General features: G+C 42.7%; 4 protein-coding genes across 7 annotated transcripts; all 4 read left to right on the top strand.

Annotated features, from left to right (window-relative positions):
- Positions 1-15,067: 15,067 nt before the first annotated feature.
- Positions 15,068-15,982, top strand: cldn8.2 (claudin 8.2; the record flags this gene model as incomplete). The annotated part of the gene is made up of 1 exon (XM_080844950.1): positions 15,068-15,982. One exon carries the CDS (start codon positions 15,068-15,070, stop codon positions 15,980-15,982), a length of 915 nt encoding a protein of 304 aa, XP_080701076.1.
- Positions 15,983-19,049: 3,067 nt separating this feature from the next.
- On the top strand, positions 19,050-19,991 carry cldn8.1 (claudin 8.1; the record flags this gene model as incomplete). The annotated part of the gene is made up of 1 exon (XM_080845401.1): positions 19,050-19,991. One exon carries the CDS (start codon positions 19,050-19,052, stop codon positions 19,989-19,991), a length of 942 nt encoding a protein of 313 aa, XP_080701527.1.
- Positions 19,992-22,582: 2,591 nt separating this feature from the next.
- Positions 22,583-23,647, top strand: cldn8.3 (claudin 8.3; the record flags this gene model as incomplete). The annotated part of the gene is made up of 1 exon (XM_080844949.1): positions 22,583-23,647. The coding sequence occupies one exon, from the start codon at positions 22,583-22,585 to the stop codon at positions 23,645-23,647; it is 1,065 nt and encodes a 354-aa protein (XP_080701075.1).
- Positions 23,648-26,411: 2,764 nt separating this feature from the next.
- On the top strand, positions 26,412-66,139 carry grik1b (glutamate receptor, ionotropic, kainate 1b; the record flags this gene model as incomplete). Of its 4 annotated transcripts, XM_080844609.1 has the most annotated exons (17): positions 26,412-26,496; positions 44,112-44,279; positions 44,831-45,088; positions 47,297-47,478; positions 49,592-49,645; positions 50,020-50,193; positions 50,712-50,855; positions 57,359-57,466; positions 57,818-57,862; positions 58,881-58,994; positions 59,081-59,284; positions 59,749-59,972; positions 60,639-60,757; positions 61,058-61,275; positions 62,476-62,701; positions 63,277-63,527; positions 65,987-66,139. In XM_080844609.1, the coding sequence occupies 17 exons, from the start codon at positions 26,412-26,414 to the stop codon at positions 66,137-66,139; spliced, it is 2,727 nt and encodes a 908-aa protein (XP_080700735.1). The 4 variants fall into 4 exon arrangements, with proteins under 4 accessions (XP_080700735.1, XP_080700736.1, XP_080700737.1 ...); XM_080844610.1 differs by lacking the exon at positions 65,987-66,139 and having other exon boundaries at positions 57,821-57,862; positions 63,277-63,566; XM_080844611.1 differs by lacking the exon at positions 65,987-66,139 and having other exon boundaries at positions 57,359-57,470; positions 57,828-57,862; positions 63,277-63,566.
- Positions 66,140-72,089: the final 5,950 nt, after the last annotated feature.

Raw genomic sequence — 72,089 nt, 5'->3', positions numbered from 1 at the left:
TAATCCACCCAGCAGCGAGACAATGTTCCTTTAGACATCGCAACCAGCATCAAAATAAAGTAAATAAACAGGTTCGATCTCACCTCTTCAAAAAAGACGGTCATTGAACTGTTCGCGCTATCCCGACCGTATTCCTAACCGTGAGTAGGGATTAATCCAATATAGCTCCGATCGGTATTGTAATCCTTGAACTGGAGACCTCGAGGATGCCAGGTCACCTCTGTGACATTTTTTCTCCCCCTTGGTTTTTCCGCGTCACGGTTTAAAAACAGAACAGGTGACTTCCAAAACAGAGCGCAGCCATAGGGCAGGCAGGAAAGGTGTGTGCGTGAGTGAGTGACCCTATCCCCTATCGCTCTGGAATCAGTGGCATACGTGAAAACATTTTATGGACTAACAAAACAACATATCACAGTAATATCTGGCCAATCTCATATATTGGACACATACCTCTAAATTATCTATAAGCCAATTTATTTATATGTGGCTGATGTCACATAGTCCCCCCCCCCCCCAGACTGGTGATGGGTGAAGGACCAAAGTAGGGCTTCATATTCACAACATTCATCGTGTCTGTGGAGTCATTAGGGAACCGAACTCGGTAGTTCAGAGGTCCCAACTTCTTCTGCACGGTACATGGGCCAGTCCACTTTGGCGCCAGTTTGGCAGTGAATCCTTTTGAGGCATCGGATAATGGATGGGCTTTGACCCACACCATATTCCCCTCTAGGAATTCAACGTGTCTCCTCTTTAAGTTGTAGTATTTCGCTTGTTTTTCTTGGGCCTTTTTAATATTTTCTGCTACTTCCTTCTTCAGTTGCAGCTGTCTTTCCAGAAGAGAGTGTGTGGATGAGGTTGGTGACGGTGCTTTTGGCAAGAGTTGGTCAAGAGGGCCTTTCAGAGCACGTCCCAGATGCAGGAGGGCTGGAGCAAAACCAGTGGACTCTTGCCAGGAGGAGTTGATGGCAAACCGAAACTCGTGTACCCATCTGTCCCAGTTGTTGTGCTTGTCTGCAACATATGACGCAATCATCCTCTTGAGAGTGCGGTTGACTCTTTCAGTCATATTTGTCTGTGGATGGTAGCTTGTGGTGAATTTATTTACTACTCCCCATGACTTGCAAACTGCTTTAAGTAGGTGACTAGTGAACTGACTTCCCCTGTCAGAGAGGAGGTATTTTGGCGTCCCCCACCTGGTGAATATCTCCTCTGTGAGAATCCTCACCAGTTTTGGTGTTCGGCTATTACGAACAGGGAACAACTCAGTCCATTTTGAGTAGTAATCCACCAGGACGACCAGGTAAAAGTTACCTTTTCGGCTGCGAGGGAAGGGGCCCATGAGGTCAATGCCAACCATCTCTCCAACTTCAGACACTTGGGTTGACTGCAACAGGCCACTGGGTTTGGTGTTAGTGGGTTTATGTTGCTGGCAAACTGTGCACTCTTTGATGTGGGTCCAGGTATCTTTCCGGATATCTGGCCACCAGGCAACCTCCAAGATGCGAAGGAGGGTCTTCATGCGCCCGAAGTGCCCACCTAGTGGGTTATCATGATAATACTGCAAGAATGGGAGATGCAGTTCCTCTGGGACAACAAGCTGGTATTTATATCCTTCCCTGGCAATTGGTACTCTTCTGTAGAGCAGCCCCTGCAGGTCAAGGAAGGAAATTCTGTTTGGAGGCAAAGACTCAGGAGACGACAGATTTTCTCTGACTTCCTTTACATGAATATCTCTGGCTTGGGCAGCAGCAAGGTCGGGCAGAGAACTTGGAAGGTCTGCAGTTACTTTTGCAGTGCTACTGCATACAGCAATGCTTGATCGGGTCTGTGCAGGATCAGGAATAGACTCTGGGATCCGTGACAGGGCATCAGGAACCACATTCAACGTCCCCTTCCTGTACCGGACTGTGAAGGTGAAGGGCTGAAGTCTCAGGGTCCAACGGACGAGGCGAGAAGAGGTCTTTGGGGTGTTGAACACCCAAGACAGTGCTGCATGGTCTGTCACCACTTCAAACTCTGTCCCCTCAAGGAAATGTTGCCATTTTTCGACGGCCCAGACCACAGCTAAACACTCCTTTTCAGAGACAGAGTAGTTTCGCTCAGCCCCATTCAACAGACGTGATGCAAAGGCGATCACGTGCTCTCCATCTGCGTCTTCTTGTGTCAGTACCGCGCCAAGCCCGACATCACTGGCGTCAGTAGAGACCTTGAATGGCTTTGAAAGGTCTGGGTGAGCCAGGACTGGAGGAGATTGTAGAGCCTCTTTGAGCCCTTCCCAGCTCTTCTCACAATCTTCGGTCCATTTCCACGGCACATCCTTCTTCTTTAGGTTGTTTAAAGAGGCCGCCAGATCGGCGAAGTTCTTGATGAACTTGTGATACCATCCAGCGAGTCCAAGAAACCGCTGGAGCTCTTTGATGTTCTGAGGTCGAGGGTATTCCTTGATGCTCTTGAGCTTTTCTGGATCGGTTGAAATGCCTTGGCTGGATACCTGATGACCTAAGAATGTCAGAGATGTTTTAAAGAAATGACATTTCTTCAGGTTAAGTGTCAGCGAGGCATGATGGAGCTTTTGAAACACCTTTCTCAGGTCTTCCAGGTGAGCTGACTCAGATTGTGAATACACAATGATGTCGTCAATGTAAACAAAACAACAAACACCCTTCAGTTCAGCCAAGACATTCTCCATAAGTCTCTGGAAAGTGGCTCCAGAATTCTTCAGGCCAAAAGGCATGGAGAGGAATTGGAAGAGGCCGAATGGGGTGATAAAAGCAGTTTTTTCAATACTGGCCTTGTCCATAGCAACTTGCCAGTATCCAGAGCGCAAGTCCAAAGAGCTGAACACACATGCACCCGAAAAGGACTCAAGGATGTCATGTATCCTGGGCATGGGATAGGCGTCGAACAGAGTCTTCTTGTTCAGGCGTCGATAATCAACGCAGAACCTCCATTTCCCATCATGCTTCGGCACCAAGACAACCGGGGAGGCCCACGGGGAAGAAGAAGGCTCCACAATTCCGTCAGCCTCCATCTCCTTCAGCTGCTGCTGGATGATGTCTCTCTTGAGAGGTGACACTCGATAGGCTGGACAGCGTAAGGGCAAGTCGTCAGTGAGGCGGATGGTGTGTCTCACGACGGATGTTCTTCCCAGCTCTATGGAGCAAACGGAGGGCCATCGTTTCATCAGCTGCCGCAATTCAGGTTTAGGCTCTGAGGGCAAGTTGGAAAAAACGCTAAGGTGGACAGGTGGTGTTTTGGGGACTGGGTTCTTAACAGGTAGAGCATAATAAATGGTAACATTTGCTACTCCTTCAGCTGTGTGCCACTCTTTTTCCCTTTCACTCTGGTCAATGTATGCATGGTATGTAATTTGTTCTCCATTTTTCACACCATATGTTCCCCGAAGGAAGTCAAGGCGCAGGCCACTCTTCTGTAGGAAGTCTAGGCCCAGAATGACAGGAAATGCTAGATCTCTATCAGCAAGAACATACATTGAGTGTGTCCAGAAACTGTGATGGAGGTCAAGGGTACACTGAGCTCTCCCTAAGGCCTGCTTAGCTGTGCCATTAGCCAGGGCGAACTCCTGATTTCCACAAGGCATCAGGTTTTCCTGTGGCTTCTTGATCTGTCGCCACAGTTTATCCTGCATAAGGGAAAAGGTACTTCCTGTGTCAAGCAGGGCAGGCCCCTGGAAGCCACGGATGGAGAGTGGTACAGCAAGGAGAGACAGAGGAGGTTTAATATGAACAAGAGAGTGTGTCTCAGACTTCACAACTATTAAGTCAGCTTTGGTTTTCATCTTTGGTTGCTGTTGCCGTTTAGCTGCATCAGCAGCTTTGTCATTGTTTACCTTGATCCAATAACTTTTCATGGATGCCATGTCATTCTCAATCAAACTGCCAATTTTCACCAGATCAGCCACTGTGCCTACTGTTCCCCGTAAGCCGGATGCAATTTTGGGGTTGGCATTGGTAAGGAGGCGTTTCACTAATGTGGCCTCATCAATGTCGGGTTTCCATTTAAGACAAAGTGCTCTATAATCATAGGCATAGTCTCTGATGGATTCATTTGGTTGTTGGATCCGGTTACGTAACCGCTCCTCAATCTCTTCCATGAAATCATTGGCGAGGAAAGCTGAACAAAATGAAGCTTTAAATTCTTCCCATGTATGGATGTTTCTCCGCTCTGCTGTCCACCAACTTTTAGCTGATCCTTTTAGCACAGATGACATTGTGGCCCGGATCTCAGAATCAGGTGTAGGCCTTAATTCCAAAAACTCATTGCATAGCTCAATATACGTCATTGGGTCCTTTACCTTACTGTCACCGCCGAACTCAGGAAAGTTCAGTTTAATGGGGGGCTTAGCAGGTCTTGCCTCAGAAAAAACTGATGGGCTCTGAGGGTCAAACTGAAATTGCACACCTGATCTGCCCTGGCTCTGAGTCAGGGAGGTAAGTTTTGGGGTGCTAGAGAGCTTTAATTGATTAAATTGAGATTGCCATTGTGCATCTCGCCTCTCCATACAGCGCACAATAGAATCCTCTAGAGCACCAACAAGTTCAGCAGAAACGCCTTTGGCATCCTCAATTTTAGTGTCAAAAGCTTGCCTCATAATCTCCTCTCTGATAAATGTGCTTGAGTTTGAATCCAGCACTTGCTTCTCAAGAGCTTTAAAACGACTGTCATTTTCCTTTAGCTTTCTTTTAAGCTCATTTATTTCTGCTTGATAAACAGGTGGGTGTTTGGAAGGTATATGGAAGACAACTTCCTCTTCTTCACTTTCATCTTCAACCTCTTCTTCTTTGTCATCGTCAACATCCTCTTTTTCTTCTTCATCCTCCTCCTCATCACCATCACTACCACCCCCTCCTTGTAGGTTAGAGTTTTCACCCCTACTCTCATCTCCACTAATATACAATTCACCAAGGGAGTGAGCAAGCTTGCTCACGGGAGTGACCTCAACTCGCCTCCTATATGTGACGTGAGGGTGCAGCATCTGGCTAACTTGGGTAGGTATTGGTTCGCTTGTGCTGTCTTTCTCGTTATCGCCAGCAGACGCACCTATTGGCTCTGAACTAAAGTCTACAAGCTCCTTTGTCTCCATAGTGAAAAGAGAGAGAAAGAGGGTATGACAAGAGAGCAAAACTATTAATCCGGAGATAAAGAAAGCGTTATATCTATCAACAAAAATGCGTGTTTTATTCCCCGTACTGGCCACCACTGTACCAAATCTGGGCTAGGCGCTCAGATATTGTCAACAAATTAATTTGGTTCATTAAAACACGCACGACAGAAAATAACGTGAATTATACATTTATTTTATAGTGACAGTGAAAAGGAGCTGAGAAAGAGAAATAGCCCGTAGGCCAGAGAGTCTGTATCACCGTCCAAACAAAACCGCGCAGTTTTGTACTAGTCCCACGTCTCAAACCATGGAAAAAACTCTTCAAAACCTCTGACGCAAATTACATGTCCAAACAAACAAAAAGGTAAATCCACATGAATTATTCCACACGAGTTAATCCACCCAGCAGCGAGACAATGTTCCTTTAGACATCGCAACCAGCATCAAAATAAAGTAAATAAACAGGTTCGATCTCACCTCTTCAAAAAAGACGGTCATTGAACTGTTCGCGCTATCCCGACCGTATTCCTAACCGTGAGTAGGGATTAATCCAATATAGCTCCGATCGGTATTGTAATCCTTGAACTGGAGACCTCGAGGATGCCAGGTCACCTCTGTGACATTTTTTCTCCCCCTTGGTTTTTCCGCGTCACGGTTTAAAAACAGAACAGGTGACTTCCAAAACAGAGCGCAGCCATAGGGCAGGCAGGAAAGGTGTGTGCGTGAGTGAGTGACCCTATCCCCTATCGCTCTGGAATCAGTGGCATACGTGAAAACATTTTATGGACTAACAAAACAACATATCACAGTAATATCTGGCCAATCTCATATATTGGACACATACCTCTAAATTATCTATAAGCCAATTTATTTATATGTGGCTGATGTCACAAGAACATGACTAGTTCACAAGGTTGTGCTGGTGGCATTTAATGAAGATGTCGTTGGGTTTCTCATTTTTTGATTCAGACCTGTATGCTTTTCATGGAGAAAAACTGTAATGTCCCACTGTATTGGTTTTGACTTGTCCCTAATGTTTTATCTGTTTTCTTTGAAAACCTGATGATTTTCTGGCTGTCTGTTTTATTTTCCTCTGCACTTTGTATCATGGATTATAAATAAATATTATTATTATTGTTGTTGCTGTTGTACAGTCAGGCGTGGCCTGGAAGAGAACTGAAGTGGGGGATCATTCAGATAACATGAATCATTGATGTTATTCACCTGAGTGTGAGTGTCAGTGGAGGCTGTAAAACTGTTGTTGCCCACTCTTACAAGTTGACCACCTTCCTTCATCACCCTACACATATTTAAAATAATAGCAACAAAGTACAACAACTTTTGATTTACATCAACGCAAGGCACTGGCCACCTCATCATAATACATGTAATAAATAACCATATTTATTTATAATATACATGTGTAGGTGGGTAGGTTCTCCCTGTCAGTTGCACCGAGACCACACCATGCACCATGGCACTTCAAGTCTGCAGTACAAATTCTAAAGAAAGAACTGACCATCAAAGCCAACCCTTTGCAGAAGAGCTGGCATAACTATGGGTACGATACTCCCCAACTGTGGCACGGTGTCCAGTGGCCTGGTAGAGGACTGAGTACGGGAACGATATCCCCAATGAATCAAGTTCATTAATGCCATAGATGCAAGTCAATATGCAGACTTGCAATTGGGGTTCTAACGTACACAACACTTACTAGAACAATAAGCAATGAACTCACTGAGCAGAGTAGGACCCCTGAAGGCCTAACAATATCCCAAATCATGACAAGAACTGCAAAGTCCAATTTAATGCCATTTTTGTCTCTTTGTTTTAAGGTTCAGGCATTTTTTATTTGTTCCAGTGTAAATGTGGATATTTGTGTATTTTTGTGTCCTGTGTTTTGTTTTGTTTGTTGCTGTGTTCAATGTATGGTAAAAAATATTGAATATAGACAAATAGTCATCTGACCTTGGGGTCTTGGCTTTGCTTAAGACATGCTGTGGAATGCAGGTTAAAATTATTAACAAGTTCAGTTGCTGGAAGGCCCACCCACAGAAACTGCTCCTGAAAGGGGTCCAGTGAATGGGCCCGCCCCTCAAAACTCTGCTTTACTCATATTAAAGCATCTCTCTCCTATTTAATCATATATGTGTAAACTAAGGTGAACTTGGTGAGTATTTTGGTTTAAAATCAAATTTGGTTGATTGCCGATATTTCCTTGCTGGCCTCCTACAGCAGAGGCCCAGAAAGCTTTCCCCTTTTCACCCCAAATTACGGGTAGACGCCGGTGACATTGCCATTGAGCCGCAGCTTTATAACGTTCCACTTAAAATGAAAAGGTACAGAATGCTCTGGCCGAGTTGCTATTTAAACTCTAACGCACTCTTACTGCGCTCTCTAACGTATGTACATCTGCCCCACAGATTTACTTTTGAAACTCAACCCCTCCCAACCTGTGTGACTGAGGTTTTAGGTTTCTATTGATGTCTATTGGTTGTTCTCCTGAGAAAAAGGGCGGTAAAATACCAGGCATAGTGACATCAGGTAACCTATTATTCAAATGCACCAAGGCTCAAAGAACAGGAAGAGTGCAGTCATGAATCTTGCTGTGACTTTGCACTAGACACATTGTATCACACGCCAACAGCTCTTGTTTGAATTAAACAAGACAAACAATTAAACATTTAACTTTAAGTAAAGCAAATACCCCCACAGAATAAAACATAACAACAACACATATGCATACTTACCATGTACCCCTGGGGGTTGAATTTGAATCTAGTCTTCAGGATCTCAACAACTTTGAAAGAAAGCTTAAAGAGTACTAAAGTCCTTATTACCAGAGGAAGGACAACTGCATTGACCCCAAGCTCTGTTGATAAAAGTCTTCCTGAACCATCTTCATGAAGTCTACCCTTAAGACAATTTTCCAAAATAATCTAGTTTAAAGACTATTTCTACACTGTAATGATGGAATCTATCTTGTTCAGAAGTGAGTTCAAATAGACTGTGTCCGCCAGCCGTTTCATTTGACAGTCGTTGCAATACAATTGTCTCAAAGCGCCTTAAGACAATTGAATTGTTATGGCGCTATATAAAATTAATTGAATTGAATTGTTGCTAGAGGAATGTGTGGAGAGTGTGGACAGACAAGCATTTCTGTAATAACAGGCCTTGGTTATTTTTAAGGATCAATTATTTTATATTTTAAATAATAATCACTACTAGAATGTGTGTGTGAATTCATGTCAAATTACAATAATGAACATTACCTTTGCCTTTGACACGTTCATAGTCTGTGCCACTTTGCCATGACTCGTAAATTTGCCATGACCGATTCTTTCAACATCTGCAATACATATATACTATGGCACGTGCAGGTCGTAGCCATAAAGATAGCATCTGATAAAGATAAAGACACAAAACAGATTTAACTTTTAACATATTAATTCCAGAAATACATTGTTTTAACACACTTCATTAAAATGACTATAAATTATACTATTAATTGCATTAGTGTAGACATACACCTTGATGTTTAGAAATAGGATGTATTTGATTCCACATTCGAAGTGACTGTTATAGGCCTATAACTCTGAGACAACATTAAACCATATAATTAACTGTGCGACATTTCATTCCCGCAGGCTTGTTGACCACGGTATCCAAACATGTTTACAGCGCACTCTCTTTCGATAGAAAAAACTATCGCAAGTTGCGAGAGCGACCCTCGACCATGGCAAGTGGAGAGTTCATCCATCTTCAGACTTTTCGCTGAAGGAGAACTTTGAACGACTTGATCTTTCATTGATCGTTTGCCGGATCTTAGAGCACCATGCGGTGTTTTTCGCCCTCTGCAGGCCGCCATGAGTCTGTTGAGTGTATGAGAAGAGACTACTGATTTCAATCGAATTTGTGTCGAATATATATATAAGCCACCTACAAAACATTAAACGTGAGTATCTAAGAGTCAGTGTACCAATTTGAGTGATATAAGTACAGATCTGAAGAGAATAGGTTTTGAACCTTCAGAGGTCAACTTGCCTTGATTTATAGACTAGAACTATCCATTTTTAATTAGCATGAGACAGCTGATGGAAACGCGCATTCCCTTTTGCCAAGGTTCAGGAATGTGCTTAAATATGGCAAAGGGTTAGATTGGGGGAAGAGTCAAATTTTGATTATTACTGGTTTAACATAATAGGCTACATTTAATTTCTTACTTTTACATACAGTACCTGTTTTGGTCAGGAGATGGCATGACATAAGTATGCTGGGAAGCCTGTTCCATCCCTGATAGTTCCCCTGGCATGTCCGTGAGTCCTTTTTAAGGAGGTGGACAGATTATGATGTGTGTTTGAGTGGCTAATTTACTTCTTGTACATCAGCAACACATGCCAACAGGTAATGGTGCTAACAGTTAATGGAAATCCATACCTTGTACCCATGTATCAAACCATTCGTTAAAAATCGTGTTTCTTGGAACAATAGTTTTATTTATATGATGTTATGAGTAGTGTTTGTTCAAGTTTGATGCTGGATAAGCACTTTTTCTTTTTTGTTATTTCATAAAACAGTCAGAGAAGAAGCATTTCAGAGCCTCATATATGAGAGATTAAATTAGACAAACATTGAACACTTTGCCTCCAACATAAAGGACAGAGCTCTACTAGTGTCAGAGTCATGTAGAGACCCACCCAACTTGTCTGACAGGTTTTTTGGTTTCTGTTGATGTATGTTGTTCTCTTCCTGGTCAGAAGGGCAGTAAAATCCCGGGCATGAACGCCTTCAGCTCTATCAGATGACACCACACTTCCCATTATTCAAATGCAGCAGGACTCAAAGAACAGTGTTGGCAGCAAAAATGGCACTTGAAACAAGCACATACCCCGACATATAAAGGCAAAACAATAAAAAAATAAAATAAAAAAAACTGTACATTCATAATGTGCCCCTCTGCTGAATTATAATACATTGTTAAGGATCTAATGAAATACAGTTTAAAAAGTATTCCACACCATGAGAAGGAAAACTGCATTGATTAAAGCAGACTCTTGATTTATGTATTCCTTCCTACCCCTGGCTTTACAAAACAAGCGTTAACTTTAACATTTACCATAAGCAGGGTTTTGTCATATGTTAATACAGAGCAATGTATATTTTGATTATTTTGTGATTGGCAGGCGAGGGGTGGTTCAAATTCAAACAAGAGAACCAATCAAAACCATGCTCAAAATTTGGCCACATACTGCCAAATGAATGGAGCTAGTCTAGACAGCAAGAAGATGCAAAGCAACATTTTGATACATTTAATTACATATTTTATTCTTAGTAACTGTCACGGATTACAGTTACATTTCTTTTATACATAAGAAATATTTGGTACAATAAAATAGAATCTGAATGATGTTAATCTGTACATGTATGCAGTTACTCCCCAACCCTGAACAAAACCTTACCATTTAGCTGTTCATAATTCTGAAATTGCCATGTCATCTTAATTATCCTTAAGACTCTTTCCCAAAATAAACCAGTGTAGACTATATCTGAACTGCATAGGAGGAATGGTGCTATTGAAGCCAGAGTGCTAATTGTTTCTCTTTAGTCATGCACAGTTTTTGGCAGGTCAGCAGAGGAGCCTCCAATGCATATTAATGGGAGGTTCTTTAATATGTAAAGTCCAGTCTGAATTTGTTGGCTTAGTAGCAAAGATACAGGTGCAGTCCTTGTTCTTTATCTCTGCTGTTGTGTGTGGGTGAGAGGCTAAATGTATCTTGATGAAAACTGTGCTGGCGGTCGGGTGACACTGGACAGGTGCCGATGAGGGGACAGCCATGAAGGACAGTTGAGGCAATAATTCAAAGAGGCACAGCTACGCTACAGTTGCTGGTCACTCGCAAACATAACAACTAGACAACAACACACTGCCATTATTTCCTATACTGTTTGGTTGAATATTTCCTTGCTGCAATTAAAGTATCTGCAGTGTAGAGAGCAATGCATTTCTTTTCTGTCTTTTGAGGTTATGAACTACAGGGAAGATTTATCTGATGCAAATTATATCAGTCTTGAGCGTGTCTTGATCCACACTGAAACCAGAAGCTGAAAAAACAGTACATGGAATGGTGATGGTATGTTGTGTAACTGTCAAGGGCCTCGACAGATGAAAAACAAAGAAAGGATTGGTGGCATTGCAGTTCCAGTGTTCTTATCCACTCCACTTGTTGTTCTATCAGATATGGGTTTAAAGTGAGTAGGGTGAAGGAATTGAAACCACCTGCACCACTGGTTTCTGGCAAATGAGTGTTTGCTGGTGAATATACAAGTTTGCACGTCTCTTTAGGGGGTCGAGTGTGTACAAATCAACACACCGGAGTCGTTTCAGATTGTGCTCACCTTGGAGTGTATCGGACCACCTTGAGGGGCAAACTGGAGATACTGGCCATGGTGTTTGGCATCCTCGGCCTGATCGGTGTGGCGACCAGCACGGGCCTGACCATGTGGCGGGTCACTGCCTTCTTCGGCTCCAACATGTGGGAGGGTCTGTGGATGGTGGCTACTGGCATGCAGACATCCAGATGCAGTGCAAGGTCTACCACTCACTTATCCTCAAGCCTGACATCCAGGCGGCACGCAGCATCATGTGCTTCGCCTTAGTCCTCATCTGCACCGCCCGCCTGGTCTTGGCCTTCACCCTGCATGGCACCAACTGCTGCCACGAAGACCGCTGGGGCATTAACGTGACGTTGGTGGTGGGCGGCTGCCTGTACCTGCTGTCCTGTGTGACCAGGCTTGTGTCAGCTGGACCGCTCACATCGTCATCCGGGGACTTCCATGACCCACTGGTGCTGGAGTCGCAGAAGAGAGAGAGCTGTGGCAGGGCTGGGCATCAGCGGGGATGCTGTTGGTCGCCGGGGTGCTGATGCTGTACGGATACGTACGACCCTGTGATGCTGTGACTTGGCGTCTCCACATCACGTGACTGAGTCACATGATTACATTTCTAAGATTGGAACTGAGAGCGTTAAATGGACTACTTTTAACCTTTACTTTTAACCATGTTTATTTACCAAGACCTTGGACTGCTTTCAAACACCTGCTTTTAAACTTGTAAGTAGTTTCCCTGCGAGAGGGTGAGTGCACGCACCAACCTCGCAACGTTGTTGACAATGGGTTGTTTGCAATGCCGTTTGACCACCTAGCGAAATGCTACATGTTTTAAAATACAACAGAGTCCAAGAACAACAAGCAGACTGACTTTCAGATCCACAAAGGTTTATTGAGTAAAGTAGTAAAGTAAAGTAAAGTAGTCTCAAATGTTTACCGTTTTCTCCTGGCATCTCTGGCTGCAGTGTTAAAGGGGCGCGCACCTCCACTGCCAAGCCTGATATACTGTTGTTGCCGACTGGGGCGCGTTCGCGCACTGCGCTCGTGCGTGAGCTGACAATGGTATGGTCCAATCCAGGTAATATTCGCTCATTAAGCGTTTGGTTTTAATATGATTGTACGAGTGGGATGTTTGTTATTTCCTGTATTAGGAACATTTCTTTTCTTTTCAGTTAATGTCTTTACTTTGGCTGTAAAAGCATTTTCTGTATTGTTAACCCCTAGTTTTTGTATTATTGGTTTGTTCCAATTACTTGGGGGAAATTGATGCGTCTTTAAAATGTGCTGTGTTTTCAGTCTTAGAGAAAAGAAAGGCCTGCCATGCGTGCACACTATTGTAAGTGAGAGCCTCAGAACTCAGTACAGTGAGTCACCTTATTGAAAGGCCTGCCATGCGTGCACACTATTGTAAGTGAGAGCCTCAGAACTCAGTTAAGTGAGTAACCTTGTAGTACAAAGTTAGCTTGAGTTAACTTTTGTTGCGTTAGCTTTTGTCAGCTTATTTTCTCTTTTCTGTTGACCCTCGTGTCATTGTTTGTTTATTGGCATTTGTGACAGTAGTTTAGTCTCACTGTAAATATCTGGACGGATTTTGGCTTGGGAGAAATAAAAACAACCCTCAACCTTTTGCCCGAAACCTTCTTGTGGACCTGCATCTCTGCCAGACTTGCCTGTCACGGCTACACATCTTCACAGACCCCCACAGCAGGAAGGAGGAGGCCGTGTATGTCTACACCTCAGCATCGGAGCATGAGGGTGATGTGGGGGAACCTGAGGGAATCTGAAGGGCGAGCGTCCAGCCGTTACTGAGAGCCGTAATGTTTGAACAAGTAGGAGAGACAGAATTGCAGAAGAAACTAAATTTTAAACTTGTTCTTAAAGTTCTAACATACATTTTTGTACACTGGTATTTGTCTTATTTTCACAAATGATGATTTATTCTACTATGTTTTCCCTATCATGTGCAAACCTTTTTAATAAAAGCACTTTAAATAAAGCTCTCTTTATGCTTGGTTTAATGACAGATGTTTATTACTGTCAGACATAATAAACTTCCTCCATTTAAGGAATATCAGCAAAGTTGACTGATCACCCTTTTCCTCTATTAAATAGAGAGAAGTGTTACTGTACATTGAAATGTGTTATGCATAGTTAAGATAATTTTTTTTATCAATTAAAGGCACTGTCATTTTGTATCAAATGTTGCGAATGACTGTGTGTATTGGCTGCAATATCTTGATGTTGAGACGGTAAGAGGACATTTGAGTAGTTTAGGACTACCGTTTGTCTGACACTGAATGTACTTGTAGTTCATAAGGTTGGCTTTAGTTTTGTTTCTCTTTCATTAGGTTTCATCAAAATCTTTTTCACTGTGCAGTCCTTTATAATACAAATACTGTGAAAAGAACTGAAATGTTTTTTGTTTCTGTCTCTGGCATGCAAAGCAGACAGACAAGACATGCCCTTCCCCCCACATGTACCTCTCACCTCAACACTCCCACAGAGACTTACACTGATGTGCCTCCACACACACACACACACACACACACACACACACACACACACACACACACACACACACACACACACACACAAACTTACCACAAAATGCCAGCCAACATGACATGGTACAAAACAGATCTGATAAGGCCTGATTTTTTTTCTTTCGAGAGGAAACATTAGGTGTGTGCTGACTGTCATGGCAGAAGATTACACCCCCCCTTACAGTGTCTCAGGTATCACCTGCACCTGACCTGGGATCAATTTACACTGGAGACAGATATAAACATGCCTGTCTTTCTCACCCAGGCTATGATGGGAGGGAGTGCTGGCACACAATGGCATCTGATGGAGTGTGGAGGAGAAGGGAGATAGGATGGAGCATTAGGCAGTGATATAGGACAAAAGAGTGTTGATGGGCCGAAATTAATGAATATTAGTTTAGCTGATCGATACTAAAGGGACAGTTAAAGTTCCATGTAGTGTTCTTCAGTTAATGGTTGCTGAAAATGAAAGTTAATGTTGACAATAAGTAGTTGCTACACATGAAACAAACATCTACATTTTTTAGAACAGAGAGGAGTGGAAAGCAGAATAGAATATGGCTGAATTCAAACATTACTTTTTTAAAGGAGTTCACAGCTGCTCCACAAGTAAGATAATTATGTTTGGCAGATGTTTCACTGATGGGCCGCTGGAGTTTGGGGCTTATTGGTCCCAATGATCTCATGACTTACTGCCACTATTTTACATTTCCTTACAACCATACATGTCCCTGTATGCAACTGGGTCAATATTTTTCAAACTTCTGTTTGTTTTGGGAGAGCCAGTATCACTAGTTTCCCTGTCTTTGGTTTATGAGATGCGTGGAAGGCAACCAAACCAGTCGGATGGCATTGCATCATTAACATATTTTCTTGGGGTGTAAAAACCCTTGCCCTAATCCTCTGGGCTCATTTCTCTTCAAGCAGCCCACAGAGACAGGCACCCAGAATAAGGCAGAGGTGAACCCTCATTCATCTTGGCTGGTCTCCTGTCCCCTAACTACAAGCCATCATGGCTTACTCAGCCCCTCAGTCCTACGTGGATAAATCCTACATGGACCGGACATACAGCAAGTCGTACCGGGACAGCGCCTACACTGGTGCGTACGACGAGAAAGCCGGAAAGTCAGTGGCCGAAACCATCTACGACGACCAGGTGGCTAAGGAGAAGAAGGAACGCGGCGATGCGATTTGCTGCGACGTGGTGTCGCTGGTCATCGGCTTTATTGGCCTTATCGGCGTGGCGGCCGTCACGGGCCTGCCCATGTGGAAGGTGACGGCCTTCATCGAGGAGAACATCATCGTCATGGAGACTCGCTGGGAGGGCCTCTGGATGAACTGCTACCGGCAGGCCAACATCCGCATGCAATGCAAGGTATACGACTCGCTGCTCTTTCTGCCGCCCGACCTCCAGGCGGCCAGAGGCCTGATGTGCAGCTCCGTGGCGCTGACCTGCTTCGCCTTCGTCGTGTCGGCCGTGGGCATGCGCTGCACCCGGCTGGTGGACTCGCGGCCGCGCACCAAGCACATTGTGCTAGTGAGTGGCGGCTGCCTGTACCTCATGGGCTGCGTCACCACCATCATCCCCGTCTCGTGGACCGGCCACGTCATCATCCAGGATTTCTACAACCCGCTGCTGATTGACGCCCAGCGGCGCGAGCTCGGCGAGGCGCTCTACATCGGCTGGGTGACCTCGGCGCTCCTCTTCACGGCCGGGGTGATCCTCCTGTGCCGCCACGCGCCCCGCACAAGTGAGGAGGAGAATCGTGACCAGGTGATCTACAGGGCCCAGCAGCCATACACCTACCAGCCTTACTCCCAGTACCCACCCGGATACTACCAGCCTGGCTACCAGCCTGGCTACCAGCCTGCCTACTCTGCTCCTCCGCCCGGATCTATGATATACAACCCAGTGCAGTACACCTGAGAAGAGGGTGACAGACAGTGACTGTGTTGAATTGTCACTGTGGCAGGGTGTGGGACCAGTAAAGCTTGCAGTGAAGCCGGACTGCAGTGAGAGAACAGGGGAGAAATGGCATTAAAGCAGTGGACTTGGCTTAGACCCTGTTTTCCTTTGGTTTTTGTGTGTAGCAATTTAACGTATCTCGGTAAGCCAATCAGCGTAATACGTTCATATCGTACTCTCTGCTTTGTTGTTTCCCTGTTGTGATTTCACATATTGAGGCCTTGTTGGGGTAAATTAACTTTGCACAGGACTTTCAATGTCTTAGTTGTGACTTGTGCTTGTGTTTGGTGATATTATGTTGATGAGTTAACCACTGCAGCCTGTCGAAGTAAGCCTGTGTTAACGCTGACTACCCCTCCTTCACCATAAAGACTTGAGGCACTGCATTGCAATTTTGACCTAATTTGCATGTATATAGTTTAGATTTGTTTTGTTTTCGCATTTTTGTACATTGTATTTTAGGCACTGGTCCATGTGGATCCCAAATCAACATAAAGTGAAAAGATTTGAAAAAGTTTCAGTGTGATGACTTGATTGATGCGTAACCTTTAGGTTGCTTACTGTAGGCTAAACACCTCACCTGAGCGGAGGATGAACCTGTTGGACCTGTTCATGGCTTTTCGTCGTCATCCTGTCTGAGTGAAAAGAATCTGTTTAGAATTGTCACTGAAAAGGTATGAGAACCAGCCTAGCTGGTAGACACACCTGCTTCAGGAAGTACACCAGGACAGATGAAAAAATGGCTTCCAAGAAATCTTCGATCTGTTTGATGTAATGTAGCTTTAATGAAAGGAATCACATAAGCAACGGAATGATGTTACGGACCAGTTCAAATGAACAGAAACAAAAAAAATGAATTTGTTAAGCTTCTAATGACTCCCTGGGAATACGTCACTTATTGATTTTACAGACAGTACGTGCAGGAATGTGTCAACTATGGAGAGAGAGGAATGTCTCTGTTTACCATAGAACCAGAAAAAAACTAATATTTTCAAACATAGAATCATTCATTGCTGTGGCACAATAGATACCAATAACTAACTGAATAAATGATGCCCTTCAACACACTTGAAAGTATTTTTTTTGCAAAGTACAAAGATGGTTAATAAAAGTTTATTTTTTTTATTTTTTTTTAATCTAAGTAAAGTATAAAAAATATCTTCAAACATAGAATCATTCATTGCTGTGGCACAATAGATACCAATAACTAACTGAGTAAATGATGCCCTTCAAAACACTTGAAAGTATTTTTTTTACAAAGTACAAAGATGGTTAATAAAAGTTAAAAAAAAAAAAAATCTAAGTAAAGTATAAAAAATATCTTCAAACATAGAATCATTCATTGCTGTGTCACAATAGATACAAATAACTAACTGAATAAATGATGCCCTTCAAAGCACTTGAAACTATTTTTTTTACAAGGTACAAAGATGGTTAATAAAAATAAAATATAAAAATCTAAGTAAAGTATAAAGCTAATTAAAAAAGCAACAACACAATGTTACACCATGAGAAAAGAGGACTAGCTACCACCATGGTTAAGAACATGACTTTTTACAGTCCTGTTAACCCACTCTGTAGCAGTAAGGAGAGACTCAAAAGGAAGCTAATACTTATTTTCACTAATTGCAAGTTAGGAGCTGAGTTATAGAACTCTAAGGACACTTGCCCGTGCCTTTGTTATTCAATAGTCCCACATCCATTCTGGTCTGTCATGGTAACTTATTTAAATATGTCAGAACAAAATACACCACAAAACACACAATATGTCAGGTGTCTCTCATGTTATTTACCTTCTCTCTTGTGGGACTTTTGGTCACAGAATGATTGGGCTTCCTGGTACTTTGGAGTTAGTACCATACTTACACTTAGGCTTGATTCCTAGAATTAATGCAAATAACTAATGCAAAGGTAAGTAATTCATGACATGCTATGTTCTGTCACTAATAATAATAATGATAAAACTTTATTTATATAGCACCTTTAATGCAAAACGAAAGCACTAGGCATCATGACATATTTTGTTTTGCAGTGATAGAACAGTGCAATATTGCTATTATTAGGCATTAGCGCCCTATTTTGTATGCAGAAAAGCTCTCATAGAATGAACCATACTGGGAACTATCATCACAGTTACTGATAAATTTGACACTATACTTTTATATGATTAGAAATAACTGGTCATGAAAGCTCACAACTGTTTAAGACATCTGCTATTAGCTCATGACATGGTTATGCTATGATGATGTATTCTTTCATCACATTATTTTATGACACTTCACACATTTACTTTGTGGCACCTCAAAATATGATGAAGAAATGACACTGCCTAAAGTTACATATTTCTAAACATCAATAATGCTAAGGATGGCTTGTTTTGCTTTTAAAAAATCTTCCATTTTAGTGGCCCTGAATCTCCCAAGGGAACAGGTTGTGTGTGAGAGAAAATGGAGACTTGTGAATAAACAATGGCTGTGGCTTAGTTTGCCTCCCAGGACTGGTGTACAAAGAGGAGACAGAGAGAGAGAGAGAGAGAGAGAGAGAGAGAGAGAGAGAGAGGTCTGAGGGATTCGATATCATAGCAACAGACCACAGATCCCTCCCCTTCCACTCATTTCCCATTGCTGGCCTGAACTAGAGGAGGAGGAGGAGGCTCCCGGAGCAGGTGCACACGTTCCACTGGGATACAAAACCTTCCTACGGGAAAGCTGCTGCCTCACTGCCTCAGACACAGCTGACGGAGTCCCTTAGCCACCCCACACACACACACACAGGTTAGCGAGCACTCAGGGGCTGCCCAAGGAGCGAGAACCCAGAGCCAGACAGAGAAGAGAGGGGGAAGGACCACCTGTCGCCAAAATCCAGAGGAGGACATCCAGGGACTTGGAGAGGAGAGTAACAAAGACCTGGAGTATACATTAGGTCTCTGGTTCTCACAAGAGAGCTCAGGGCTGGTGGGCTTTTCCCAACGTAGACTGCTTAGAATACTGTGAGTTAAAAAGGAGGAGAGGAGAGACGGAGTGAGAGAATGGCCAATGGGGGGCTAGAGATCGGGGCGCTGTGCCTGACGCTCATCGGACTCCTCGGCTGCGCGGCCAGCACGGGCATGCCGCAGTGGCGCGTGACAGCCTTCATTGGCGAAAACATCATCGTCATGGAGTCGCGCTACGAGGGCCTGTGGATGAACTGCTTCCGGCAGGCAGATATCCGCATGCAATGCAAGGTGTACGACTCGCTGCTGGCGCTGACCCCCGACCTCCAGGCGGCCCGCGGGCTCATGTGCTGTGCAGTGGCGCTGGGCGGCGTGGGCCTCCTTGTCAGCATTATGGGCATGCAGTGTACAGGCTGCATCCGTGACAACGACAGCGCCAAGCGCATGGTGCTCATCGTCGCTGGCTCTTTGGTGATCTGCTCGGGCATATGCTGCATCATCCCCGTCTCGTGGACGGGTCACGCCATCATCCGCGACTTCTACAACCCGCTTCTGCTCGACGCACAGCGCCGCGAGCTCGGCGAGGCGCTCTACATAGGCTGGGTGGCGGGGGCCTTTCTGTTTGCCGGCGGCTGCGTGTTTCTATGTACAAGCGTGCCGCGCGACGACGAGGACCCTCGAAAGCCCCGGTACCATTGGAGCGGGCCCCCTACGACCTACACACCGCAGCCACTGCTGCCAATGCAGCCCGCGGCACTCGTCCCAAGGCCACAGTCCATGTACAGCTACCCGTCCCAGCAGCCCTCTGTGGAGTACTCCAGACAACCCCCCATGCAGTTCTCCAGACAGCCCTCTGTTGAGTACTCAAGGCAGCCCCCCGTGCAGTTCTCCAGGCAGCCCTCTGTGCAGTACCCCAAACAGCTCCCCGTGCAGTACTCCAGACAGCCATCCTTTCAGCAGTCTATCCAGTCATCCAGGCAGCCTTCTCTGCAGCCTGTCAGGTATCCGTCTATCCACAGCAAAGTTGCCTATCTGTAGATGTCCACCACCAGTTACAAACATCATTGAGCCATACTATGATGAAGAATTGGAAAAATGGAACCATATGTCCATGATGAAGAATTGGAAACTTGGAACCATAGTATGATGAAGAATTTTGTCTGGAATGGACTTTTTCTTTGTCCTTTATTTCAGCTTGAATGAAGAAATAATGACTGTGAATACTGCTGAAGGACTTTGTTACTTTTAAGTTTTACATTTCAACACTGAAAATGCACTCTTTTTTGATGAAAAGATTATATTTCTCATTTTCTGCTTACACTGTTTATTTTTTATAAACACTAACAAATATTGGATGGCATAGTATTCTAAGAGGAAATTTAACAGGAGTTTTGGTAAGTTTTGGAGGAGTTTTGGTAAGTTGATCATTAATTGTTAGAAGTTTGTGAATGCCGATGGCCCCAGAAAATACATACAAAACAAGCAACTGATATTTTATGGTATTTGATATTTTTTGGGAATTGACTATACAGAAAACTCCATACTTTTGAGTTCAAATAAACACTTTTCTTAAAAGAAAGAAAATAAAGACTAGTGACTTAACAGAATTGTTTTTTTGGCAAAGCTACTGTATATGTAGAGAGAATGTGGTGAGTTGGCAAGCCTTTGTTTTCCTTCTCTATGTCTTCAGTTTTGTTTACAGGAGTGTCCTAGTGATCTCTATGCCCTAAGGCTCCAGTACCTGTGGTGGCCAAGTGTGGATCACATGACAGTTGTTGTTCAACAAAGTGAATGAAAATGGTACATGTTTACTGCAGCTGTATTGCCTCGATATTATGTTTTATAATGTTGGAATACAATTCCATGTATACTTAAAAACTCTTCAAAAGGGAAGTTGTCTGCAGCAGGACACATTTATATAGTACTTCCTTGTAGAGACAAAGTATTATGTGACCAAAGCAACAGAGCCTGGGGCAACATCCTGGTGTATGTCAAACACACACACACACACACACACACACACACACACACACACACACACACACACACGCACACTCACAAACACACACACACACACACACACACACAGACAGACATACCACTTAAAACTGGCGACAAAACTATGTTAGTGGATATTTTGACCTTTTGGGTAAAAACAAATGGCATACTGGCTGAAAACAGGCCTGAAAAAACAACTGGTCGCATACATCACATTAGTGTAATTAACTCATACAGAGAGTTAGTGACAAGTGAGGGTTCAAACAGGAGAACTGGGTGCTCCTATTTCCATGGCTATTTGTTTAAGGATCACAAACAGTGGCACTACAGAGTGTGTCTTGTTTGACTTGAAAAAACATGGCATCAGTGTAACACTCACTCCCAATCATTTGTATAGAGGAAAAAAAGAAGGGGAAGTTTTGTATTTACTCAATGCTCTATAGATTAATGGTTATTGTATGTAAAACTGAATGGAAAATAAAGTTTCACACATTAATTTACTTATCAGGCTGCTTTTCCTGTTGCAATTGTTTACAGTATTTTGTCATGTATTTGACATGTATTCTATTATAATGACAACACATTTTGCCTTTGCACCTCCCACATGAAACAAAAGGTTTATTTTGCTTCCCATCTCACAAATGTGTTCACTAACAACTACTTAGTTGTACTCTCAAAACATTTATCTTGTTTACATTTTATATCAGATTGGACGTCCTCCAAAGTCAATGCTACATAATCATGATTAGCCTAAATCAAACACTCTAAAAATAAATTAAGCAATTCAATCAAGAAGAAATGGCTTTGTTAGTAAGGCACTATACCACCCTCTAGTGGTGACAGAGAGTGTAACATCTGAGTAATGATGTACTCTAATGACTTGGTTTTTGTCTGAATGATGGCAATATTCCACAAAATACTCAGTCGCCAGAAAAGGGTCAACAACACTCCAGTGAATAGAGTGAAGCAAACAAACTACATTCACAGCCTCATAGCAAACTCCCTTCACAGTCAAGGATCAAATACATATAGTATATACTTATATATACACAAATATATGATCAGACATATGCCAGAAATCCTGGCACTGTCAGCATATGGTTAGCACTTTTGAGAACAAAATATACCGGCGCGGTGATTAAGCATCACTACGAGAGACACGATGTTGTGGGTGTAGGGAGCCGAGAGGCCTGAGCCAGCATGACCCGAGGAACAGTAAACACACCATCAGCAGAGGCCCCGCTGACCCCCATCCCTCTGGACCAATCACAACCGCCCGTGGCTGCTCTCCCATAACAGACCGAGTGCTTCCCTCTTTCTCATGAACAAATGACTTCACATTCCACCTGAGAGCTGTGCGGAGAAGTGATCGGCCAGGGCTTCAGTGCAGCACTAATGCTCTTATTCTGGGACCGGCTCCAAGACATCCATCTGAGGGCTGCTCTGGAGCTAAGTACTGGGCCACTCTTGCTACTTTTTTGGTTCAGTTATTTGACGATAAGTAGCTTTGAGAGGATATAATACAGTAGAGGATATGCTTGAGTAGAGGAAAGAGAAAGAGGAAAAAAGGAAAGAGAGAGAACAAAGCAGAGGAGATAAATAGGCATAAATACAGAGTGACAGCAAAAGAGATGGTGCAAGGACCCTCAGAGCTCATTGCCTTGTGCCTAGGCGTGGTTGGCCTCATTGGGGCAGCGGCCGTCACCGGAATGCCTATGTGGAAGGTCACGGCCTTCATCGGCGAGAACATCATCGTCATGGAAACGCGTTGGGAGGGCTTGTGGATGAACTGCTTCCGTCAGTCCAGCATCCGCATGCAGTGCAAGTCGTACGACTCCCTGCTCTTCCTCCCCCCAGATCTCCAAGCCGCCCGTGGGCTCATGTGCTGCTCACTGGCACTGTCCGGCGTGGGCCTGCTGGTGGCTCTGGTGGGCCTGCGGTGCCTCTCCTGCCTGGCGGGGCAACCGCGCCTGAAAAGTATCCTCCTGATGGTGGCCGGTGGCATGCAGCTGCTTGCCTCCGTTTGCGTCTTCATCCCCGTGTCCTGGACGGGCCACGTCATCATCCGCGACTTCTACAACCCGCTGCTGATCGACGCGCAGCGCCACGAGCTCGGCGATGCGCTCTACGTCGGCTGGGTGACCGGCGCCTTCCTGTTTGCCTCGGGCCTGGTGTTCGTGTGCCGCTGGAACGCCCTGTCCGAGCACGGCTCGTTCGATGTGTACCCCGCCGGCAAGCCCACCCTCACGCGCTTTCACCCGCTGTCCAGCACCGTAAGCTCCGTAGGGCTTCAACCACCACTGTTGCATCAGAGCAGCTTCCACAACCCCCATCAACCATCATCCTTTCACAGTGTGGCTATTGCACCTCAAGGAGGCTACCCACTCCCTCACCCCGCCCAGTACAACCACCAACTCATCCCCACTGTGCCAATGGTGTATAATGGAAACATCATGGTGTCACACCCACCGCATGCATTTAATGCTGGACAGATGACCCCGAGGGAATCTCTCTACCACAGCCAGCAGTCGATGCCATACACAGCAAGTCATGGGACGACAGTCACGACACCCTATGCTTCACACAACTCCACCACTAGCTACCACCCCGTTCCGCAAAATCCAGTCTTCGTAGGATACAACTACTCCAGAGTGGGATCCCCCAGTTCCACAACCGTCTCAGGGATGCGGATCTGAGGACCTTATTAAGAACATCCTGTTGCCTATGACTGACCTGTTGCTGAAAAAGGAAGAGCAGATTACAGGGTTATTTTTCCTTGGCACAGAAACACAGGTGACATGTAAGCAGTCTCAGGCAGGCTTGTAACTGGCCTTAGGTTAACTCACCTGATGAATGTAATGATAAGATATGTGAACGTATTGCACATTTATGAAGGTGGGTATGTGAGACAATGCTGATTATGCTTATGGCATCAGTGTGTATCGGTTACAAGATTGTAGTGGTACTTAGGACTGTACTGTCTTCACACTGAAAAATGATAGGTAACTGTGTCTGGTATGCCATGGTCCGAGCAAAGCTAGTGTCATGGATTCAATCACCAGTCAGTATAAACAATTATTTTATAAAACAATAATGTTTTGCTCGCAAATGTATGCTTGTGCGAATGTAATTAAGTTTGTAAAGTTCTTTTGACAACACGTTTACTAATGAAGCCACTCACAGAGGGATGGTAGGTCAAATTATTTCAGTTAAAATAACTACCAGCTGGATCAGTCACAATCAGCTCAGTGTTGACAATATCAACATGCACTTCATCAGATAAGATCAGCTTGTTTTCATAAACATGCAGACTCTCTTTGAACTACTGTTAAGGCAGACAGTAAAAACACTGTGAATCGTAATGGCATTGTAAAACTATTTGTGTGAGAAAAATCTTCATGGAATTTAAGTTTATCTAAATGTTCACATGAATGTACATAGTAGAAAAGTGTGTCAGTACACTGCAACAATGAGTTGAAAATACCGACAACTGAGCATCCATTTTGACATGATTAGTTAGTAAAACCTAAACTGTTATGTAAGTGTGGTTTGTAACATTTTTATAAACAAGTTTGCTTGGTAGTGTTTATATGTATTTGTTTTAACAGAATAGATCTGCAACAACTTGTTTTCACCAGAAGATGGAAACAGAGAGTGTTATGTGTGTGGCCCTGTACCACTACATGAGTCTTGGACACTCCTGAGGTGTCTTTGCTGCCCTGTATCATAAAGTTACTTCTTGCTTGGTATGAAATGCCTGATCTCAAGAGTGGAATTGCCAAATTATCATACTAATCTTATCAGATCTATGCAATAATTATAAAGTATATAAGGACCTTGTTATCTATCTCTTTCTTTCTGTGTGTGTGTGTGTGTGTGTGTGTTTGTGTGTGTGTGTGTGTGTGTGTGTGTTTGTGTGTGTGTGTGTGTGTGTGTGTGTGTGTGAGAGAGAGCGAGAGAGAGAGAGAGAGAGAGAGAGAGAGATGCTCACTAAAACGTGCAAACTTCCAACAAACTTACATGTAAGCAGGGAGGTCACGCACCCGTTAACATCTATGAATTGCCTGCAGTTGCCCATTATGCTAATATACACTATTGTATATCTAATATACTATGTACACAATCTAATATACAGTACAATACATGGCTTGATCAGCATAGGCGGAGATCCCGGGGGGGAGGGGGCCTGTAAAGTAAAGTTGTCCCCCCCAAACAAACATTGGGAAAAAAATGTTATGTTGAGTCAGTGGGTCAACGGCCACTGCATGTAAGCCTATTTACTTTTTATATTCTCCCTTACTTGACTGTACCATGACTAACTACCGGAGAGTATAGTCCTGCCTCTTCATCATCGTAATCCTCATAATACCATGCAAATCTACAGTCAGCCATTAAACAACCAGTCTTTCTGATACATTAATCATTTCCTGGATCACATCACCATGATACACTAACGTTGCAACATATTATATTGTCACTAAATGCTTCAACGTATCCATGGCCGTAGGTTATGTGGACCTTTACAGACGATATTCCTGTTTTGTTTATCAATCTGGGAGATTTGTTGGTAGAGCAGAGGGCATCAAAGCTTTGTCCACATAAAGTAGCTGGATTATATTATAATCCATTTTAAATATGCAACAGTACTGCTGTGGAGCAATTCTTATCCTGCCTTTCAGCCGCTTGAACACAAGTGCCCAAGACGAGAATGGACCTTGGAGTAACATCTGGAGCACGGAATCAAAGTTGGACAATCAAGTCTTCAGCTGCATCTTCTAATGAGTTTTTCTCCCAACAAAATGGATTCCTGATGTGGGTGGCCTTATTGTAATGTGGGTTAAAGTGCAAGAGAGAAAAGTAATTGGTTATCTCTCTATCAGACAGTGGTAAATAAAACTGTTGGGGAGGTAGTTTAATCTTTCAGGGAGCGTCAGCGACCGTTGTGAGGATTAGATCTGCGTTTCCATCAGGACTGGAGCAAAGATTTAATCATTCCTCGGTGTACCAAAGCAAAGACGTTGTCGAGGTCGACTGTTGCCAGATTTGAAGTTAATCTTCCGAACGTATCCATGTTTGCGGATCAGAGGCTTGCCCGTGCCCTCATTTGAGTACGCGCACGGAGAGGGACGCGCTCGTCTGACCGAGGTTCACCGATCTGACTTTGTGTTTAGTTCGAGTCTGCCCCGGAGGAATGTGTAACGGATGTACGAATGGGACAGCTTGAGATGAAGACAGTCGACTTCTTTAAGTGTTTGGTGTGTTAGGATGTCACAAGGATGTCCTGTGTGATTTGGTCATTTACTAACATCTTAAGGAGCATCATTGTCACCGGAATGAAAATGGAGAAGATACCGGTTCGATGCCAATTGTTCGTCCATGATGAATACAGGATTCGTAAAATTGCCAGAATGAATTAAAACTATAAGAATCAATGTTAAAGTCGATTCTTCAGCGTGTACCATGGCGAAAAGGATGGGACTGTTATTTTCGCTGCTGTACTTGGTGGCAGAGTTTGGTCTGAGTTCACAGCAAGTCCTTAGAATCGGTAAGTGGTCTATAGCATGATTTGCACGGAATTGTGTCTATTCTAGTTTTAAAGCTCTTTTAGAAATTGCTGTGGAACTGTCGGAACAATTAGTGAAAAATGGATAGAGAAGACGTAACTAGTAGACATAACGCTTGTCTATCTTGAAGTTGACCGTGCTGATGATGACAAATATCGCACATTCACTATATTTTCACCATTATTTCATTTCTACAAGTCAACATGTAGCCAGCACGGGGTTTGTCATGCTCACTACCAGGTCTGAATGAAATGCTTGTTCCTCCATTATTTTATATGGGATATACAAAACCTAACAAATCCAGGCTTTATCAAGTACAAGTACTATGAGACATGAACCATGCAATGTGAGAAAGAGGTCAAATGCAGTCCTTGAAATACCAGTTCAAACTAAGTGTGGGTTATGTAGATTTGAATCGACTCTCCTCCATCCCAAAGACATCTGCCAGCTTTGAAGCATTGACAGTAACCACTAGTTCAAGTTCACTCATGTAAGTGCTTGATATACAAGATTTTTGTTGTTGACTTCTATGGCTGTTAATCACCAGTTTAATCAAATATGGCAAGTGTAGTAACTGAGACTGGAGACTACCTTTGGGCACAGTAAATGGATAGCTTGTGACCTTTACAACTAACTACCACAGAAATCATACAGGGATAAGTGCCTTGTGTACCATTTTCAGGTTACTAATTGGTCATGGCTATTTTAAAACATTCATGTACCTGCTACTGTGAGTTAAGGTCAAGGTGGAGCTGAGCACATTGAATACCCGCCAATTAAATCTGAACTTTGGGGGCAATACATCACCTTTACATGACTCATAGAAAAGCAAAAAAAGAACAGGAGTGAGGTCAAATGAAACTTGTGCTGAAGTCAGTTCTGAGAATGGCACTTCACTTCTCAAACTAGAACTTCCAACCTTCATGAGGTTTCTTTGATGAGGACCATTTCAGAGAAGCAATGCTGTTGTTGTTTTTTTCATCGTTTGTTTCCTGAGGTTTGAGACAGCTCTCTGAAGACTAGTCAAAGGTGTGCATGTAAGCAATTATCACCACTGAGTGGAGAAGTTGGGCTTTCATCTCAGGCTCTTTTACTCCATTAGCAAACCCAGACTGTAGTAAATAACTTAACTGGACAAATACTCATGGCAGACTGAAATATGCCCTCTGCTCATTAAGGAATAACTCCTATCAACATCTGTCTACTAATATTATACATGTGATGTTTATATTTGCTGTTACAACACTCTGTAGACATTTAATTTAAATCACAATCATATCAATTTCAAGATGGCTCAACATTTGTATCACTCGCCATATATCAGAGGAAGAGGCAGGTTATCTGATTTGGTCAGTTTAAGGCGCCTCCTGGAGCAGTATTGGTTGTGGGGGCAACTGTAAATCAATTTGTTGGTCCTGATCGCTGATTGCTGTGGTGGTTGCTCGATAGGACTGGAGACTCAAATTGCAGTCCATATATCTGAAGATCTGATGGTACACCCTACAAAAGGACAAAATCAATTGGCCATTACATGGCTGTGCGTGTCCGTTTCAGTGGGTCATTAGATCTTGTTGAATAAAGGAAGCTGCAACTTCAGGTCGGTGTTGCAGATTGGATTTGCCACATAACATCCCTCCGAGCCATCATTACACATGTGCGAATGCAACCATCAGCTATTTTATAGAACTTGTTTGCATCAGTCTTAGGTCATATTTTAAATAGTGCCTCAGGATTTTTGTTCCCTGGTTGAAGGCAGCGCTCATGGATAAGGAAGGAGGTTGATGAAACATGCTTCCTACATATCAAGCATGAGATGTATGGGAAGATATTTTCAAAGAATATTCATTGTGGCGATACCTGTAGAATGTTATGGTTATGAGGTTACTAGGTCTCTGGGCATGAGTGGATCATTTAAATCTGCAGTTACAGTGAAACAGACAGAGCAAGTACGATTTTCTCGGAAATCATCAACGTCTTCCATATAGGTCAGACATAGGACTCGAAGACACAAGCCGCCACATTATATAACTTGACCTCTGAACTGTCCACGTTGATTTATCTCCCCTCATTGCTTTACATCCAACGAACGCACCCCAATCTGTCATTTGTGCTGCTAATCTTTTCTAAATCATCTCTTTTTGTCACAGAGGCCACCTAATCTTTGTCATTCTCCTCATGACCCTCCCTGCAAGCCTCTAATCTGGCCCATATGGTGCGTGCAGCAATTAACATCTCCAAGTTTCTCTTGGCCAAGGCCCACCAGCATCAGATTGTGACTAGAATCTGTCCCCGCTCACTCAGCCTGGTAAGAGTGGTAAATCCTCCCCCACACCAAGCCCTTTCGGCAACCAGCAGTAATCTTCTTTATAGGGCAAGTCTCTTTTTGCCCTGAACATGGGCAAAGAAAGGAAGAGTGAAAAAAATAACTTTGGGAAAGAGGTAGGCTTATCACATTCGCGTATGCTGCTTCTTATGAGACCTTGAATAGAACAACACCAATGATGATTGGTGGGGCACCTCTGAGTACTCGCCCAGGTCCCTACGAGTGTTTAAATTGGATGCTGCCTCACCAGTATGTCGTCTTTGATACACGATTCTGACAAAATTGCCAAACTGCAAGTGCACATTCAATGAAATCATCAAGCGTGATGTAGTGATGTGCTGGGAGCCCGAGCTGGTGAGAATGGTGGCGATAAGGCGGCACGGGTGGCACAGAGAGCGCTCAGTGTTCCACATCAAACGGGCCGAGCGGACTCGTTTAAACCCCCTCGTTCATTCACCCCACTGGCCAGGTGCCATATCAGAGTGCTGCTGCCACTGCTGTGTGTGTGTGTGTGTCTGTGTCTATGTGTGTGTGTGTGTGTGTGTGTGTGTGTGTGTGTGTGTGTGTGTGCGTGTGTGTGTGTGTGTGTGTGTGTGTGTGTGTGTGTGTGTGTGTGCGTGCGTGTGTGTGCGTGTGCGTCTGTGTGTGTGTGTGTGTGTGTGTGTGTGTGTGTGTGTGTGTGTGTGTGTGTGTGCGTGTGTGTGTGTGTGTGTGTGTGTGTGTGTGTGTGCGTGTGTGTGTGTGCGTCTTTGTGTGTGTGTGTGTGCGTGTGTGTGTGTGTGTGTGTGTGTGTGTGTGTGTGTGCGTGTGTGTGTGTGCGTCTTTGTGTGTGTGTGTGTGTGTGTGTGTGTGTGTGTGTGTGTGTGTGTGTGTGTGTGTGTGTGCGTGTGCGTGTGTGTGCGTGGTGGGGAGAGTGTGTGGGATGGAGAGAGCTGGACCTGAGTGATTTTCTGTTTGGTGGGAGAGGGTAAACAACTACGTCATTGTGTTCTCGGGCTGTAAAGATATTCCATTGCTCTGGCCCCGACACAGGCCAACTGAGATAAACTCCCAGATTCACAGTCCACTCCTGCAGAGGGGTGGCATTTCATGTGTAACACATACACACACACACACAAACTCGCACACACACACACACACACACACACTCACACAGGAAGGCGTTCAATTGATAGTAAGATAATTGTCTACATTCTGACTTACACTGAATACAATATTATGAAGGGCAATCAATTAATATTCAAGGATAATTGAAGCACATTGCATAATCTTTGCCCAGTGTCAATAAAAAAACAGCAGCAACCACAACAACAACAACAACAACAATGATATGTAATAAAATTCCATCAATGTGAAAACCCTAAACAAACACTTATGTTTCCAGATCTGTGTTGTGTTTGTCTGCACTTACCTAACATTTATGCATAAAGGAGGAAAGGTTATAAGATAGCACATCGTCTGAAGAAAGCCTTTCAGCAGGGCTTTATTCCACCATTTGATTTGGTTAGACTTAACAGGTCTGAGAGCAGTGGCTTATTTTTGTCCATTGACATGCTAATGCTGTATTGAGTTGCCGGATCAATGTGCTTGTCACATAGCAATCGGGTCTCGAGTACGATCTTTCACCGCTTTATTTAGTGGGAGCACTCTGGTTGGACCTGAGTCCAAATGGTTCAGGTTACTATTAATATGTGCCATGAAGATCGATGAAAACTGCTTCATGGTTAGCTATACTGTGTTGTCGTTTTTACTTATGTATTTCCCGAATAATCACTGCAACATCACACATAGCCAATAACCTTCCGTCATGTGTTGTGTGTGTCTGTATAATTTCACTGATACAAAGTGGTTTTGAAAACATGGATGGTGGACATGGTAGTAAGGCTAGCACATCTCTTAACAGGGAATGAGGTTCACTCACTGCACAGCAGTGTACCTTCTGGCTAATGCTCCACAGGTGAGGCGGGTTTGATGACGCGGGTTTTGATGACGTAGTTGTTTACCCTCTCCCACCAAACAGAAAATCACTCAGGTCCAGCTCTCTCCATCCCACACACTCTCCCCACCACGCACACACACGCACACGCACACACACACACACACACACACACACACACACACACACACACACACACACACACACACACACACACACACACGCACACACACACACACACACACACACACATATGTGGAAAGTGTATACCGGTGCAGTCTGTCTAAGCCTTCAGCATAAGACTGGAGCACTGGGTAGAGGGGGTCCCCCAATTGCCACTGGGTATTTTGCACACTGGAGAACATAAAATCTAAATCATTGCATTGCCCAACCACCCACCTCCCTATAAAAACACATCACAGGAATGGGATTGGACTGGAGTTCAGTCACGTGTCAGGAGTCACTCCCGTGTCACCCTCTGGTGCTGATGGGGACTCGAAATGCTGCAAAAGGTGGAAAATTCTAATGGCTATTAATTTATTTGTACACTACTAATACCTCTAGTTCAGTGGTTCTTAACCTGGGTTCGATCGAACCCCAGGGGTTCGTTGAGTCACTCTCAGGGGTTCGGCAGGGGTCAAGACACACACAGTATAGCCAGGTTCACACTAGCAATGTCGGGCCGTTTTTTATACATACCTACGTTTGAAGAAATCATATTTTATTTTTCAAATTACGAAGGGTTCAGTGAATGCACTGATGAAGCTTGCAGGGTTCAGTACCTCCAATAAGGTTAAGAACCACTGCTCTAGTTGTTACTGGCATTTCTCAGAATTTGTCAAAAGTTGTTGCATAGGGCTGTCTGGCCTGTCGCTGAGCTGATTTAGTTTTGTGTATTGATTAGTTATGTGTTTCCTTTCTGCTTTGACTACTTTGCTTGTATCAAGTTGGCTACACTCTGTCTCACAGTGATATTAGGCTTCCTTGTCCTACTTGCGAGTTTTTCTCTCCCACCTCCATAACATTTAAGCTTGTCTGCCCCTCAAATTGTTTGATTTTTCCAGTGCAAAGTGTTTGATGTTATGTAGGCTAAGGTTCATGTAAAGTTCAGCAAACTGATCATAGGCTGCAGGCTAACAACAACACCTATAAGATAAGTTATATAAAAGAGTAAAAGTGAGATTACTCACACATGGATCAATCACACTGATTAGGCCTTCATTCTGCTACTTAAAAAGTGTTACTAGGGGAGGCATACTGTACATTTCACATCATCCCCCTGACTACAGCCCTACAACAGTTTCAATGACAGAAGTCTGTGCACGAGTGAGTGACAACAGCAAGATTTACAAGTAGGGATGCGTACCGGTACGCCGGACCGGTTCTGGACTTGTAAAAACGTTTAGGTTCAGGTCCAGAAAAACCGAAACCCCAGTGATTCGGTACTGGACTTGTAAAAAATCTAGCACTCACATACTATATCCTACTATATTTTCGTTCTAGACCACCTTGAAATTCGCGGTGGAAAAAGACATTCCTATACCATTACGCACCCAGACCGAAATGTCACGCAGATTTCGGTGCCTGAGCCGATTTAAATAAATAACAGCAACAAATCATGCAGCTAAATCTTGAAAACTTATGTAAAATGTTGTCTTATGAATTATTTCAGGCTGCAACATGAAACACAGGGGCTGCTTCCAAAACAGTAGAAAACTAGCGATAGCTAACTAGCAGTAACGTTAGTGGTGTAAGTATGATTTGTATGAATTATTTTGTATTTTTTTGCCAGGCAGATTTCGTGGGGCACATTTACAACTGCCCTAGCTCCCACTATAAACGTTGTCCTGTGTCGCTCATTGGTGTTTTCATAGCAACAGTCGTTTGACAATGAAGAGCAGGCAGCATGTCACAGAACAAGAACAAACAGAGCTAGCCATAAACCTTTTAACAGAGAAAATACCGAAAGGTAAACGGTCAAAAGTGTGGCTGTATTTTGCACAAAAAGATTCAAACATCGCGACGTGCAGCAAATGCAACACAACAATTGCGTGTAAAGAGGATAGAAGGTCAACAGCAAATCAGCAACCTCAGACTGACAAATAAACGGAGATCACAGCCAAACGTATAATAGTCTCTTAAAGGGGCAGTGCACATTTTCTCGTACTCAGTGTGTTCAAGTAAAAAGATTAACTATAAACAGAGAGAAAAAAATCGATATAAACAAATCAGAAATGGTGAAATTTCATTAAAATAAATAATACAATACAAACAAAATAATACATTTTTGACTCCAAAGGCAAATATGCTCATATTTTTGCAAAATAAGTTTGAAGCTGTAGTGTGTGCAGAGTGTGTGTGTGTGTGTGTGTGTTTTTTGTACTTATTTATATTTATTTAAGTAGACTATAAACTGTTGTTTACAGTTAATATAATGTTCATAGTTTGAAGTAAAAAAAAAAAAAAGCTGTAGTTTGAAGCCAAATGTTTTGTATGTATTTATATTAATAGTATACTTTAAACAGTTCATATATTCAAATATGCCATGGGTTCGGGTCCGGACTTATTAGGTCCGGACCTGAACCTAAACCTCTGGATTCGAATTCGGACCTGAACCTGAACGTGGGTTTAGGTATGCATCCCTATTTACAAGTATAGCATCAGAGTGTTCACCGTTTTACAATTGTGCAGTTGAAGTGTGTAACTGTTTTAATTTTTCAGTAAGGTAGTGTATTGTTGTTCAGTCCAGGAGCAACATGGCTGTCCTTTATTCTGAACTCTTCGCCCTGTTTACATTCAACCACATTACATTTTACTGGGGTTGTCAAGCATGCATTTTCCGTTGTCAGTGTTTCATTGTGGTGTCTGGACCCACTCCCCTCATGATTGGTTAGGACACATGTCAATCCTGGGACCACAGAGATACACCTCAAGATACACCTTGAAAGGATCAGATGCATGTGTCATTGTTTGAATGACAGTTGTTGGAGCAGTTGTTGAGAGCTTCGTCGTGTTGTCCATATAAGATCCGATGGGAGGTAACCTCACACCACCCACGACCCTTATTGCCTTCATTGCCTGAATTTGATGTCAAATGCTAGTATGTTCCAAACATCCAGAAAATCCTGGGATTTCTGCTTTCTGCACATAAGTATATTTCAAGCTATCTGTTTTCAAATAGGAGACAACCCTCCTTGCTACCACACTGAAGAAGATCTTTCCTACCACATTTAGAACTGTCGATTTTGGCCAATGGTAAGGGCGTTTTTCTTCAGATTAAAAATACCACCTACCTGATGCCACACCATTAGAATTTTTCATAGCAGCTCTTGTACAACGTATGACTTCTTGCACCTCCTTTCATCTGGGTCCATCATCCATCGGGGAACCCATTTCCCACTTGAGGAATGTCTGTCAATATCAAGTCTTTCACATACTCTGATTATTGATTAGCTCTGATCCTCCGACAGACTCTTTCTTTCAACTCTCAAACTTCCCGTTTTCTCATCATGATCGTGTGGTCATTTTTCAACCGACTGACTTAAGCTACTTTTAAACAAGTAGTTCTCAATGTAGCGCCCCTGTATTCCAGGCATTTTTTTCCCTTCCCTGGTAGATCCTCAAGCCTTTCAGTGAATTTGCCTTCCTCCATCCACATTTACAAACCTGAAGAGCTAACCCTGTACTCCCCAAACCGTCTGTATCCACGTTCATCCCCTTTCTCATGGTCAAAGCCATGCCAAAGTCTAAGGCCATGTGGTCTGCCTATAAGTCATCTACCACCCCTGTTCTTGCTGTCTAGAGGTTTTCTGTAGTGTAGTACGGTGCATCTGCCTGGCTGTTTTTTTTTGCCACAGATGCTGCTGCCTCGGGTTGCTTGCCCATAGCAGCCCCAGTGGGATCTATTTCCTCTTGTCAGCTGCCACTAAGAGTCTAGACTCTAGACTTTTCCTGTGAAGGTTAATAAGTTCATTGTGAAGTCATTAACAAAGGTATTGATTGCACAGCTGTTTATCTAGTGATGCATTCTATCCTTTTGAGTAATTACAATAAGTCTTGGTTGCAGAGTATGGTTCACCTTCGTATTGCTGCTGTTCTGCTGGTTAAACTATTGGCTACTGCATGATATTTTATGAACATTTTCTAATTTATTGCTGTCACCAAGGTACTTTATCAGATGTTATCTGTGCATTTGATGATCCCCAATTACATGCTCTACAGTTCCCATTCTCTACACTCTACCCTTCAGCCCTCTGCCAATACTAGCTTTGCCCCTTGATAAGATAATCGTGTTGAAGGACAAAGACAGAAACAGTAAACGGTAAACTAAAAGCCTCATTAATGTTTGAAATTAGAGCAAGGTGAAAAGGTTAAGGAGGCACTCTTGTTTAGCATTTGTATTTGTGTGTATGTGTGTGTGTGAGAGAGAGAAAGAGAGAGAGATAGTGTGTGTGTGTGTGTGTGTGTGTGTATGTGAGGGAGGGAGGGAAAAAGAGTATGTGTGTGTGTGAGGGAAGGAGGGAGAGAGAGAGAGAGTGTGTGTGTGTGTGTGTGTTTGGGTTGGCGCTGTGTGCCTATGAAGTCATGAATGCTCTGGTGATATATTTTCATCAGCGTTCTAATTTGTAGCCCCTATGCACCAGTGGCTTAGAGCAGGGGTTCTCAAAATGAATAGGGCCGGGGACCCCTCAAAGGGCAGAACATTTTCCAAGGACCCCTTCATAATCGTTTCCCAAATTAAACCGTATAGGCTTAGCTATTTGTAATGTTATATGCTTTTGGACACTTTTACTCTAAAATCATATACTATCATATAGGATATTATTACATTTGGCATTACTTGACAGTATGTAGGATAGATTTTTAAATTATCCTTTTGTAAAATGTGCTGAGAAGCTAAATAATGTTTACCTTACAAAACATATTGATAGAATATTTTTTTTTATCAAAGCAGATTGTACGGTTTTCCAATAAAACTCAGATTGTAGGGTTTTCCGACGTAGATGATTCTAAAGATTTATTTTTAACAAAGACATTAACAACCTGTAGTCTTAGTTATTAACGGATCTCCTAAAAAGCAAACGTGTAAGATAGCATAATATGCTAACGTACGGTAGCTTGCTAACATTTTATACAAGTTGGTACAGGCAAAGGCTATCTAGCAAGCTTTCAGTTTGGAATTTTGCAAAACTACTATTGAATATTCCAATAAACGACCAGTATTTCAATTAGCTAAGTTTGATATCTGGCATTTAGGCCGCTAGAGTTCTGTAACGTTATATTTAAGGGCCAGATGCACATTATAATGCACCGCATCAGTGTCCGCGCAGTGCTCCACTGCTTGTCAAGGCGCTGTTTTAGTATCTCCATAGTGTTTATGCAACTCATTGGGTTGAAGGCCTTTATTTTTAAACTAATATCGTATCAGGTCACAGACAATTTGCAGACACTTTGAAGAATATGTCAGTTCAAGATATTTGTTCATTCAGGAAAAAACGGCAAATGTTACCCGGATTTTGGAAGAAAATTTGAGACGCCTCACAAAGCAAATAGCTATTTTCGCTGTTTTTGGAGCCATAAAACTTAAGCTAACATAGCAAGTTGACAACAACTACCTAAGCCCGTCAGAAAGAAATGTTATTCATTGATAATCCTGTCATTCCTTGCCGTTGTATCAACATTTCATCACCTAAGCTGACAGCTGAGTTTTGCATCCTGTGCCATACAAATACATGTACCTAAGGCATATTGCAACAGTTTTGCTGGAGGCACTCTACCGATGAACAGTTTGGAGTCTTAAATGAATGTGATAACTCGTAAAGTTGTTTCAGTGTTTTTTTTTTACTGAGTAATGGATGTGATTTCCAATGCAACAAAGTACAATACTTCAGTCTAAATCTAAAAGTCAGTAAAAGTTAAATTATCGATTTCAAAAACTACTGGAAAAAATTACACAAAAAATAATACTCAATTACAGTAACGTGAGTAAATGTAATTCGTTACTTTGCATCTCTGCTTGTCTGTTTGTTTTTGTATACTGTATTGCAATACATACATTTTTTTAAATAAAAAAAAACCTTTGGAAGCCAGACTTTTCCACGGACCCCCAGGCAATGCGTCGCCAACCTGCTTTGAGAACCATTGGCTTAGAGAAGCTGCAGACCTCTAAGCAAACAGCAGACCCATGCTCCTCCTATCCATGCTCCTTCTATCTATGCTCCTCCTGTCCATGCTCCTCCTATCCATGCTCCTCTTATCCATGCGCCTCCTATCCATGCTCCTCCTATCCCTGCTCTTCCTATCCATCACATCAGGAGACCCATGCTCCTTCTATCCATGCTCCTCTTATCCATTCGCCTCCTATCCATGCGCCTCCTATCCATGCTCCTCCTATCCATGCGCCTCCTATCCATGCTCCTCCTATCCATTCGCCTGCTATCCATGCTCCTCCTATCCATGGTCCTCATCACATCAGGATAGGCTTCAATTTTTTTATTTCTCAAAAATGAGATGGGTTATTTATTGGGAGTGGCGGGAACCTTTGAAATGTGAGGTTGTCTGTGGACATATGGACATGCATCTTCCTTTTTTTCCCTTTTTTATATAGGTCAGTCAGATGATGCTTGCCTCTACCTATGGGATATTTAGTGTATTCATAGGACATAGCTCAGCAGGTTCATACTACCAAATTATTTAAAAGCCAGGACATTATACAATTCTTTATACTTTCCGATTGTCCCTTGAGGTGCAGTCCTTGACTCAGGCAAAAGATTGTCGATATTTCAGCTCAACGGCCAATCGAACGACACTCCTCTTTTCCATGCTCTTGAAGTAACGTGTTGATTAGCTGGAACAGTGTATGGCCTGGTCCAAGCCACTTTGTTTGTGTCCCATTTGCAGAGCCAGAACTGTCCACAAACACCAGAGTTGTTGTGAGAGCACACACTGGACGGACAGCAGGAGGAGCTCAAAGAGAATATAGCTGAATTCGATGCAAAGTGTAAATGACTGATGTTAAGGACAACACCTTTAGCTGGAGGTCGTATCTCCATGCTGTAAACTGATTCTCACTAGGAGTTTCCAGTAGAGCTGATAAGCTGGCTTTACTGTTACTGTAATGCCATGACCTCTGGATCACTCTTTCAGTCAACAGTTAATGTTCACTGGGTCTAAAGAGAAGAGAAGAGCTGGAGGCCTTCTGTCATGCTCCTACATTTGGTTTATCTGGTTTATCTCCAGCGAATTGTTAGTGTCATGCAAAGCAGACATGATTAATCTGCAGTACAGAGATGTCAGAGCCTTGATTTCACTGTTTTACTCTTTCCAATATAGTAGTGAACAAAGGATAAGCCCAACAGCTTTTGAATTGAGAAGCATAATAATAATAAATAAAAAAGATCAATAAATCACTTGTCATGTTACGGATGTTGATTGTTGAAAAAAAATGGTGGCTGGTTCTAAATGCAATTTAAAGGTTTTTGGTTGCTTGATAATATAAAAATATTTTTATGAATATGTATAAAAATGCTTTGTAGTGAAAGTGTGGAAGGGGCCTGGTTGAAGGTAGACAGTATTCTGAAAAGTTCCTGTAAAAAAGCTCTATTGAATGAGCATTTGCTTGCTCCCGTGACAACTGAGGAGGACGCAGGATTATTTTGTCCACTCAGCTTGCAGTGTGGCTGCTCGTGAGCCGAGAGAAGTCATTCACTGTGTCCACCTTGATCAAATAATGCAGACACAAGGGGAAAGTGTTTCTGTTTTTTGGGAGCTCACTGAGCAGTCCGAGCGGAGACTGTGCCGTGAAAACAGTGATTCCCTCTCCTTATTACCTTGCACAGCTCACTTCTACATGGATACCAACTCAGTGTCTCAGACACTGATATCACCAAGAGCTTTAAATGAATCCGTATTCTGTGAGACTGTTACTGTTATTCCCTGACACTGTCATCAATTTGTGCCGTCGCCCCCCCCCCGGCTGTGTGGTTCCCCCCTTAGCAAGGGGCCATACACCCCCACATCTAACTGCCCCTCTGTCACGATTGGCTTCCCAGCTGCCTCGCTGAGAAATTGTACTTACTTAAACTACAAAATGGCACCGGCAGAAAAAGAGCAGATATTAATGTCGTTGAGGCGTCCGGTCACGCTCCCTCTCTGCATGAATATTTTAATAAGCACACAGTGGAGGATGTGTGTGTGTGTGTGTGTGTGTGTGTGTGTGTGTGTGTGTGTGTGTGTGTGTGTGTGTGTGTGTGTGTGTGTGTGTGAGTGTGTGTGTGAGTATGTGTGTGTGTGAGTGTGTGTGTGTGTGTGAGTGTGTGTGTGTGTGTGTGTGTGTGTGTGTGTGTGTGTGTGTGTGTGTGTGTGTGTGTGTGTGTGTGTGTGTGTGTGTGTGTGCGTATGCGTGTGTGAGACAGAGAGAAGGATGGAGGTGAAGAAAAGCGCTGCAGGTTTCTTTAGATTCTCTGGGCGCCTAAATGAATTGCTGCTGTCATCAAGGCATTGATGCCAGGCTGACCTCTCTTTCCTCTGGCTTGCCAAAGGAATGAAGACTCTATGCGGCACACCTCTCAGATGATGGGCTTCTGTTTTATGCAGTCAGAGGTGTTTATGAGAAGTGAATCAATCAAGGGGCTGTTGACAGTATAAAAAGCAAAGGCCACTATAGAGCAGCCGAGTCGATACACTAGCATAAGTGCCAGTGAGGCCCATGTTTTTTTTTCTGGGCTCTGTGGATGTACACCAGGACTGGTAGATGCCTTTGTACAGTGATGTTCATAGGAACAAGTAAGTGGGGGGTGTTTTAGTGTCTGTGGCCCTCGATTGATTGTTCTGTGTTGTATCATACTATCCATACTTTTTTAGCATTTTCAAACCTGTATTTGGACTAAGGAGGCTGTTTTTAATACGATCAAACCCACTGTTGTAATCATCCTATCAAAACTGCTGTGTTTTTGGAACAGCACATTATATGGCTTTACAGTTCAATAGTAAATAGAACCCAGTAATCAACGACTAAAATGTTCGACTAGTGCTTAACTTGCACTAAGAACAGTTACATTCCTGCAATTCTTTTTCTTTTTCTATTTTGTTTTTCTATTTCTTACGTTAAGTAGTATTTATTGTTACAATAGGTCTCTATTGCTCGTGGCTTGACTGCTCTCTCCCTTTTTGTATGAGATGGACGTACCTGCCAATTGGTCTGTTTGAGATGGACATATTTAAAATAGCGAATGTACTTCTATGGTGGTAGAACATTGGCTATAATAAACTTGATGTATAAAAGTGAGATTGAGAACTGAAAAGACTATAAGTCTACAATAAGTCTAAAGAGTGGGATCAGTTCAAACAGGAAAGTTGCTGGCAGAGACCTCTTGTTATTGTAAGGACTCTTGCCAACATCATCAGTGATGAACAGGTGGTTATAGACAGGACATGGCTGATTCGAGCTGTCCTCAGGCATGTGAAGGGAAACAATTAGGAATAAATGAACGTCCAAGTCAAGAATTTCTACCTGAGTACTCCCCATTAATTTGCATTCCAAGTGTCTTTAAGTTGGAAAACATGCCAGCTGAAACGTTAAGACATTAACCTAGATTTTTGAAAGAGACAGCCCCCCCCCCCCCTCTCTCTCTCTCTGTCTTGCTCACTCTGTCTCTCCTCCCTTGAGAATTTAATAATTCGCCTGAATGGAGTGAGTGAACTGAACAGGTTGGAGCTACCACGCAGTGAGGCTCGGTAGCCGTAATTAGGAATGGCACTTGAAAGCCACGCTTTTCCTCTGACCGGCGAGTCTAGACAAGGCTCTCTCAGTTAGAGGCAGGAGGCTGTGCTGCGCTTCTCTGCGCTGCCCGACCAAAGAAAAAGGTCATTCACAACCCAGCCCCCCAAGGGGAGCCAGTTACCCTCCTTCTTTTTATTCCGCAACCCCCTTTAAAAGATCGATCACAATTTCACAAGCGGCCCCACAGAGAATGTTTTCATAGAGGGAACGAGGGCCTTCTGCCTTTTATTGGGTATTGTTGCAATATACGGACAGCTGAAGAGATGTGGGGGAGTGTGTGTGTGTGTGTGTGTGTGGGGGGGGGTAGTTGATTTGTGCCTTTAATTCATTATCTGCCTGATTCAGTTAGATTACGTCTATATGACATCGCTCTAAACTTCATGTCTGTCAAAGTGGTTTCCAGGTACTATAGCAACGAGCAGCAGATGACAACCCAGATTGGTATAATGGGGAAAATTTGTATTGATCCAATTGTGGCAGGGACAGTCAAACTGGCTTCGATGGTACCACTCCGCTATGCTCCATTTCTCCTGTAGAATAATTTCTCTTTCTGTGTGTGTGTGTGTGTGTGTGTGTGTGTGTGTGTGTGTTGTGTGTGTGTGTGTGTGTGTGTGTGTGTGTGTGTGTGTGTGTGTGTGTGTGTGTGTGTGTGTGTGTGTGTGTGTGTGTGTGTGTGTGTGTGCGTGCATGTATGTGCATGTGTGTGACCCTTTATTTGAACCTTCACTCATAACATAATGACCATGATGCTACATAGCACCATTAGTTACAGAAGTGCCAATATTGGTAACTGGGTCATGTCAGAACTAATGTTAGTGGTCATTGGAACAAAAGCTAATAGGTTAACATAAATTGTCACATCAATCATTATTATAGCTGCTATGTATACTGTAAATGATGTCATTTTATTGGAAATAATCGATCATAAAGCTTTATTATAATATATGGCCAATGCAGTGACATGTTTATGACATAGTTTAGTCTTTTGATGGAGAGTTCAAATAAAGTGTTACTTACATGTGCTTTTGTGTGTGACAGTGGTACACACACACACGCATGCACGCACACACACACACACGCACACACGCACGCACGCACGCACGCACGCACGCACGCACGCACACACACACACACGCACACACGCACGCACGCACGCACGCACGCACGCACGCACACACACACACACACACACACACACACACACAAACACACACACACACACATAAAAAAATAACGTTTCTGCTGTGCTGTTTCAATCCATAATGTCATAATGCGTAATTCAGGAACAACCACCACCAGATTAAGAGTTGGATTGCTTTCAACTTTATTTGCCCGCAACCCTTTCCCCAACAGTCTAGTCTTACAGGCCTATACACCCGCTGCACTTTCCGACCACACACACACACACTTACTCACACACACACACACACACATATACACACACACACGCATGCACGCACGCACGCACGCACGTATGCACGCACGCACACACGCACGCACGCACACACACACACACACACACACACACACACACACACACAAACACACACACACACACACTTAGTGCTTAGCCATGAAAGATGTACTGTTCCTCCTCTCTCCTTTGGAGGAGTGTCAGAAGCAATGGGGGTGTGGGGTGGAGGCTTGAAACCCACTATGGCAGAGTATTCTCCTCCAGTGGTGTCATACTACTGTTTTATGTGCACTGGACCTATTGTATCATTGCTTAAAATGATTTGCTTTTCTCAAACGAGGCCCATGCTATGTTTGGTGTACAATACTTTCCAATCAACTGGTAGAATGATTTTTCACGGTGTTGCTTTACTTGATTCATGACTAAGCGGTGTATAGGTACTTACAGATAGCTAAGCTTCATCCTGACTGTTTCCAAACTTTTTTATGGGGTAAAAAAGTATAATTTCTCATCTGGACTTAATGCATTGCATTAGTGCGTCAGAGTGAGCTAGATAATGATCAATAATAAATCTGACTTTGGATAGAGGGGAAATAATAGTCCTATCTCGCTGCGGTCTCTAATAGCAGACTTAATCAGTCTGAATATCATGGAATACTTTTCCTCCCTAGCTGTGCCAACTGTAAATCATAAGGTTTATCTTCATAATGCTGTAATTGCATAGTTCTCTCTCAAACACAGCGGAGGCGTGTGTTGTGCAAATGGATATTACAAATGACTTGGGTCTCTATGAATTTTGGGTTTGTGGAGAGTCTGCGCTGGGACCTGTTCGGAAATGATAAATGATAACGACTACGAACTGCTTGTTCTTATCAGGACTGTTATTCCTGCACAGGTTCCTATTTGAAAAATGTTTATTAAGTCCTTAGGGCTAGAAGTGGTATCTGTTTGTGTGTGTGTGTGTGTGTGTGTGTGCGCGTGGATGTGCGTTTGTGTTTGTGTGTGTTTTTGTATGTGTGATGATATTGGTGGGGGGGGGGGGATATGCTGTGTGGGTGACATTCTGTTTGTTTCAGGATGATACAGCTTTGGAGGAATTTTGCATGTTAATCTCATTGGTAATTGAAGCTTTGCTAAATTAGACATCTGTGTCGAATGCTGGAGATTTCTCCACAAATAATTCTGCATGGACAACACTGGCAGTAGCAGCTCCACTATTTTGTGGCAGCTTACTAGAAACAATGTTTAGTCGAGTTATTTGTTTTTGTATGCACAGTTGTTTGAACATTTGTTGTATCTGTCATGCTTAACAATCTTCATACAACGGTTCCAGAACAAAAATCCACTTGAACAAATAGACGTTTGGTGAACACTGATCTTTAGTGAAACAACACTGCGACATGCACCAATCCACTTGACAACGCTGACCTGCAGTCTGTGTGTATGCTGTCTTGTGACATCTGCAGTACATTTTAGAGATTATCTTCGACCTGCGGCCTTGTCCTCATGACCAAACCACAGCTAATATTCCTCAACAACCCTCCCTCTTGCGTGATGTTTTACACACTAAACATGTTCTTATCCATACATCTGAAGCAAGTCATCTGTTGCTGTTGCTGTGTTGCGTTACAGTTCAGATTTGAGGGCACATGCGGTTGGCCATACTGTATGCTCATGACAACTGCTCCCAGCAGGCTGGATTATAGATTAGAGGTCAAGGCAGACAAGGGGAGAGCCATATAAAAATCCACTCTGCATCTGGTCCCTTGGAGCAGCATGCCATAACAGCTCGGTGATGCCAGGCTATGTTGTTTGTGTGTCTTTCTATTGTCATGTACATGTATTATAGCTTTTCAAGGAGTGTTACAAATTGTGTGTGCCTTTTGGTCACTTACTGGACGACAGTAAGTGTTCAGATATTAATGTATATTTGGATGTCATTTGTGTCGCTATGAGATTTGAAGTGTATATATTCAATATTATTTAAGTGTATTAAATATATTTATATATACACTCAATATAAAGTCAATCCTAAAATAGCGACAAAATGACCTCCCAATGGTGATGCACCTAAAATATCTCAGACAGTGGGTCAATGAGATAATCATTAAACAAACGTCTGTCCTGTTTTTCCTTCCACAGGGGGCATTTTTGAGACCCTTGAGAATGAGCCTATAAGTGTTGAAGAACTGGCCTTCAAATTCGCTGTGACCAACATAAACAGAAACAGGACCTTAATGCCAAACACCACTTTGACCTATGACATCCAGAGAATAAACCTATATGACAGCTTTGAAGCATCCAGACGAGGTAAGAATACGCTTACCTCTGCATTTCACTTTCCTGCTAGTTAATCAACGGCATTGCATTGGTCGACATCAAGATGTACAAAGACAGACCACTGCCTCTTATCTGTTACTATTAAATCACGTCTGTGTAAGTCTTGGAATGAGGTCGTCTAGTACCAGATGTAATTGAATGCAGGCTTTTTAGATGAGGTGACCTGCCTTGTATTGCATTGTACACACTCTTTTAATGAAGAGGCTGAAGGATGCCTTGGCCATTTATCTCTTAGTTATCGGCTCATTTTTCAACACTAAGAATAGGGGGGTCCTTAGGGGATGTCACTGATGGATTTGGTGTCTCTTATCCTTTATGCTTTACGTTCCTATCTCTGTCCACCCCTTCGTTTCACATCTATACCTCCCTGTATTCTCTCTGTTCCCCATCCTCTAATTACCTTTCATTGTTCTCTCCGTATTACCCTCCTTTGTTCTCTTTTCCTCCATCCCTACTTTTTCCTTGCACTCTGTCCTATCTTACAACCCCCCCCCCCCCCCCCCCCCCCATCTCTCCCCCAGCCTGTGACCAGCTGGCCCTGGGTGTGGCGGCCGTATTCGGCCCGTCTCACAGCTCCTCGGTCAGCGCCGTGCAGTCCATCTGCAACGCACTGGAGGTGCCCCACATCCAGACCCGCTGGAAGCACCCTTCCGTGGACAACAAGGACAGCTTCTACATCAACCTCTACCCCGACTACGCCTCGATCAGCCGGGCCGTGCTGGACATCGTGCAGTTCTACAAATGGAAGCAGGTCACCGTCGTCTACGAGGATGCAACTGGTGGGTTGAAGGCAAACACGAGAGTGTAGCGTGTAGAGAGTCGACGTGAGCCTGTATATGTAGGGTTTGGATTGCCAGTGTAGAATGCATGTAAAGGTAAGGTATTCAGAAGACGCTTTTATCAAAAGCAACATATAGACAACCTGCAGCGATTGGGAATCGAACGTATAGGTCTGCCGCTTGTAAAGTGGTGATGCTAAACACTGCATCACTGCCCAGCATGCATCACTGCACACATGTAAGTCAGTGTGAGCCTGTATTTATTGGGATTGGTTTGTTAGTGAAGAATGTAGGTGGTCAATGTGAACCTGTATTTGTTGGGATTGGTTTTCCAAACAGATTAGATGTCCTGAGGGGAGATAACAGTACTCGATGTATGATAGGGGAGTGTGGCCCCATATCTTTGTTGTATCTCACTGCTTGTCTCATAATCTCTTTAGGATACCTGCAAAAACTTAGAAAGTACCATAGGATGTACAGGTGTAATATGTTTTCTGTGTGAGATAGTGTACTCTGTCTGTGTGTTGCCACGACTTTGGTGATTACAGTGCAACAGGGCTCCCACGTTCATGGACACCCCGGAAATGTCGTTGAATTATAAAATCCCATTTGGCAGGCCTGGAGAAGTCATGAAATTCATCAAATTCTTTGAAAGTTTTGGAAAGGTCATGCAATAAGACTTTCATCATATGTAGGTCTAATAAAATAAAATGAATTATGTTATTGTACTTCCATGGATAATGTTTGTGAAACAGCTTCCACTTGATTTGACGTACCCTAACTAGCCAATTAGAAAATAATGTAAAACGCTGTCGTTTCATTTTCTTCATATAATTAGGCTCAGCCTGTGGCGTAAAGTATGCCATTTTGTGTAGTAGTATGTTGTGAAAGGTCATGAAAAGTTTGTAATGCTGTCGATGGAAACGGGTGGAAACCCTGAATAGAATATTGTGCCGCTGCGCTCACTCTTGGAATTGGCGCCATGTTTTTATTGGCTTTGATAAAAGGGCACATTTATCATTGCTTGTGTGCCATACGCATCGATCCTGCAAATGTGTTGTGTGCTTCAGATTTGTTGTTTATCGACTAATACGAGCTGGCACAGGTTGTGCATCATAATTTATCACAGCTCTGGCACCATGGGATCCTTTATGGGGCTTTTCCATGGATTATCAAATGTCACTGCTGAGAGTGAGCTTAGCTCAGGCTCATGACCAGCATGCCTTATGTATGCATGCCTCTCATGAGAACTCATAGAAGGTGTCCTAAATAACCCACAATTAATACATACTTATACATACATACTTATACATACAATACTTGGTAGTCTGTGTTGGTGTGAAGGTTAAGAAAAAGTGTAACTCTCATCAGTACGTTTAGATTTAGTAGTGCACAATTAGGCTAAAAAGATGAACAGGCCTGCCTGATTTAATCTTTTCTGTAATTATAACTTGATAATTGCCAAGTGAAAGATAATTCTGATATATAGGCACAGAAACATGTTAAATTGTAAAAAATAAAAAATAAAAAGTCTCAAAATGTCACAGAGTCATTGAAACATGGAGCATTTATTCATTTTTTTCTGGATTTAATTCCAAGAGAATAGTTCACAACACATTTGTCATCGTTAAGTGACTGCTAGCTTCGCCTTCCCAGCAAGGAAGAGGTCAGCGCCACAACGCCAAAAGTCTTCTAGAAGCTCACAGTTAATGAGGCTCCCGCTCTGCTTGTACGGATTTATCCCGCTGTTTGACAGATTTAGTATTGATGCATGTGGACCATATTCATTTTAATTTACTCCCACATAAACAGATTTTTCACACTGTTTTATACAACCTTGATTATTTATTTGTATATTTAAAAGTCATAAACAATAACACCAATAATAGAGCAGTGTGGATTATAAACTGACAGGGAAAAGGGAGAGAAGCAGGGAAGGGGGATTTGTGATTGTGTTCTGTGAGAATGTTCTTGGAATGTTCTTGGAATTCTCCATTGTAGTACTGGTGCTGTCTGCCCACATGTTTCACAAATTATGTTTACAACTTAAGTATCACTCGAGTGCATTTCAATCGCACAGCCATACCATAATCTGTCGCTGAAACTTGATTCGCATATAATCTCAAATCTCTACTCTGTTTACTTAAGTGTCATTGAAAAAAGATCAGCTCTTTGACTTTCGCTAACCTACTCATTTACTCTCTCAAGGGTTGATTCGCCTGCAAGAGCTGATCAAAGCCCCATCCAGATACAGCATCAAGATCAAAATCCGGCAGCTCCCGGGTGGAAATAAGGACGCGCGTCCGTTATTGAAGGAGATGAAGAAAGGGAAGGAGTTTTACGTAATCTTCGACTGCTCTTATCAAACATCTGCATATGTCCTGAAGCAGGTAATGCACCTTCTTTGCACTGCGGCGGAGCTTAAACAGATTTGTTGGCAACTGTTTTAGTTTGTATTTTCAAAGGGGCGTGTGGGCTTCTGTAGTGAAAATTAAAAAAGAAAATGGCTTTAGGCTTGCTTAAGTCCCAGAACTGTGAAAGTCAGATAGTTTGGGCAGAGGTCAAGCTGTTTTATCTCTCAAGGCATGTTTTAAAAGGAGTAACTACTTGACAGAGATATTTGATGATAAATTAACTTTTAACACATTTCCTAAAAAAGGTTTCTTGTCGAGAAAGGGTATGATTTTAACAGCCCCTTCATACATTCTTTTAAAAGATTAAGAGTCTTTAAATATTTAAGAAGCAATTATATTCCAGACAGGGAATTCGTTATCACTGATGTTATTTTCCCAAACGCCACCAAATAATCATCTGGTCGTATTTCTGTCACTGGTTAATTGGTTCCTTGAGAATATGTTTCAAACCCCACCTATGATAGTGTGTTGCACTTTAGTGAAGTGCGCTTCATATTGTCTCACCCTCAGGGTCAGTTTTCATGTAGAGGGTATCTGGATTAATATACTTCATTTCCTGCAGAACTCCAGTGCCCTGTGTGGATGAAAAGACACTGCTCACGCTTTGATCTTGCAGCAGATAACAGCACACAAACAGAGAAACCAGCAGGAGGTTTAAAAGGCTAATGACACGCTGTTGGAAGACTCTGAGCCACAGCCAAGCTCTGCTGTGAGGCAGCAACAAGCTCTCCTCTAGTACCCTTAACGCAGAACAAAATGCAGTTCAGACGATACCTAGGCCAGCCACTGAGGCAATGTGTGTGTCTGTCTGAACTGAACCAGCTATATTGGACCTTGTAGGCTACAAGTAAGGGATAACGGCCGACGAGCTGTACAGTTCTACAAAGATAATGGACGATGCGGGGCAAAGAACTCCACGACGCGCAGTTTCTCCGCGAAGTCCATTATCTTTGTAGAACTGTACAGCTCGAAGGCCGTTATCCCGCTTATCTCCCGTTTACAACATCCAAATTTTTTATTATTATTATTATTATTATTTAGAATTTCCTTTATCTTTAGGAAACTTAATATGTATAATAAACTGATGAATTCTTGATTTGAAGCCTAGTGCTGCCGTTAGAGAAGTCCTTCAAAAAAAAAAAAAAATGTTTCGTTGGTTGTCAATGGTAACCATTTAAGAGCATTGATATGGAACAGCGTTTTAACTTTTCTACTGGGACTACGTCCAAGGTGTCCGTCTATACAAACCTATTGTACACCCCATTAGCCAATCAGAAAACAGTATTTCGCTCCAGAGAGAGATAAGACTATATGACTGTATGTGAATGCATGTATGTAGCCATTAGTCAGACTAGTGTGTTGTGGCAGTGCTGAATCTCATAAGAAAGCAATTTCTTATGTCATCTATGCCAAGAACCTCGACTGACAATACTGTTGAATTGTATATATGAAAAAGTCCAAACATATGTTATTACTCAACAAAATATCATATGTTACTGCTGTCAAGAGTTCACAGGTGTATATACTGTATATTGGCTCTGCCCCCATGCAGGGGTACCAAAATAATGTGGGTACATTAGCTCTGTGGATTGGCGGCAAATGAATGGCCGTGCAATTGTGCATTAATGCTAATGCTTCCCTTACGAGGGCCACAAAGAAAATGTTGGTGCTATCCTGACAACAGCACCAATAAAATGCTGGTAATCTCACCTGATTGGGTAGGCATCAACTATTCAACACAACAGCAGATCATTTAAGTTAAATACATAGAGATGTGTACAAAGTGTAATTGTACCATAGTGGTCGAAATAAAAGATCAGTCACAAATCAGTCTCACAAATCAGTCTCATCAGTCTCATAAAATATACTAAACTGTCATGTGGGAAATCTGATTAATAAGTACATACTAGTAACTACAACCAAAAAGACTGTATCAATAGCTAATTAAGGTTGAAGGTCTTAGAGGTTCTGAACAATAGAGGTTAGCAGTATTCACCCTTGTACAACGTTAAATAGACCAGCATATATAATCACAAGCAGAGAGAGAGAAAGAGAGATTAAATCAGTGCATGTCGTCTCTTTCTGACAGCTGCTTTCCATGGGGATGATGACGGAGTACTACCACTTCTTCTTCACCACTCTGGTAGGTTGTATAGATTATTAGCGGGTGGAATGCCCTTTGAAGGTGTCATTTGTCATCTGACTGTGAGGAAACGTACAGTCTTGATATAAAATCAACCCATGATAAACCCACGGCACAAATATGTAGCCACAGTGGGTTTTTTGCTTGGGTTTTAATGAGCTGCTTTGTCATCTCTGTCACCTGTATAGGATAGATCATATATAATCTGTTCTTACATGGTATATATGTGTGTAAATATGTTTGTATGTAGTATGTATACAGTTACATTGAGCCCCTGTTTCAGACAATACAGTGGTCATCCCTGGTTGGATTGACCCAGGCATCATAGCCTAACCTCTTACAGTCTGTGTCTCTGCCTCATCTGTCCCCTGCAGGACCTCTTTGCCCTGGACCTGGAGCCATACCGCTACAGTGGTGTCAACATGACGGGCTTCCGTCTCCTCAACATAGACAACCCCTCGGTGGCTGCTGTGGTGGACAAGTGGTCCATGGAGCGCCTGCAGGCCCCGCCTAAACCTGAGACGGGGCAGCTGGACGGCATGATGACGGTGAGGAGCCTCTGGGACCATAATCGCATCATGTAGTTTAAGACTGCACAGACAAGCTAGGACTACCAGAATGAAGAAAAAAATAAACCTCAGTGGGCATTTGCATTTATTGTTATTTTGTAGACATATAGATAGAAACATACATACATACATACATACATACATACATACATACATACATACATACATACATACATACATACATTCATACATACAGTACATACATACATACATACATACATACATACATACATACTACATACATACATACATACATACATACATACATACATACAGTACATACATACATACATACATACATACATACATACATACATACATACATACATACATGTGCATACATACATACATACATACATACATACATACATTTGTACAGACATACAGACATACGACTGTATGTCTGTACAAATGTATGTACATGTATGTATGTATGTATGTATGTATGTATGTATTATTGGCAGTTATTGGCGCTGAGTTGTGTTCTATGTGTGCAGACAGAGGCAGCCCTGATGTATGATGCTGTTTACATGGTGGCTGCGGCATCGCAGCGAGCCTCCCAGATCACCGTCAGCTCCCTGCAGTGCCACCGGCACAAGCCCTGGCGCTTTGGCTCGCGATTCATCAACATGTTCAAAGAGGTACAGTAACCGCAGCCTCCTCCATATCAAAAACGTCATCCTTACATCTGATTCAGTTTGTGGAGATAAATCATTATAGGCATAGACTAGACCAATGGAAATCTTCATCAGATTTTACATTGAAGTACTGTTGGTGGAGATTTTAATAACCAGGTCTGGTTTGTTTGTTTGGTGTATGCACATATGACTCACACCGTTCAAACATGACATTTCTGTTTGCTTTGTCCAACACGTAAATAATGTGCACTGCAATTTGTGGGGTGACATTTTGTTTTCCTTCTTCTGAAGTCAGTTATGTGCCTAGCTTCTCCTGTCAGGTAGTCTTTGGACGTAATCACCAAGAATGTGTATTACTTGCCCAACTAAAGTAGCAGTTTTCAAATCTTTCATGATTTGAAGTATATGTTGGACCTGTGAATGTTACAGTCATCCGTCAAAACACAAATGTCTATTCAAAGACTCAAAAGCTCACATACAATAGATTTGTCAATGGTCGTCTCAAAATGACTAAAATCCTGATCATGTTTGTATTTCTCATAAGATGACTTGGCCAAAGATACTATTTTCAATTTTATTATTTTTTCTAAGTTCACATTTGACACAGTGAAGTTATTGATCACCTGAAGAATGTTATCTCAACAGTTATACCAGCCCTTCTGTATAATCAATATCTCAATCATATTTTCATAGTTCAGACCCTCTGCATCTGGGGTGCATGCTTATGAGGTCTGAAGATTGTGTTGAGCTGTTATCATTGATTCACGTAACTAAGTATTTCAAAATAGGGCACACAGCATTTCCACAATACATGACACGATGAAAGTCCATTAAAGAAAACCCTCACACACACATACTGAGAGAGAGAGAGAGAGAGAGAGAGAGGTAGAAACACAAAGACACATGCATACACACACACACATTGGAAATCAACATCAGACAGGAGAGTGATTTTAGCCGATGCGTAATTACTTCCGCTTAATTATTAAAAGCTGCTGATGGTTGTGACTGGATGTTTTAATTAGTGAGCCCGAGCCCTTTCTCGCATTCAGCTAATTAAACACAAATAGTGAGAGTGGACCTTTGAAATTAACGAGCCACACAAACACACAGAAAGGCCAGAGATGGACATTGTGAGAAGGAATAACATCATGGCATCAACCTTATGAAGGTTATGGGGCGCGTGAGGTATTGCACATCAAAAACATTCACCAAGGCCAAAAGTCTGTTTGTATTGGGACAGGGCTCGTCGTAAAGTGAATCTCAGAGTTACAAAGTAGGCACATTATGTGGTAGGAATGGTTTGAGTAGGTTTGTTGATAGGACACTAAAACAGAGATGTGTTAGGCAACCACATTGTGAATACTTCACAGAGAGAGCAGAGGGAGATATCAATGTAGGGATACCCTCCCTAGATTTAGACAGAAAAGTAAACAGAGTGTGGATGACAGACAGAATCAGAGCATTGGGACTTTTTATGGGGCTACTGCAGAGAACATTGGTGAGGTTTGAGGCAGCCGGAAAACTCATGCTATTTGTGAGATGGTTGGATTGACGCTTTCAGATCATCCAAGACAGCCCTGTGTTCTTAAGACCCTCTGCTGTATTTGTTGTTGTTTTTTTTTATCTCAGTGTGTTGCAAACTCAATTTCCTAGACTTCTTCTGATGGTGTGTATGGCAAAGATATCACCAGTGTGCCAGGGTGCGGAAGCACGTCACACACATCTGTCAAATCTCCTTCTCAGCCAGCACCACCGGGAACCAGAATATAAATGTACACCACCGTCATTCTTCTGTGTCAGAAATGCAGTTCTTAGTGTTTCACTGTGTGGATATTAAGACTGTGGCTAACATTATTTAAAAAATAACAGATATTTGGCCCTAATTTAAATGAAGGGCAATGCGACCTAAAGCTATTGTAATAATTTAAAATAATTGTGCTAATATCACAACATGCACAAGATTCTAAGCGCAAACATGGATGGGTCAGACGTTGGAGTTCTGTGTATAAATAAGTTCATTCAAAGCACCACCTTTTTCTGTGAAACTTCCTTCAATGCCACATCCACTAATAACTCAAACCATTTACCATTATACCTGATTGTGCCCTGCTTTGTGTCAAGGAAATACGTAGCTATCCCCGTCTAGTCTCGCTGTTTACTGATGTGCAAAGCCGTTTGCGGTGCTCGTCGCCCTATGAAATTGGGGACCAAAATGTCTGCCATTGTTCTTTATCTAAAGAGCAAGTGATCCTTCAGCGAGAGACATACACCGAACACCACTCAATTCAACAATAATGTAATCTGTGTGACATTTACAGGAATGTCTTGGCGGTGAAAGGTAACATTTGTAACTGCTCTGAAAGGTCCTCTGGGTGTTCAAAGCGAGAGCCCGAAAGCAGATGCTGGATAATTTGCGCTTGCGGTGCCCTGCATGTGCTGACTCCCATCAGACGGTTGGAGATTGGAGGGACAGGATTGAGTGTGGATTTGCCTTGGTAATGTAATGTTGAGTGGAGTAAATCTGCCAGAAAGGCCATGCAGTCCCCAAGCAGGATGTGGGGGTGGGGGGCATGTTAAACCCCCTCATCAATGTAGCAGCAGTGCTGTGAGGACCCCCCCCCCCCACACACACACACACACACACACGCACACACACATACAGGACTGACATGGCCCTCTCACTCACAGGAGGGTCACAGACCAAACTGGCCCCAATCTGGCCCAGACTTGGGGGCCCCCAAGAGTCAGCTTCTTCCTGGAATAGCAGACAAGCCGCCCGCCGAGCAGAGCTTTAGTGTCCATCGCCGCCTAAACCCCTCTCATTGTGCTCGCCCTAATCTTAAAAAGGCCTCACGAAAGCTCACTGAGAAATTGGAGGGCGTTTCTCTTGGAGTATAAAAAATATCCTCAGGTGTGAATCGCCTCATTTGTCCTGTGTTTGATGTTGTATCAATAAGGCTATTGAAAGTTAGTGAGGTGCTTCCTTTTTCCTTTTATATGCCTTTAAATTTCACAGATGTGTCATTTTAATATGCGTATTTGGTGTGAATATGTTGGAAGCAGAGGGCCATTACATAGTGATTGCTCACGTATCCGTAGCGCCTCTGGCTAAAGCAGAGATTACTGATGTTTGTAAAAGCCTTTTTATTCATTATGTCCTGAAGGGGGATTTAAAATTCAGAAGGATGAAACCCTGGAATACCTAAAAAGGAAAGCTTCTTCAATTACCCCTGCAGGAGGAAAAACATTTTTTTTTTCCTGGGAAATAGCTCTTCATAAAGCCCATAAGACTCAGTATCACCGCCCACTGCCAAAGGGATCATTAACAGAAAATGGTGAGACTAATGGAAGCATAGTGTTCAGGGAACATGTCATGTTCTTTTGTGCTCTGGGGTCACAAGTAAACACACATTCACAGGTAAACTGACAGACTGCTTGTTCTCTAGCTTTGCCAGTTACAGATTTTATAGTAATATAGGCGACACCCACGTTTTTATGAGGTGTTATGGGATTTGGAATGGTGTTGTTGTTACTCCTTCTCTTGAGTCTTCATAGTGTTGTCATTAATTATGTATTCTTAAGCGGCAAAAAATTGCTATGCCTGTTTGTCAGTACACTTGTAGGTACATTGGTTCTCTCCTCATGCAGGGGTAGGAAAACAATGTCAGAACAGTGGTACCATCGTCACACAGACAGCACCAAATTAATTTAAGGACATTAGCGCTGTGGACTGGTGCCAGATACTTGTAGGTGCAGTTGTGCATACATGCTAATACTTTCCTCATGAGGGCCACCAAGGTAATGTACTAGTTAGAGGAAATATCATTAGAAGATGGATAAGTAGAGGAAGTGCAATTTAGGAAAGGAGGTGCTCTGTGAAGAGTTGGGTCTTCAAGAGCTTCTTTAAGTCATGTCATGGTCATATATGTGTGTGTGTGTGTTAAATACAGAGATGTTATGCATTGCATTTGGTTTACGTAATGCCACCAGTTAAATTGGGTGTGCAAACCCCATTTCGGTGATCAGAGCAACCCACGGAGCAAGGAAGCATTATCACCTCTCCAAGACCATCTCAGGACCCATCCACGAAAGACTCTGTTCCATTTAGATACTTAGACTCAGAACGTACTAGTGATATTCTGTGGCTCTTACAATAAATATCTGGCTCTGATCCAAACTGCTTCAAGCCTCCTCTGATTGAGACTCCATTCTACAACCAACTAGACCACCTTTTAGAATTAAGTGTAGTAGCCTAAATATAGAGAGAATCTTACAGTAGAGAGGGATGCTTCTGCTCTGGTAGTGCCAGTCAGCCCATTTCACCAACGTGGAAACACGAATGATAGGCATCAACTATTCTACACAACAGCAGATCAAAGTGAAATTTCTACCGTAGTGGTCAAAACAAGTGGTCACAAATCAGTCTCATATACCAGTGTCATCAGTCTCATTAACTATGCAAAATTCTCAATTTAAAACTAATTAATAATTAACTTAATAACTACAACCAAATATACTGTATCAGTCGATAGTCAAGGTTGAATGTCTTTGGAGTTCTGAATAGTACAGGTCGACAATTCACTCTTGCGCAACCTTTAATGGACCAGCAAATGTAATCAAAAGCATTTATTTACAAAATGATCAAAAGTTAAACAGAGAAGGTTTAATCTAACTAGATGTACCTAATGTATGGGTTAAAGGGGAGTGTGTGAGTGAGTGTGTGTGTGTGTGCGTGAGCATGTGTGCGCTAGTGTGTGCGTGTCGGCTGTGCGTCAGACAGAATGACGGTATGTTTGTTTGTTCTGCCTTTATATGTTCTGCACGCTCCTATGCGCGGACGTGAACACAGGTGGAAAGTCAGACACAAAGGAGTATGTGAGGCTAGAACTTTAAGTTTCCTCTCTGTGGCTATGTTTAAGGCCAATTCAAAGTATGTGTCTGTGTTCCAAGTATTATAATGGTGCAAGGTTAGGGAAGAGGATAATTGGTTTGCTTGCAAGACCCTGCGTCTGTGTGAGGCATACCTAATCTCAACCTGTGTATGGTGTGGTGAAGCTACCAAAATAATCTAACCATGAACAAATACTGCAACAATTAAGTTTCATGAGCAAACCAAATCAGTATGTGAACATTGACATAAGTTACATGTAAGAAGTTTGATGCTTTGTGCCAGATGTCACCAGTCCCCAGTCCATGGCATGGAAAAAGAACGGGTTTTTTGGGGTGCTGCTTTGTTAGTTGACAATTCTGATTTTCATAATGAGCCAGTCTGGAGAGAGTTTCTGATTCTGATCGCTCCCTTCTGATAGTTCCCTTGTTCTTGCAGGTGGTCTCTAACTGGCTTTGTTGTTACTCTTGCTTGTAAGGTTAGCTAATAGACTTCCTGTTACAGCTGCTTGGGCTAAACAAACGTGTTTACTCTCAGTTAGCGGTGCATACTTAGCTAACAAGGAATCATATGCAGGCCTTGGCATCGCTGCCATAAGAGTTTGGTGTAGGAGGAAGGGTTCAGCTTCAGTGAAGGTGGTCTTCAGGGAGGTGACAGTAAGAGGGGTAAGAGAATGAGAGAGGAAGAACAAAGGGAAATGGGGGTTTTGTTCAGTGGCGTAGTTCAGGTTAGAAATACAGCTACAGGAAGGGATTTGAGGAGAGATGTGATTGTTTATATAATGGCTTACATTTCATAGTAAAAGTCACACAATGAAAACATTAATCTGTCCCAGTTGTACCTATACACTGCTTATAACTAAGGCAGGTTCAGGATTAGCATGGCTGTCTTACAGTTTCCTTAAATGCACTCCAAAGATACACTCTACGAGTGTCAGACAGGATGAACTTCCCCTGCCAAGAGTAATACAGTTTGGCTGATTCTCTTTAACTTAAGAGCACCTCATTATTCCAAGCCATAAATTCTTAGAGGCAAAGGAGGGTCATTGACACCACCTCTTTCAGATGATGTGTCCCTGTGATATGGTTGGCTCACTCCATCTCTATCAGTGCCCAATTATTCATCCCACTTTCTCTCGGTTTTTAGAAATTTTCACAGTGAAAACAAAATGAGATTCTGGAGCCAAATGCACACTCTTCTTCAAGGTTCATGGGGAATTATTCGGCAAGCAACAGTGTGGATGCAAATTCTTTTGTGGAAATCTGTGTAATATGGCATCATACTGTGTGTGTTTGTGTGTGTGTGTGTGTGTGTGTGTGTGTGTGTGTGTGTGTGTGTGTGTGAGTGTGTTTGTGTGTGTGTGTGTGTGTGTGTGTGTGTGTGTGTGTGTGTGTGTGTGTGTGTGTGTGTGTGTGTGTGTGTTTGTGTGTTTGTGTGTGTGTGTGTGTGTGGTGTGCTTTTGTGTATGTGTAGGTGGGTGTGTCAGTGTGTGTGCATTCTCATTGATTGTGTCTTCATGACAGGACCCTGGCATATTCATACACTACCAGATCAAGCATGACACAACTTTAGCAAACTTTTACAAACGGAGTTGTTTATCCCTCCCTCCTTCTAGGTGCAATGGAGTGGATTAACGGGGCAAATCATAATAAACAAGACAGATGGCTTGAGGAAAGATTTTGACCTGGATTTCATCAGCCTGAAAGAGGATGGCATGGAGAAGGTGAGTTCAATTTCCACCAGCTTTGCCAACTCTCATTGAGGCCTACATTTCGTAGGTCTTACAACCACCATTCAGAGAGTTGTGAAGATGGACTGTGCATTGTTTTAAAGTAGTTGTGAGGAACCCCAACAGACACCATTGGTTCTGTGTGTGGTTTTAAAGTAGTTGTCAGGAACCCCAATAGACACCATTGGTTCTTTTAGCTTATTATCAGTTTCAGTTCATCTGTTTTGAAATCAATGAGACTCCAGATAATGATTTGTGTGGTTTCTTCTTAAAACAGTGTTCTTAAAATTTTAATGTGATGCATGTCTTTTTTTTTTCTTCAAAATATTTCTTTCTGGCCAAAAGACGATTATAGAAGGCACTAGCCGACTGAATAAAATCTGGAAGAAGGTTTGTATTACATAGGCCCTGGTACCATTGTGGTTTGGTGTTTCCAACCCCTCACTGCCCAACAATATCACCTCCCTCCTTCCAATCAACACCCTGACCTGCCCCTCTGTGTTTTCACGCCTGCACTGCATTGAACAGAAGTTCTCTTTAACTGCCATTTAGTCAGCAGATTACCGGAGAGTGACGGCTCGAACAGTTGCCCTCGACGCAGCCGCCCCCGCCTAATAAAACATAGGTTTATTGCCATGTTAATAAGCAGTCGCGAAACAGTGTAAGCATATAATCTCCCTCTCTCTCTCTCCCGGCTCGGGCAATGGTGTAATGACGGCCGTGGCTAAGCAAAGGCGACGTGCCGTAGCAAATGACACTCTTCCCTCTTCCTTCTTCCTGTCAAAGAGAAGCACTCGTGCTGACAGTGTCATATGGGCAATTACGGGGGTTCATTTCGCTCGCCTCCCTCGCTGGCTGGCTGGCTGTCTGCGTGCACAGCCGCCTGTCACCCCAGAGGAATCTCCTGTGTGTGAGTGAGCGGAGTTCATTATGGGGCCACTCCGCGTGAACATCACAGCTCGTCATGACGGGAGTTAAATGAAGGACAGAATAGATCATGTCTGTAACAGACAAAATAAGCCGTCATTGCGTAAGAGCTCAATGCATTCATGTCAGCAGTTCGGTAATCGCTTGACATTCATACAGTGGGAAGGATAGCTTCCTGATTTATTTTCTGGAATGTGCTCGAGTTTTTTGAATCACTTTGATGCAGTGTGATAATAAAGATTCATTGTGCATACAATAGATTGCATCATCCCTCTTTTCCTGAACTCCAACACAACTCCGTGTCTGGTTATCATTTAATTACTTATTTCGTTTGTGGTTGAGTCTTATTTTGTCTTATTATATCAATTTGTCGAAAAAACTGAATCTGACAATATACCAATTTTTTTCATTAAATTAATGCCAGAGAATATTTTTTTTAAGATAAAAGTTTTTGTAACTTTGTTTGATCACATTTCCACAGATTGGCGTATGGAACTCCAATACTGGTCTTAATTTGACTGAAAGCAACAAAGACAAGTCATCAAATGTCACAGACTCAATGACAAATCGGACACTCGTAGTCACAACAATTCTGGTAAGATGTAACGATTGCATAAAAGTTCTCTTAAGATTTAGAAGTGATATTAAATGATACAATGAAATTGCCTTTCAATTACACAGGAAAATCCCTACGTAATGCACAAGAAGTCTGACAAGCCATTGTATGGAAATGACCGGTTTGAGGGCTACTGTCTGGACCTGTTGAAGGAGTTGTCCAATATTCTGGGTTTCTCCTACGAGGTGAAACTTGTGACCGATGGCAAGTACGGAGCTCAGAATGACAAAGGGGAGTGGAACGGCATGGTACGAGAGCTCATTGACCATGTGAGTACCTGACGCTCTTGTGTGGTCTGGAAATGGGCAGTCCAGATGAAATGTTGAGTGATTAGATCTACTTAGAGTCAAAACTGAGATTCAGTTGTATTGTCAGTCTACCAAACATTCCTAATCCAGAAGGAAGGTGTGCCATTACATTTCTACTCTTCGGGAATGGTTATGGGGCTGTCAGTTAAGTTTTTCACAGCTTAATCCATCTAACAGATAATTAGATAAATCTAGCTGTGTTCTTTGTTAACCTCAGACAAAACTTCCACTTTGTCATCACTCAAACCCAAACCACTGTGTCTTCATAGTTCACAGAAACGGAATTAAATTTATATTGCTGTAAAATGTGTCCTTTGATGATGTCTAGCATCTCATCTTCAACAGTAATAATGAATCTAGTGCTGGAAGTTACTAAACAAACCTGTTACTTTTTTAACCAAGTCCTGATTTGTTTTTAATGGCAGGTGGCTGACCTGGCTGTTGCTCCTTTGACAATCACCTATGTGCGTGAAAAAGTAATCGACTTCTCCAAGCCCTTCATGACTCTGGGCATCAGCATCCTCTACCACAAGCCCAACGGCACCAACCCAGGAGTGTTCTCCTTCCTCAACCCCCTGTCCCCCGACATCTGGATGTACGTCCTGCTGGCTTGCCTAGGCGTTAGCTGTGTGCTGTTTGTCATTGCCAGGTAAGGGCCATCCAGGTAGTGTTAATGTTCTTTTTTTTAACACTAAATATCCTTTTTTTTTTTTCCTCTGAGCAAAATTATTTCACTATTTTGGTTTTTCTAAGGGAAAGAGAACAGGTGTAAGCAAATTACGTGTTTATTGTTGTGTAATTATTCTTAGCCTGACAGGGATAAAAGTGTCTGGAAGGTTGATTGAGATATAATTTAATCTGGGCTTGTGTTGCTGAACACTTTGAGGATGTCCGGAGCAGCTGTTGGTGGGAGTCTGCCAGAGGGGAGGGAGCACTAATTGGAGAAAGATGTTTCCTCGGCTGAATTAGATGCAAGAGATGAGCAATTAGACCCCTGAAGTTAAGGGTATAAACAATCCCAGGCAGATCTGCCCATGATGTTCAAATGGGGGGGTGGGTTGTTGAAGGAAAAATCAAATATCGCTTTGGCAGCCAACAAGCAGTTGGCCCGGCAGGTGCATTGTAGCACCAGCTACTCCTGTGGAGCCCACACACTGATTTGTATTCTTTTGATAAGTTGCTTCACATGAAGTGCTCTGCTAAATAATGAATCATTAATAAATGACTTCAGATATAGATGTGGTTTGGTGAGTTAATAATAGTGAGATCATTTTGCTCATAGCAGACTTATGACTGGTGTTCTCTCTGGCTTCAGGTTTACTCCATATGAGTGGTACAACCCTCACCCATGCAACCCAGATTCGGACGTGGTGGAGAACAACTTTACCCTTATAAACAGTGTGTGGTTTGGTGTTGGGGCTCTGATGCAGCAAGGTATAGTGAAACCCTCAGTGGATAATATTAAAAATGTTGTTGTTGTCCCTTGATTTCACCCATTTTGGAGTGACTTATTGTTTGGCTAGAAGTACAGTACTGCTTATCATTTGCCCAAACTAGAAAAACACATCAAAAGCCCCCCCTGCTGTTTCATAGTTTGAGGAATATAATAAAATGTGAGATCTGAAGTAAGTGAAGCAATCAAACCAGTCTGAATCTCCCCCTCAGTATCTGGAGCTATATCATAATTGTACTCCTGTGGTATCTGACCATCTCCTTTTGATGTCATTGTCACAGGATCAGAGCTGATGCCCAAAGCTCTTTCCACGAGGATCGTTGGAGGAATCTGGTGGTTTTTCACGTTGATCATTATCTCCTCCTACACTGCCAACTTAGCTGCTTTCCTCACGGTGGAGAGGATGGACTCGCCTATCGACTCAGCCGACGACTTGGCCAAGCAGACGAAAATCGAGTATGGAGCCGTAAGAGATGGCTCGACCATGACTTTCTTCAAGGTGGGGATATTTGGACTGACCTTCTGTCTGGTCTAGCATCTCTTGTCACAGTCATTTTGTGCTTTAATGGCAAGAAAACCTTCTATGGGGGGAGCTGTGGCGCAAGCGGCAGCAGCCCTATACCGTAAGTGGGTTGGAATACCCATGGGGACCAGGTTCGAGTCCGACCCGCGGTCATTTCCCGATCCCTCTCCCGAATCTTTCTCCAGCTCATTTCCTGTCTCTCTCTACTATCCTGTCCGATTAAAGGCATAAAAGCCCAAAAATAAATCTTAAAAAAGAAAACCTTCTATGGGTGAAGACTGTCTTGAAGCTGATAATTATGGAAGGAACTGTTATGGTATATATGGAGATATACAGCACAGATAGTGTGTGTATTTATCCTGTAGATATATGCTGTACAGATATATAATTGTGTACTAGCATGGCATGACTTAAACACACTACTAGGAGCCATTTTGATCATCTTTTAAGCAGAGGTTGATGCCGGATTTCATGGCTATTTTGGTGTGGAAATCCAAGCACGTCCCCGCCACACACACTTTCTCATAGTATTCATCTCCCTGATGTGTGGGCTATAGATTGCCTAGCAAGCCTACACAAAGGATTATTTCCAGCCATTCATCTTAAGATATTACAGCCATGCATCAATTGTGCGCGTCTACCGCAAGGACCCCACCACAATGATGGACGGCTAAAATGGAGATAACTCGGTTTAGTGAAGGAGTTGGCGTCTGGCGAGGGGGAGACATCTGCCTGTTTGATGTGTCACCGTCAGTGTCCCGTCAAATGAAAATAGGACAAGTTTTATTTTTTCCCCCACCTTGGAAACCATGGATGCTGATTACTCTGTGTGTATCTCGACAAGCAGGAGCCATATTGAATGTAGAGAGCAAATTGAATCAGTGCTTTGGGAGATTTGCGCACAGCTGTCATTCGTGTTCGCCTGTGTGTGTGTTTGTGTGTGTCTGTATGTGTGTCTGTGTGTGTGTGTGTGTGTGTGTGTGTGTGTGTGTGTGTCTGTATGAGGGCAGACAGGGATTTGTTCATGGAGTCATAAGCTGCAGCATAAGTGTGATAGGCCCAGCAGTTTCAAACAATGTGTCTCATTCACCATGCGCCTTGTTCATGCAATGCCAATCCAGTTACACCTCGATATCCTGTCCCAATGACCTTGGCTGTCTTTTCCTCCTTGGGTAGAAATCTAAAATCTCCACGTATGAGAAGATGTGGGCGTTCATGAGCAGCAGGAAGAACACTGCGCTGGTGAAGAACAACCGTGAGGGCATCCAGAGGGTGCTGACCACTGACTATGCCCTACTCATGGAGTCCACCAGCATCGAATACATCAGCCAGAGGAACTGTAACCTCACACAGATCGGAGGGCTCATTGACTCCAAGGGCTATGGAGTAGGCACCCCCATTGGTAAGAAGCTTCAGGTTGTGTGTGTGTGTGTGTGTGTGCGTGTGTGTGTGGGTGTGTGTATGTGTGTGTGTGTGTGTGTGTGTGTGTGTGTGTGTGTGCGTGTGTGTGTGGGTGTGTGTATGTGTGTGTGTGTGTGTGTGTGTGTGTGTGTGTGTGTGTAGTGTGTGTGTGCGTGTGTGTGTGTGTGCATGTGTGTGTGTGTGTTTGTGTGATGTACATTGCCCAACAGTTCCCTCGGATGAGATAACCTAAGAATCATACTGAAGGGAAGTGAGGTATTTTGTTCGGTGAATGTAAATTCTATTGAATGATGGATGTCACAACCGTCACTTCGGAATATTTAATGTTTCATGTTGCATCAATAATGGAGATGTCTTTGAATATGTCTTTGAATATTTCAAACCATTCCACTATACTAACTGTATCAAAACCAGATGATTGACACGCTGACAGTAACATGACAGTTGACCTGTCTACCTGTCAGGGTTGCCTGATGAGACACAACCCCACACAGCCTTACAAATACATTTTTTTTCATTATCCTTCCTTCTTGTTTTTGATCTCATCCTCTCCAGGATCCCCGTACCGGGACAAGGTGACCATCGCGATCCTGCAGCTGCAGGAGGAAGGGAAGCTGCACATGATGAAGGAGAAGTGGTGGCGAGGGAACGGCTGCCCCGAGGAGGACAGCAAGGAGGCCAGCGCCTTGGGGGTGGAGAACATCGGCGGCATCTTCATCGTGCTGGCCGCCGGGCTCGTGCTCTCTGTGTTCGTGGCCATCGGGGAGTTCATCTATAAGTCGCGCAAAAACCTTGACATGGAGGAGGTGAGTGTCGGCCAGTGCGAGTGGCACAACAAGTACTGACACGTGCATGCCGAGAGATGAACACGACCTGTGGAATCGATCGATCGATCGATTGATCGATCACGTTAGGGAACTCTGCCCAGCTTTGGTTTGGGATGGTATCACACACAGATCAGCTGGTTGCATGTCCAGCAGACAGTTTTGAGGCTTGAGGCTTGAGTGGTGACTGGCGCCTGGACTTGCCACCAAGGAGTTCACCATGTCGTAGATTAGTTCATGTTAGATGTAGTTTCAATTTAGAGTGGAAAGAAAACTTGAAGACATGTTTCTCTTAACACAAATATGATCCTTCCTTTTCTTATTTATGGTGAGACGTCTCACTTTTTAAGACACAGCATGTTGGACTTGACCTGGGCCTTTCCATGGTTTTTTATTTCATTTTATTTCCTTCATTTTACATGGAATTCATCTGGATTTTTTCTTTAACCTCAGATTTTATCAAATGACATTTTATTGGTAACCTGTGGTGCATATATGTTCTCAATGGACCTTAAGAAGAAACCATCATTGAATGATTAATAATGTTATGATGATTTATATCCAGGTATGAAGATTCCATGTAAAATCAATTTCAGATATCCATTTGATTTATATTATTTTCAGTGTCCACCACCAGTTGGTCATGAACATAAAATTATTTTGTTTCATAACATTTTCCATTGTTATTTTCTGATGTTATGTAATATGAAAATTATGAAATGCATGTTGAAATTCCGTTCTGTAGCAGTTTTTGCTTAATTACTTAAATTGTGTGACAATATTTTCAACCTTCGTGTGATTCTTCTGTTTTTATGTCTTCTGGATGAGTTTGTCATGGCCACATTTTTTCTGCATGCTCAACCTTTTGTTACTTTCAAGGACGGATAAGTGATTAAAGCACCCACCTGGATCCTGTTAACAGTAGGACAGACTTTTTGTTTGTTTATAAACTGACCATTAGGCTCAGGTTGTATCACAGACAGCATAAGGTTGTATCACCGACAACATGAGGTTGTATCACAGACAACATCAGGTTGTATCACCGACAACATCAGCGCACAATGCATCATGTCTATGCCCTGCACACATTTTGCCATTTCTTATCTTGAAAAACTCAAGTTAATTCTCCAACTCACAGTTAAATGGCTCCTTAAAACAGCACATTGTGTGCTTCAGTTAATGCTCCACTGAATCGCATTGGGTCCACTTCAGAAGATGTATTGCATTTGTCAGAAGTAGAAAAAGTGTGCTTTTTCTCGATCAGTTCCTTAAATCGCACTGTGTGATTACTAGATGACTGCCTCAGTGTTTGTTAATTGAAGCAGGACCAGTGAAGGAGTTCAGTAGATCAGTCATGCATTCTAAATCCCTTTATTTTTCCTCTTCATTGAGTTTTCATCTGAAAAGGACATAGAGAAAGAGCAATCTCTTTTTTCTACGGTGTTTTGATTAAATGTTTAAAGATTTCATCGGAAAAACTCTAGCAAATGATATTATCATTGTAGAATAATATTAGAATGATCTTTGAAACAGACAGTTTGTAGTTAAGCTTTCAGAGCTGACACACATACATACAGACATACAGACGCGCGCACACACACACACACACACACACACACACACACACACACACACACACACACACACACACACACACACACACACACACACACACACACACACACACACACACACACACACACACACACACACAAATCCCCTGAGCTAAGATGAAGTGGTGTAAAACCTGACATTTGAAATTAATGTGCACTCTGTTTTCTGTCAGTTCTTTTGCATGTTTTACAATTTCCATATAATTATGAGCTTCTGCCCAAGGACAAACTCCCATCAAAGAGACTGGTCTTGAATTCATGAAGGCAAGACAGAAATTATAACATGCAAATCAATATCAGATCTGATGGGGCAATGATTCCTAGAGTGTTTGTAATTTGTAGGTACCTTGAAATTGGCTTGGATCTTGTTCAACAAACAGAAACTTCTAAAATGACAAGAAAATATTAGTTCCACTTAGAAAAAAGCGAGATATTTATAACTGTGAAGGTAAATAAAACATTTATCATTGCCAGTGACTGTTGATATAGTTGTAATAACACTCTGCCGTCAGTGTAAATGTATACATTTCCCTTGAGAAAATATATTTTATATGCATTCACTCCACACTAAATGAAAATTCATTAAAAGTCAAAATACTGACGTCATCCTAAATATATTGTCTGGTACAGTGCCTTCCATCTGCACTTTTCCATTTGAAAACTACGCAGTGTATATCAACTAGATTTTTTTAAATGTTTAGTAGGAATCCAAACTGACTGTTGTTGGCTATTGTTCTGTGTGTGCGCATGCTACGATTTCAGTGTGACTACTGTCGATGGTTGCTATTTGACATGCTCATCACTGAGCCCATTCTGTCTCTTTGGCAGTGTACCTCTCTTAGAGCCGTAATGGAGGAACTGGGTGTGGTGCTCAAGTGTCAAAAACGGCAATTAAAGAAAAAGACCAAGGAAGGAGCCGGAGCTCCCAGCTTCCCTTTTTGCCACCCTCGAAGAGTATTAAGGAAAGAAACTGTGGCATAGATCCTGAGCCCTCAGAGCACAGGTACCAAGAACACGTGGCTCACCAGTTTATTTGATATGATACAAAAGTGAGATTACCTGTGATGAAACGTTGAATCATTTATGAATTCCTGGTGTGTTTGTATGTGTGTGTGTATAAGCGTGTGTTTTCTGTGTGCGTGTGTTTGTTATGTCTGAGTGAGTGAGTTGTATTGACATGATGCTGAAGTTATAGTTTCTGTTTTCGTTCTATTTCTATGTTGTTTGGCAATTTGTCAAAACATATACGTCTGGAAATTCAATCTTTCTTCCATTTTGCTTTAAATGGAAACATGTTCCAGTGCTGTAGAGATTTTACTGAATAAATAAATAAAGATTTATACAAAAAAAAAAAAAGACTCAATGTTTCAGTACTGAAGCCTTGCATCTAGGAAATGTGGTTGTTTTCCTGAGTGCCAGTCCTTTACAACCAGTAAACTAATTTGCTTTTTCGTCCTCAGTTATAGCTGTGATACTATGAAGTCCTTTGCTTTCACTTGAGGGTTGTCCACACCCGTCATAGAAAAAAAATATAGGAAATGAGGTCATTTGAAGCAAATCTCTGTGTAGGAGCCTTCATTATCTCACATATCACCCACACACTAAATGGATCAGATGGATAACAGCTCTAAAATAATAAGAAAAAAAACTAACCAGAGACAGTACACAGCTTAGCAGTATGTGATAGAAAGGAAGGAAGGAAGAAAGAAAGAAAAAAACACTACCCACTTCTTTTTTTCTGTGTGGCCATAAGGGAGTCTTATTTCTAAATAAGCCTGCTTGTGTCGTTCTTAAGCAGTGGCTGGCCTGTTTTAAAGTAATCTCCTGTGGAACAGAGAGGAATAAACAGGACTGGGGAGTCGGCTCTTTATCTGAATTTATGATAGGTTTGCTTTTCTCTGTGCTCAGGGAGAGAAAAAGAGGGATCTTTCAAAGTAACTTAAGATCAACAAAATCGGTATTCTCTTCCTTGTGCATCAAACAGGAAATCATGCAATGATTATGGGTTACGTTACCCCTAGTGGATGTCAGTCCCCATATTAAATAGATTTGTTTTCCTGTATACCAAGACATGTTTTCCTGTTCAATTTATCATATGAGATATGAATACTTCGATGTTAACATTTATTTCACAGAAAAGCTTGTAATAAAAAGATGTAATAATGACCATAAGCAGACCTACGTAGCTCTCATCAGCTGAAAATAACCTTTACAGTCAAACTAAATCCAAATCATAAAACCAATTGGCTTGTTTCACTTCCAATTCATTTACTATAGAGTGCTTGCTAAATAAGGGAAGATATACTGCCAAATAAACTGTTGGATGAATGCTAGATTTAGGAATGGAGCCACAGGAACTGGACTCACACTGCGCTCACACACAGCTGTTTCACAAACACATTAATCAGAGGTGCCTGCCACGGGCTTCCCCTCGCTTTCAGGGTGATTTCGATCTGTTTAGCAACAGCTAAGCATCAGCACTTCCACTGAGGGGGACAAACGCAGGTTATTCATCACCTTTCTAAAAAGAGGGAGATATTTATTGACCAGTTGGCAAACATTTGGTTTGTGTGTGAAATTATTGTGACATGCTCATGGAGGTAGGTGACTTAGTTTTTAGTAAGCTGTTTTAAAAAGTCAGAGAACTGTCTCTGCTATCCCAACAATGTAGTCATGTCAGAAGTCAGCACTGTAACCGGACCTACCAAGCACCATTCTAGGTGTTTGATCTCAGATGATCACATATGCCTTTATCGCGTAAGGTTTTTCCGACTGTTCCTATGACGTCTGACATTTCTGAATTAGCTGAGGAATAATTTCAGCTAGTCAAGGTCCATACACTCTAAATCGTGTCATATTTGGAAACCCATGTTTACCCTGATGAGAGATCCCCTCATTAGGGTTTTCAAAGATAACTATGAGGGAGTTTTGAGCTGAACTTAATACTGTTCATCACGGTTAAGATGAGTATATTATGACACTAAGTGATGGGATTCATCATTAGGGGAAACTAACATGACCACGTACATTTAATAGAGACATGCATCAGTGAAAAGTAGATATACATATCGATGGCTGAAGCATCATTTCTAAACTGAGAGATATTCTTGGGAAATGTATTATCCAGCAGTAAGAAACACTAGGATATTTCATTTAGCTGCAATATCTGCTCTACAAGTGCATGGCCACTATTAGTATTAGAAATTAGAGTAAAAAAAAAAAACATTTTGAATCCAACTATATTGTCACCACTGGCCTAATCTGCCATAAATCACAGATAGAAAATGGGTTCCACATGACTCACTTTAATTATGACCGGCAATTAAAGTGGAGAAAACTCTTTTTCTGGTGCCTTGAGATGGAAAATTGCGATACATTCTGTTGAATTTAGCATAATTTACACACAGTTCATATTTTTAGGCTGAATCTTTAAGGCTGTGGAAGTGATTTATTCATACTATGTCTCCAGGACAAACTGCAGTTTACTGCAGGATATGCAAGAGCCCAGCCCCGGCTTGTGTAGAATGTACATTTTGATTTCATCATTATGAGGCTGTCAATCTGTACTGTCAAACATTACCTGTTTCCCCATCAGTATCTTAGAGAAACCTGTCAAAGCCCTGTTTAACATGCAAATAAATGTGTCAGCATTCTGATTTATGGATTGGGCAGTACACCTCCCCTCCACCCTACCCCACTTCCAAGAATTAAAATCGGTCAGTGGAAACTTTCCTCGTCATAGTTTGTGTATAACGTCATCTTTGATTTCCACTTTCAGAGTTCTTCGTGTGTCTCAGTTCAGTTTCTCAGCTGCACTCCTCTGACTTCAGGACCATGGACAGCGGCTGTGTCTGTGTGTGACGGTGGTAATGGGCTGATTTAGTCTCCATCTCTGTCTGGCTCCGTTTCCTGCATTTCCTTTGACTCAGAGCCAAGACTGGGTGGTCTGGTGGCGCCTGCGTCCCTATTCGCTGTGCCTCTGCCTCAGTACAGCCACCTTCTCTCTCTCTATCTCTCTCTCTCTCTCTCTCTCTCTCACTCTCTTTCTCTCTCTGTGTGTCTCTTATTGCACTGGGAGATTATGGTATTATGGCTCGCTTCCCCTTAATCCTGTCAATGGGATCCAGCCCCATTCTCTATGCATTGCCCCTATAATCAACTGCACGCTGATGTGCCGACTGTAATCTGGACGGATAGCATAACAGCCTGTAGTAAGTTTCACCATGGCTTCAGGCAAAGAGGGGAACAAACTAGAGAGAGAGAGAGAGAGAGAGAGGGAGAGACAGATGAATATTCCCTTCTTTCTCTCTCCCACTCGTCATGTGATTCCATGCTTGCTCTGGTCTCTCTGAGGCAGCCAGCAGTGTGTGTTCTGCTTTCCTACAGCAGTTGTTTTCCCTCTATGGAGTCCTTCCTTCCCCCGAGAGCTTAGGATTTGGCGGGGCTGAAGATGCAGCGATACAAATCGGAGCCGAGGGGGGGGGGGGAAATGCTGCCGCATCTTCCGGCTATCTCCGAGTCGCAGGGCAAACACGGTGAGAATGAGATGGGCCGTCCCAGAGGGGGTTCATTCTCTGCCCTCAAGAGGGATGCGTGAAGTCTGAGATAACAGCATTTATCAGGGGTGGGAGAGATGGAGAGGGAAGGAGAGAGAGATGTAATAATGACCATCAGTCTAAAATAGAGTGTGTGTGTGTGTGTGTCTGTGTGTGTGTGTGTGTGTGTGTGTGTGTGTGTGTGTGTGTGTGTGTGTGTGTGTGTGTGTGTGTGTGTGTGTGTGTGTGTGTGTGTGTGTGTGTGTGTGTGTGTGTATGTGTGTGTGTGTATGTGTGTGTGTTTGTGTGTGTGCACTTCCACGATACATGACTTCCCTCAAGGTGAAAAGAAAAAGAGGGTGTGAAAGGGGAAAGGTGAAAAGAAAAAGAAGGGTGGGAAACAAAAACAAAAACAAATCAAAAACAGCAGACTTGGACTGGGAGTAAACTCTCATCCACCCTATGATATACGGCCCATAACACTCAGGCATCACAGCACACGTTCATTGGCTAACTTCTGCTTTCGGGATGAATGGTATACCTTGAAATGAGGTCATTTTTCCAAAAAGGATCCAGGGAGGGATATGTAACTGTCCTAAATCAGGCAGGCAATCACTCCTTTGCAGACTGTCTCCCTCCCTCCCTCTTTCCCTCACCAAGCCTTAATCCTCAGATGTTTCCCCCCCGAGCACCTGTGTCCTGATGCTCACCCTTCACACAGCACACAGACAAACAGGAAGACACGGAAAGACAAAGGTAACAATACCTCCTTGTCCTTACAGATTATTTTTGCAAATGGAGTTTTACACATGCTCAGTACAAGTGACAAATGGCTGGTTTAAAAGAAGACATTTGAAGTTTTAAATACTATTTTTAAAAAAAACATTGTAATAGTAGTATGACACAGTGTTGCGTTATGAGTCATGACACTAAAAGGATGAGTCAGCCGTTCTCATCCCCCCTGCCCTGCATGATAACACATAAATGGATCAGTAGGAGACTCTGGAGCATGAACACAAACATTTATGGTCACATTTTCAACTTCTACATGGCAGCAATGGTTTCCCATGCAACTAGTTGCCCACTGGGAATTTATTTTAATGTTTCTGTTTTTTTTTTTTCCGGTATAGATTCATTTCACACTTCCAAATAGAATGGTTCTACTAACTGAAAGTGGGAGGGTTCAGCCCGAGCAGGAGTATGATAAGCCAAAGCAAAATTCTGGAGGGTAGTAAGATAGAGGTCCAGCTGGTTTTCTGACTGGTTAGCTCAGCTAGCTGCCAAGCTGCCTGGATGGATGCATGGTTGGATGGATGGCCAGATCCCTTTGCCATGTATCAGTCACATGGCACACACACACACACACACACACACACACACACACACACACACACACACACACACACACACACACACACACACACACACACACACACACACACACACACACACACACACACACACACACACACACACACACTCACACACACACACACCAGGCTTCTCTTACTCACAGTGGGTAAGCTATGTGAGACGAAAATAGATTGAATAATAGGCTGCAGATGTGTTAAAAAATCCAGCCACAGACAGACAGAAGGATGCCTTGAAGGCCTCAGGCACAGTCCATAACAAAGCATGCCGTGAAGTTTGGTCTTGAAAAAAAAAAAGAAAGACAGAAACTATCTCAGTGTTGTGTGACAGAATTTGACCTGTAGTGTCCAGAAGGACAGTTAGAAGACAAACTACTGGTTGCAGAGTTGTAAGGGTGTGTGTGTGTGTGTGTGTGTGTGTTGGGGAGTGGGGGTGGCTTTGCATTAATCTCACGTTGTAATGACAGTTTAAGGTTTTGGTATTTTGATGAATTCCGGGATTGGGCTTAAAACTGCTTTCATTTTGTTTGCTGGTCTTTAATCTTCTAACCCTGGTTCTTAATCAAAACTCGGGAGCAGGTTTTTAATCTCGCATGAATGAGGCCGCGGATTACGCGCCTCTGACCTTGCCATGCTGCACAGCTGCCTCAGACTCAAATCAGTCCTCTCATCCTGTGTCTGTGTATGTGTGTGTGTGTGTGTATGTGTGTGTGTGTGTGTGTGTGTGTGTGAGTGTGTGTGTGTGTGAGTGTGTGTGTGTGTGTGTGTGTGTGTGTGTGTGTGTGTGTGTGTGTGTGTGTGTGTGTGTGTGTGTGTGTGTGTGTGATTGTGTGCGCGTGTGTGAGGGTGTATGTGTGTGTGGGTAAGTGTGTGTTGCGTTTTGCAGAGGTCCATATTATTAGTGTCTTTTTTGGTGGTGGCGATGGGAGGGGGACCACATCCACCGGACTTGCATCGATGTAGCATATAGCAAAATGCACTGTATCATGTGATCCATCTTATAGGGTTATAACTAACATTGTGTTT

The sequence above is a fragment of the Sprattus sprattus genome (assembly GCF_963457725.1).
Source record: "Sprattus sprattus genome assembly, chromosome: 9".
Taxonomy (NCBI): Eukaryota; Metazoa; Chordata; class Actinopteri; order Clupeiformes; family Clupeidae; genus Sprattus; species Sprattus sprattus.
This window is presented reverse-complemented; position numbering and strand designations above follow the sequence as displayed.